The following is a 71670-nucleotide window of genomic DNA, read 5'->3' as shown; positions in this document are numbered from 1 at the left end:
AGCAGAGGAATTACACAGAAAAAGCTGGGCGTTCAAAACGCCCAGTGAGGAAGGAAAACTGGCGTTTAAACGCCAGCCAGGGTACCTGGCTGGGCGTTTAACGCCCAAAGGGGTAGCATTTATCCATTCTGGCGTTTAACGCCAGGATGGCACAAGAGGGAAGATTTTGTTTTTAATTCAAATTTTTTCAAGTTTTCATAATTTTTCAAAATCAAATCTTTTTCAAATCATATCTTTTCAATCATATATTTTCAAAATCAATTTCTTTCCATTTTTCAAAAATACTTGCTAACAATTAATGATTTGATTCAAACATTTCAAGTATGTTGCCTTTTCTGTTGAGAAAGGTTTAATGTCTGAATCATATCTTTTAAAATTTCTTGTTAGCTAAGTCATTAATTTTAAAAAAATTAAATCTTTTTAAACTGTTTTTCAATCATAACTTTTCAATCATATCTTATTAATCACATCTTTTTTAAAATAGTTTTCAATCATATCTTTTTTATTTCTACTTTCAAAAATCTTTTTCAAAAATCACTTTATTTCTTTCCCAACTTTAATTTTCGAAAATCATTCTTCAGTTTTTCAAAATTTCTTCAAAATCTTTTACTTTAATTTCAAAAATTCTTCCCCTCTTCTCACATCCTTCTATTTATGGACTAACACTCCTCCTCAATGCAAAATTCGAACTATATCCCTCTTGATAAGTTCGAATTCTTCTACCTCCTCCTTCTATTCTTCTTTTCCTCTGACACCTCAAGGAATCTCTATACTGTGACATAGAGAATTCCATACTTTCTTGTTCTCTTCTCTTTCATATGAGCAGGAGCAAGGACAAAAGCATTCTTGTTGAGGCTGACCCTGAACCTGAAAGGACCTTGAAGCGAAAGCTAAGAGAAGCTAAAGCACTACTCTCTGTAGAGGACCTAACAGAAATCTTCAAACAAGAAGAAGACATGGCAGCTGAAAACAACAACAATGCCAACAATGCAAGGAAGGTGCTGGGTGACTTTACTGCACCTACTCCCGACTTCTATAGGAGAAGCATCTCTATCCCTGCCATTGGAGCAAACAACTTTGAGCTTAAGCCTCAATTAGTTTCTCTAATGCAACAAAATTGCAAGTTCCATGGACTTCCATCAGAAGATCCTCATCAGTTTTTAGCAGAATTCTTGCAAATCTGTGACACTGTCAAGACCAATGGGGTTGACCCTGAGGTCTACAGACTTATGCTATTCCCTTTTGCTGTAAGAGACAGAGCTAGGATATGGTTGGACTCACAACCTAAAGAAAGCCTGAACTCTTGGGAAAAGCTAGTCAATGCCTTCTTGGCAAAGTTCTTTCCACCTCAAAAATTGAGTAAGCTTAGAGTGGAAGTCCAAACCTTCAGACAGAAGGAAGGTGAATCCCTCTATGAAGCTTGGGAAAGTTACAAACAATTGATCAGAAAGTGTCCTTCTGACATGCTTTCTGAATGGAGCATCATAGGTATCTTCTATGATGGTCTGTCTGAACTGTCCAAGATGTCATTGGATAGCTCTGCTAGAGGATCTCTTCATCTAAAGAAGACGCCTGCAAAAGCTCAAGAACTCATTAAAATGGTTGCAAATAACCAATTCATGTACACTTCTGACAGGAATCCTATGAGCAATGGGATGAATCAGAAGAAAGGAGTTCTTGAGATTGATACTCTGAATGCCATATTGGCTCAGAATAAAATATTGACTCAGCAAGTCAATATGATTCTCAAAGTCTGTCTGGAATGCAAGCTGCACCAGGCAGTACTAAGGACGCTTCATCTGAAGAAGAAGCTTATGATTCTGAGAACCCATCAATGGAAGAGGTGAATTACATGGGAGAACCCTATGGAAACACCTATAATCCTTCATGGAGAAATCATCCAAATCTCTCATGGAAGGATCAACAGAGACCTCAAAAAGGTTTCAACAACAATAATGGTGGAAGAAACAGGTTTAGCAATGGCAAGCCTTTTCCATCATCTTCTCAGCAACAGACAAAGGATTCTAAGCAGAGCCACTCTGACTTAGTAACCATGGTCTCTGATCTAATCAAAACCACTCAAAGTTTCATGACTGAAATAAGGTCCTCCATTAGAAACTTGGAGGCACAAGTGGGTCAGCTGAGTAAGAAAGTTACTGAACTCCCTCCTAGTACTCTTCCAAGCAATACAGAAGAAAATCCAAAAGGAGAGTGTAAGGCCATCAACATGGCCGAATTTGGAGAGGAGGAAGAGGCAGTGATCGCCACTGAGGAAAACCTCAATGAACGTTCACTGGCCTCCAATGAGTTCCCTAATGAGGAACCATGGGAATCTGAGGCTCACACTGAGACCATAGAGATTCCATTCGATTTACTTCTGCCATTCATGAGCTCTGATGAGTATTCTTCCTCTGAAGAGGATGAAGATGTTACTGAAGAGCAAGTTGCTAAGTATCTTGGAGCAATCATGAAGCTAAATGACAAGTTATTTGGTAATGAGACATGGGAGGAGGAACCCCCTTTGCTCACCAAAGAATTGGATGACTTGACTAGGCAGAGATTACCTCAAAAGAGACAGGACCCTGGGAAGTTCTCAATACCTTGTACATTAGGCACCATGACCTTCGAGAAGGCTCTATGTGACCTAGGGTCAAGCATAAACCTCATGCCTCTCTCTGTAATGGAGAAGCTAGGGATCTTTGAGGTACAAACTGCAAAAATCTCACTAGAGATGGCAGACAAGTCAAGAAAACAAGCTTATGGACTTGTAAAGGATGTTATGGTAAAGATTGAAGACCATTACATCCCTGCTGATTTCATAGTCCTATAGACTGGGAAGTGCATAGATGAATCCATCATCCTTGGCAGACCCTTCCTAGCCACAGCAAAGGCTGTGATTGATGTTGACAGAGGAGAATTGATCATTCAATTGAATGCAGAATCCCTTGTGTTTAAGGCTCAAGGATATCCCTCTGTAACCATAGAGAGGAAGCATGAAGAGCTTCTCTCAAAACAGAGTCAAACAGAGCTCCCACAGTCAAACTCTAAGTTTGGTGTTGGGAGGCCACAACCAACTTCTAAGTTTGGTGTTGAACCACCACATTCAAACTCTAAGTTTGGTGTTGGGAGGTTCCAACATTTCTCTGAACATCTGTGAGGCTCCATGAGAGCCCACTGTCAAGCTACTGACATTAAAGAAGCGCTTGTTGGGAGGTAACCCAATGTTATATTTATCTATTTTCCTTTGTTATTTTATGTTTTTTTTTAGGTTGATGATCATGGGAAGTCACAAAATCAATTGAAAAAGCAAAAACAGCATGAAAAACAGAAAGAAAAATAGCACACCCTGGAGGAAAATCTGCTGGCGTTTAAACGCCAGTGAAGATAGCAAAATGGGCGTTTAACGCCCAGTCTGGCACCATTCTGGGCGTTTAACGCCAGAAAAGGGCACCAGACAGGCGTTTAATGCCAGGAATGGGCACCAAGCTGGCGTTAAACGCCAGAAATGGGCACCAGCCCAACGTTTAACGCCAGGATTGGTAGAAGGAGCATTGTTGCTCGCCACTTGGTGCAGGGATGAATTATCCTTGACACCTCAGGATCTGTGGACCCCACAGAATCCCCACCTACCCCACCACTCTCTCTCTTCTTCACCTATTCACCAATCACCTCAACACCTCTTCCCCAAAAATCCCTTCACCTATCAAATCCTACCATTCTCTTCACCACTCACATCCATCCTTCATAAAACCTCACCTACCTCACCACTCAAATTCAAACCACTTTCCCTCCCAAACCCACCCATGATGGCCGAACCATACCCCCCTCTCCACCCCTATATAAATCCATCTTCACCCCCTCATTTTCACACAACCTAAACACTACTTCTCCCCCTTGGCCGAAACACAAAGCCCCCCTCCATCTCCTCTATTTCTTCTTCTTCTACTCTCTTCTTTCTTCTTTTGCTCGAGGACGAGCAAACCTTCTAAGTTTGGTGTGGTAAAAGCGTTGCTTTTTGTTTTCCATAACCATTTATGGCACCTAAGGCCGGAGAAACCTCTAGAAAGAGGAAAGGGAAGGCAAAAGCCTCCACCTCCAAGTCATGGGAGATGGAGAGATTCATCTCAAGGGTGCATCAAGACCACTTCTATGAAGTTGTGGCCAAGAAGAAGGTGATCCCCGAGGTCCCTTTCAAACTCAAAAAGGGTCAACTTTGATCAAAGGTTGGACCAGGTCCTCATGGATACCACTAAGAAAAGGATGGAGCAAACAAGAGATCCCACTCATGGACATGAGCATGAGGAAACTCCTCATCATGAAATCCCTGAGATACCTCAAGGGATGCACTTTCCTCCACAAAATTATTAAGAGCAAATTAACACCTCCCTAGGAGAATTAAGTTCCAACATGGGACAACTAAGGGTGGAGCACCAAGAACATTCCATCCTCCTCCATGAAATTAGAGAAGACCAAAGAGTCATGAGAGAGGAGCAACAAAGGCAAGGAAGAGACATTGAGGAGCTCAAGCACTCCATAAGATCTTCAATAGGAAGAACAAGCCGCCATCACTAAGGTGGACCCGTTCTTTAATCTGCTTGTTCTTTATTTTTCTGTTTTTCGAATTTTTATGCTTATGTTTATCTATGTTTGTGTCTTATTACATGATCATTAGTGTCTTAGTGTCTATGCCTTAAAGTTATGAATGTCCTATGAATCCATCACCTTTCTTAAATGAAAAATGTTTTTATTACAAAAGAACAAGAAGTACATGATTTCGAATTCATCCTTAAAACTAGTTCAATTATTTTGATGTGGTGACAATACTTTTTGTTTTCTGAATGTATGCTTGAACAATGCATATGTCTTTTGAATTTGTTGTTCAATAATGTTAAAATTGTTGGCTCTTGAAAGAATGATGAAATAGGAGAAATGTTACTGAGGATCTGAAAAATCATAAAAATGATTCTTGAAGCAAGAAAAAGCAGTGAATTCAAAAAAAAAAAGAAAAAAGAAAAAAAAGCAAGCAGAAAAAGCCAATAGCCCTTTAAACCAAAAGGCAAGGGTAATAAAAAGGATCCAAGGCTTTGAGCATCAGTGGATAGGAGGGCCTACAGGAATAACATCCTGGCCTAAGCGGCTAAACCAAGCTGTCCCTAACCATGTGCTTGTGGCGTGAAGGTGTCAAGTGAAAACTTGAGACTGAGCGGTTAAAGTCGTGATCCAAAGCAAAAAGAGTGTGCTTAAGAACCTTGGACACCTCTAATTGGGGACTCTAGCAAAGCTGAGTCACAATCTAAAAAGGTTCACCCAGTTATATGTCTGTGGCATGGATGTATCCGGTGGTAATGCTGGAAAACAGAGTGCTTTGGGCCACGGCCAAGACTCATAAAGTAGCTGTGTTCAAGAATCAACATACCATACTAGGAGAATCAATATCACTATCTGAATTCTGAGTTCCTATAGATGCCAATCATTCTGAACCTCAAAGGAGAAAGTGAGATGCCAAAACTGATTCAGAGGCAAAAAGCTACAAGTCCCGCTCATCTAATTGGAGCTAAGTTTCAATGATAGTTCGGAGTTTATAGTATATTCTCCTCTTTTTATCCTATTTGATTTTCAGTTGCTTGGGGACAAGCAACAATTTAAGTTTGGTGTTGTGATGAGCGGATAATTTATACGCTTTTTGGCATTATTTTTAGTATGTTTTTAGTATGTTTTAGTTAGTTTTTATTATATTTTTATTAGTTTTTATTTAAAATTCACTTTTCTGGACTTTACTATGAGTTTGTGAGTTTTTCAGGGATTTCAGGTATTTTCTGGCTGAAATTGAGGGACCTGAGCAAAAATCTGATTCAGAGGCTGAAAAGGAATGCAGATGCTGTTGGATTCTGACCTCCCTGCACTCGAAGTGGATTTTCTGAAGCTACAGAAGCTCAATTGGCGCGCTCTCAATTGCGTTGGAAAGTAGACATCCTGGGATTACCAGCAATGTATAATAGTCCATACTTTGCCCGAGATTTGATGGCCCAAACAGATGTTTCAAGTCAGCTCAAGAATTCTGGCGTTTAACGCCGGAACTGGCACAAGAATGGGAGTTAAACGCCCAAACTGGCACAAAAGTTGGCGTTTAACTCCAAGAAAAGTCTCTACACATGAAAGCTTCAATGCTCAGCCCAAGCACACACCAAGTGGGCCCGGAAGTGGATTTTTATGTCATTTACTCATTTCTGTAAAACCCTAAGCTACTAGTTCTCTATAAATAAGACCTTTTGCTATTGTATTTTCATCTTGGTTCTTCTGGTTCCCTCTCTGGGGCCGAAGCCAATGATCACCATTATCACTTATGTATTTTCAACGGTGGATTTTCTACACACCATAGATTAAGGTGTGGAGCTCTGCTGTACCTCGAGTATTAATGCAATTACTATTGTTCTTCTATTCAATTCAGCTTATTCTTGTTCTAAGATATTCATTCGCACCCAAGAACATGATGAATGTGATGATTATGTGACACTCATCATCTTTCTCACTTATGAACGCGTGCCTGACAACCACTTCCATTCTACAAGCAAACAAGACTTGAATGTTTATCTCTTGGATTCCTTAATCAGAATCTTCGTGGTATAAGCTAGAATTGATGGTGGCATTCTTGAGAATCCGGAAGGTCTAAACCTTGTCTGTGGTATTCCGAGTAGGATTCAAGGATTGAATGACTGTGACGAGCTTCAAACTCGCGATTGTGGGGCGTTAGTGACAGACGCAAAAGAATCACTGGATTCTATTCCGACATGATCGAGAACCGACAGATGAATAGTCGTGCTGTGACAGAGCGCGTTGAACATTTTCACTGAGAGGATGGGACTGTAGCCATTGACAACGGTGATGCCTAACATACAGCTTGCCATGGAAAGGAGTAAGAAGGATTGGATGAAGACAGTAGGAAAGCAGAGAGACGGAAGGGACAAAGCATCTCCATACGCTTATCTGAAATTCTCACCAATGAATTATATAAGTATCTCTATCTTTATTATCTTTTAATTATCAATCCTCCATAACCATTTGAATCTGCCTGACTGAGATTTACAAGATGACCATAGCTTGCTTCATACCTACAATCTCCGTGGGATCGACCCTTACTCGCGTAAGGTTTATTACTTTGACGACCCAGTGCACTTGCTGGTTAGTTGTGCGAAGTTGTGATAAAGAGTTGAGATTGCAATTGAGCGTACCATGTTGATGGCGCCATTGATGATCACAATTTCGCTCACTAACCACCCAACACCAAACTTAGAGTTTGAATGAGGGGGTTCAACACCAAACTTAGAGTTTGGTTGTGGCCTCCCAACACCAAACTTAGAGTTTGATTGTGGGGGCTTTGTTTGACTCTGTATTGAGAGAAGCTTATCGTGCCTCTTTTCCATGGTTGCAGAGGAAGATCCTTGAGCTTTAAACACAAGGTAGTCCCCGTTCAATTGAAGGACTAGCTCGCCTCTGTCAACATCAATCACAGCTCCTGCTGTGGCTAGGAAGGGTCTTCCAAGAATGATGGATTCATTCTCATCCTTCCCAGTGTCTAAGATTATGAAATCAGCATTGATGTAAAGGCCTTTAACCTTCACTAACATGTCCTCTACCAATCCATAAGCTTGTTTTATTGACTTGTCTGCCATCTCTAATGAAATTCTTATAGCTTGTACCTCAAAGATCCCCATTTTCTCTATTACAGAGAGTGGCATAAGATTTATACCTAACCCCAGGTCACACAGAGCCTTCTCAAAGGTTATGGTGCCTATGGTACAGGGTGTTAAGAATTTACCAGGATCTTGTTTCTTTTGAAGTAAAGTTTGCTGAACCCATGTATTTAGTTCACTAATGAGCAAGGGAGCTTCACCTTCCCAAGTCTCATTACCAAACAACTTGGTATTCAGCTTCATGATGGCTCCTAGATATTGAGCAACTTGCTCTTCAGTTACATCTTCATCCTCTTCAGAGGAAGAATAGTTCTCAGAGCTCATGAGTGGAAAAAGGAGGTTCAATGGAATCTCTATGGTCTCTAGGTGAGCCTCAGATTCCTTAGGTTCCTCAGTTTGGAACTCCTTTTTGTTCAGAGGACGTCCCAGGAGGTCTTCCTCACTGGGATTCACGTCTTTCTCCTCCTTTGTGCATTCAGCCATATTGATTATATCAATGGCCTTGAACTCTCTTTTTGGATTCTCTTCTGTATTGCTTGGGAGAGTACTAGGAGGAGTTTTAGTGATTTTCTTACTCAGATGACCCACTTGTGCCTCCAAATTTCTAATGGAGGACCTTGTTTCACTCATAAAACTTAAAGTGGCCTTAGATAGATCAAAGACTATGTTTGCTAAGCTAGAGGGGCTCTACTCAGAATTCTCTGTCTGTTGCTGAGAAGATGATGGAAAAGGCTTGCTATTGCTAAGCCTGTTTCTTCCACCATTATTAAAGACTTGTTGAGGCTTTTGTTGATCTTTCCATGAGAAGTTTAAATGATTTCTCCATGAGGAATTATAGGTGTTTCCATAGGATTTACCCATGTAATTCACCTCTGCCATTGCAGGGTTCTCAGTATCATAAGCTTCTTCTTCAGAAGATGCCTCTTTAGTACTGTTGAATGCATTTTGCCATCCATTCAGACTCTGAGAAATCATGTTGACTTGTTGAGTCAACATTTTATTCTGAGCCAATATGGCATTCAGAGCATCAATTTCAAGAACTCCCCTCTTCTGAGGCATCCCGTTACTCACAGGATTTCTCTCAGAGGTGTACATGAATTGGTTATTTGAAACCATGTCAATGAGTTCTTGAGCTTCTGCATGCATTTTCTTTAGGTGAATGGATCCACCTGCAGAATGATCAAGTGACATCTTAGAGAACTCAGATAGATCATCATAGAATATATCCAAAATGGTCCACTCTAAAAGCATGTCAGAAGGACACTTTTTGGTCAACTGCTTGTATCTTTCCCAAGCTTCATAGAGGGATTCACCATCTTTTTGCATGAAGGTCTGAACATCCACTCTAAGCTTGCTCAACTTTTGAGGAGGAAAGAACTTGGCCAACAAGGTCGTGACCAGCTTATCCCAGGAGTCCAGGCTATCTTTAGGTTGTGAGTCTAACCATGTTCTAGTTCTGTCTCTAACAGCAAAAGGGAAAACCATGAGCCTGTAGACTTCAGGATCTACTCCATTAGTCTTAACAGTATCACAGATCTGCAAGAATTCAATTAAAAACTGATAGGGATCTTCTGATGAAAGTCTATGAAACTTGCAGTTCTGTTGTATTAGAGCAACTAGTTGAGGCTTCACCTCAAAATTGTTTGCTCCAATGGCAAGGATTGAGATGCTTCTTCCATAAAAATTAGAAGTAGGTGTAGTATAATCACCAAGCATCCTCCTTGTGCCTCCACCATTGTTATTGGGTTCGGCCATGTCTCTTTCTTTTTCGAGATTCTCTGTAAGGTTTTCTCTGGATTGTTGTGCCTTAGCTTCTCTTAGCTTCTTCTTTAGAGTCCTTTCAGGTTCAGGATATGCTTCAACAAGAATGTTCTTGTCCTTGCTCCTGCTCATATGAAAAAGATGAGAATAGAAAAGAAGAAGAATCCTCTATGTCACAGTATAGAGATTCCTTTATGTGAGTAGAAGAAAAGAAGAATAAGAATGAAAAGGAGAAAATTCAAACACAGAAGAGAAGAGAGGGTTCGAATTTTAAGATGAAGAGAAGTGTTAGTAAATAAATAAAATAGAAAGAGATGAGAGGGAGAGAATTTCGAAAATTATTTTTGAAAAAAGGTTAGTGAATTTCAAAAATTAAGAGAAAAAATAAAATTAAAATTAAAATTTGAAACAATTAATTAATTAAAAGAATTTTGAAAAAGAGGAAGAAATTTTCGAAAATTAGAGAGAGAAAAGTAGTTTGGTAGTTTTGAAAAAGATAAGAAACAAACAAAAAGTCAATTAGTTAGTTGAAAAAGAATTAAAAATCAATTTTGAAAAGATAAGAAGTTAGAAAAGATTTTGAAATTGATTTTGAAAAAGATATGATTTAAAAAAAGATATTTTGAAAAGATATGATTGAAAAAGATATTTTGGAAAAGATTTGATTTTTAAAATTAAAATTTGATTACTTGACTAACAAGAAACTAAAAGATATGATTCTAGAATTTAAAGATTGAACCTTTCTTAACAAGAAAGTAACAAACTTTAAATTTTTGAATCAATCACATTAATTGTTAGTAAGGTTTTCAAAATTTTGATATAAAATTAAGAAAAAGATTTTGAAATCACTTTTTTGAAAAAAATTTCAAAAATATAAAAGAAAAAATGAAAAAGATTTTATTTTTAAAAAAGATTTTGAAAAGATAGGATTTTTAAAATTGAAATCTTGACTTGACTAACAAGAAACAACTTATTTTAAAAAAAATTTGACTAAGTCAACCCAAAGATTTCGAAATTTACTATGAATGCAAAAATGCATATGAAAAATAACAAAAGACACAAAGTAAGAAAATATAAAGATCAAACAAGAAGACATACCAAGAACAACTTGAAGATCAAGAAGAACATGCATGAGTTTCTCGAAAATATTTTTGAGAAAAAATAAAAAATATGCAATTGACACCAAACTTAAAAATTGACTCTAGACTCAAACAATAAACACAAAATATTTTTTATTTTATGATTTTATAATTTTTTTGGATTTTTTTCGAAAACTATTCTTAGCAAAACGAAAAAGAAGAAAAAATTTTTGAAAAATTTTTGAAAACTTTTTGAAAAGAAAATAAGAAGAAAATTACCTAATCTGAGCAATAAGATGAACCGTCAGTTGTCCAAACTCAAACAATCCCCGGCAACGGTGCCAAAAACTTGGTGCACGAAATTGTGATCATCAACAATGGCGCCAAACACTTGGAGCTCTCAAACGTGAATCACACTTTGTCACAACTTTGCACAACTAACCAACAAGTGCACTGGGTCGTCCAAGTAATACCTTACGTGAGTAAGGGTCGATCCCACGGAGATTGTTGGTATGAAGCAAGCTATGGTCATCTTGTAAATCTCAGTCAGGCGGATTCTAATGGTTATAATGGTTTTTGAATATAAAGATAAATAACACATAAAATAAAGATAGAGATACTTATATAATTCGTTGGTGGGAATTTCAGATAAGCGCATGAAGATACTGTGTTCCTTCTGAATCTCTGCTTTCCTACTACTTTCATCCAATCATTCTTACTCATTTCCATGGCAAGCTGTCTGTTGGGTTTTACCGTTGTCAATGGCTATCTCCCGTTCTCTCAGTGAAAATGGTACAAATGCTCTGTCATAGCACGGCTAATCATTTGTCGGTTCTCGATCATGTCGGAATAGAATCCAGTGATTCTTTTGCGTCTGTCACTACGCCCAACACTCGCGAGTTTAAAGCTCATCACAGTCATCCCATCTCAGATCCCACTCGGAATACCATAGACAAGGTTTAGACTTTTTGCATCTTAGGAATGGCCGCCAATAATTCTAGCTTATACCACGAAGATTCTGATTAAGGAATCCAAGAGATACGTGCTCAATCTAAGGTAGAACGGAAGTGGTTGTCAAGCACGCGTTCATATGTGAGAATGATGATGAGTGTCATGGATCATCATATTCATCATGTTGAAGTGCAGCGAATATCTTAGAATAAGAATAAGCTGAATTGAATAGAAGAATAATAGTAATTACATTAATACTCGAGGAACAGCAGAGCTCCACACCTTAATCTATGGTGTGTAGAAACTCCACCGTTGAAAATACATAAGTGATAAAGGTCCAGGCATGGCCGTGAGGCAAGCCCCCAATGTCTAAGGACTAACAATAATCAAAGATGTTCCAAAAGCTTTTCCAGAGATTGATTTACAATAGTAAAAAGTACTATTTATACTAGACTAGCTACTAGGGTTTACAGAAATAACTCTAAGTGTAGAAATCCACTTCCGGGGCCCACTTTGGTGTGTGCTTGGGCTGAGCTTGAATCTTTACACGTGCAGAGGCTTCTTCTGGGGTTAAACACCAAGTTGTAACGTGTTTTTGGCGTTTAACTCTGGTTTGTGACGTGTTTCTGGCGTTTTACTCCATAATGCAGCATGGAACTGGCGTTGAATGCCTGTTTGTGTCATCTAAACTCGAATAAAGTATAGACTGTTATATATTGATGGAAAGCCCTAGATGTCTACTTTCCAACACAATTAAGAGTGCGCCATTTGGAGTTCTGTAGCTCCAGAAAATCTATTTCGAGTGTAGGGAGGTCAGAATCCAACAGCATCAGCAGTCCTTTGTCAGCCTCCTATCAGATTTTTGCTCAGGTCCCTCAATTTCAGCCAGAAAATATCTAAAATCACATAAAAACACACAAACTCGTAGTAGAGTCTAGAAATATAAATTTTGCATAAAAACTAATAAAAACATCCCTAAAAATAGCTAGATCCTACTAAAAACTACCTAAAAACAATGCCAAAAAGCGTATAAATTCTCTGCTCATCAATCCACACCTAACTAGGGGAATAACTGTGCCTTACTTGAGGGATGCAGGGAGTTTTGGCATGTTTAACTCACTGGTGTGCCTTACTTGAAGATTTGGGCGCCTAACTTGAAGAATGGAGTGCTACGTTGTGTGTTGTTGTTATGCTTGGCGCCTAACTTGAGAAATCTCAAGTTAGGCGCAGCCTTGGCAGCGTTGATGGAGAAGAAGTATATACTATTATATATCGTTGGAAAGCTCTAAAATTTAGCTTTCCAACGCCACTAGAATCACGTCCTTTGGATTTCTGTAGCTTGAGATATTCAGGATTGAGTGCAGAGAGGTCAGGGTTGACAGCATCATTCGTCTTCCTCTCTTTCTCTGCGGAAACTCCATCGAATCCAGTCGAATGCTACCTAAAATAAACAGAATTATACACGAATTAAAGTAGCATCCATAGTGGCTAAAAGATAATTAATTCTTGATTAAACTCAACAAATTGAATGCAAATTTACTAGAAAAAGATAGGAAAGATGCTCATGCATCACAACACCAAATTTGAATTGTTGCTTGTCCTCAAGCAACCAAACTAATATAGGCTTAAGATGTGAATTTGCATGATAATGAGAGTTTGATTAAGCTCATGTCTCTTCTTATAGTGGGGTTTACAACTGCAATCCTGAATAGTTTTGGCATGTCACTCTCCTTTGAATCAGAAGGATGTCATTGTCATTTGGAATTAGAATCCGGATAATATTATGAATTCTCTAATTTTTGTACTTCAATTTAATCCTTGAACACAGCAAAGTGCCTTTGATTCTCTTTTATTTGGTGCTTTGTACCTTGAGCCAACCCGTGACTTTAAATGTTTTGTCTCAAGCTTCACTGACACAAAAACACCACAAGTACTTAACTGGGAAACTCTCTTTGAGTTCTTATTTTCCTTTCAGTTACTCCCAGACAGTGGTGCTCAAAGCCTTTGGCATACTCTGTTAAATGCATTTGATCTCGACTCTTAGTGTTCTGTTTCAAGGATTACTTGACACAATCACACCACAAGCATATAACTAGAAAAACAACTCTTTGAACTTTTAATCATGTCTGACCTCCCTAGTCATTGATGCTTATAGAGCCTTGGACCTTGCCTTTATTTTTCTTTTGCTGTTTCTTCTGCTTCAAGGATTAAACTTTCACTTATTGCAAAGAATTCATAATAGTTCTCTAAATTCCTGTTCCTTGTACATCAACATTCTTTAATTCAAATTTAAATATGCACTGTTCATGTCATGCATTTAGAGTCACAGAAAATACCACCATATTTGGATAAATGAGACTATTCTTAAAATTAAACTCAATTTCTCATGCACTACGTCTTTTCTTCTTTCTTTTGGTTTCAAGTTTAGTGAGCAATACATGAGACACTTTTTAGAATTAAAAACAAATAACAGAATAAAAATAGTAAAATAAACTAGAACCTAGGAATTGAAATAACAAAGGATCATGCAGAAACCAAGTAAAACAGCAGAAAACAGGAATATAACATAATAAGAACGGGAGGAAATATAGAATGAAATGAACTCAACCACCTTAGTTATTCTAGTGGCCGTCTAATTCTTCAGGCTGTGCTCCTCCGTGAAAATGATTCGCCTCCCTTTGGTGCCATTAAAATAAACAAAAAAGCCACAAGCGAAGCGACAACACCAAACTTAAAAGTTTGCTTGTCCTCAAGCAAAGAAAATCTGAGAACAGGGAGGGACATAAAAAGATGGACGGAGGAGTCAAAACAAATATTATTACAAAAGAAAAATAAAACGATAAAAGGACAAGAGAAGGTAAAATAATTAAAATATATATATTTATTTTTTTTTGTATTTATGTTTTATTTTGTATTTTATATATAGTTATTTATTATTATTATTATTATTATTATTATTATTATTATTATTATTATTTTATATATATATATATATATATATATATATATATATATATATAAGGGGGTGTGGTTAATTAATAGGGGAGGGTGGGGGAGAGGTGTTGGTTTGAATGGAGAATGAATGAGGGAGTAGGTGGGAGTGATCACGAGAATAAGGGGAAAGGGAATAAAGGGATGAAGAAGGGTGTTGTAGGGACCAGCTTGCATGTTTTTTTTTTCAACTCTCCCACGCTGAATTTGGAGATAGGCAAGTTCAGCGCCAATTCTTCTGAAGTTTTCATTCTTTACGTCGTTCTCCACGCTGAACTTAGGATTTTTCAAGTTCAGCGTGGACCATACAGTGACCAATTCCACTTTTGTGCGCAAATTCCACGTTGAACTTGGAAAATCCCAAGTTCAGCGTGGACCTGACAGAATCAATTTTCTCCAGTGTGAGCAAAAATTTTTCGAAGTGTTCAGTTCCTGTTCTAAAATAGCTGTGATCAAAACACACGTAAAACGAAAGAAAAACAGTAAAAACTCAATAAAAATCAAGTAAATAAGAAAACCACTACTACGAAAAATAACTAAGGATACGAAATTATCGGGTTGCCTCCCGACAAGCGCTTCTTTACCATCACTAGCTTGACGGTCAGCTCCTCTAAGGAGGAGGATCATAGGGGCTCAGCTCTTTACCCCTTACTTTGAACTTCTTTCCTGTGTCTCCATAAAGTATCTCAATATGCTCCAGAGAGAGGATTCTGTTTACTATATAAATTCACATTGGATTGCTAGTCAACACCACTTTCATTCCTGGGGAGAAACCTTCAGTGGGAATCTTTTTGTTTCTCCATCCTCTGAGTACTTTCTTTTTAGGACCCTCCTCCTTGGTGGATGATGCATTCCCGACACCAAACTTAGGTTTGATGTCAAGAGGAATTTTATTGATTGTCACCAAAGGAGGTTTGAACTGCAGATTCTGCTGTGCATCATCAGGGGATTCTTGAAGGTTTGGATTAATAAGTTCAGTCTGCATGCACCTCTCTTCTTCACCTACTGAATGTATATCTTTGAAGACGTGAAAGACTAGTTGCTCATCATGCACTCTAAGCACTAATTCACCCACTTCTACATCAATTAGAGCTCTTCCAGTGGCTAGGAATGGTCTTCCTAGGATTATAGAGGCATTCTCATCTTCTCCCGTGTCAAGAATCACAAAATCTGCTGGGAGGAAGAACTTACCCACTTTGACCAAGATATTCTCCACTAATCCGTATGCAGGCTTCATAGATTTGTTTGCCATCTATAATGCTATCCTTGTGGGTTGTGCCTCTTGGATTTGCAGCTTCTTCATCACAGACAAGGGCATTAAATTGATGCTTGCTCCCAGATCACATAACGCTTTCTCAAAGGTTGTGCTCCCAATGATGCATGGAATTTGAAAGCTCCCTAGATCCGCCATCTTCCTTGGCAAGTTATTCTGAATGATGGCATTACATTCCTTAGTCAGGACCACTGTCTCATCTCCCTTTAAAGGCTTCTTCTTTGACAACAACTCCTTCATGAACTTGACATAGAGAGGCATTTGTTCCAAAACCTCAGCAAAAGGAATATTTATTTGCAACTTTCTGAAGACTTCCAATAACTTTGAAAACTGCTTGTCCTTGGTCTCCTTTTGAAGTCTCTGATGATATGGCATTTTCGGCTTGTACTCCGGAGCCTTTGGCAATGTAGGATAAGTGTCAAGAGAGTCTGGGAATGGGTTGTCAACACGCTTTGGATGGGCGTGCTTTACTTCTTCCTTCTTCTCCTCTGGAGCTTCTTTTTCAACTGGCTCCTCATTAACTTGTGCTTCTATACTTAGTACTTATCCACTTATCAAGGTGATATCCTTGCATTCCTCTCTTGGATTCACCACTGTATCACCAGGAAATATATTTGAGGATCTCTCAGGTATTTGCTTGCTCAGTTGGCCCATTTGCACCTCCAAGTTTCTAATGGAAGCTCTGGTTTCCTGTATAAAACTTTTCATTATCTCCCAATTAGAATCTTGTTGGGGTTGATAATTTGCTTACTGAGGTGGTTGTTGTTGATGAGACTGAAATTGGCGGTTATTATGATTGTTCTGTTGAAAACCGCCCTGAGAATCATTGTTGAAATTCTGAGATATATGAGGTTGGTCCCTCCACCCAAATTTTGGGTAATTTCTCCACTCCTGATTGTATGTCTTAGAGTATGGATTATTATTGGAGTTTCTAGGACCACTCCACATGTAATTTACCTGTTCAGAAGAAAATTGAGTATAATCATAATTCTCATTTTGTACAAAATTACCTGTCATGTCATAAGGGATCTCTTGAGGTTCATTCTGAGTGTTGATAGCTGAAACCTGCATCCTACTCAATTGTTGAGAAATCAAACTCATCTGTTGACTCAAAATTTTATTCTGAGGAAGGATAGCATCAAGAGCTTCTACTTCCATAACACCTTTCTTTTGAGGTGTCTCAGAGTTCACAGGATTCTGGTTAGATGAATATAAATATTGATTGCTAGCAACCAATTCAATAAGCTAAATAGTTTTCTCAGGTGTCTTCTTCATGTGCAATGAACCACCTGCAGAATTATCAAAACACATCTTGGACATTTCACCCAAGCCTTCATAAAAGATATCTAGTTGGTCCATTTAGAGAACATGTCCGGAGGGCATTGCCTAGTCAGCAACTTGTAACTCTTCCAAGCTTCATAGAGGGTCTCACCATCCTTCTGTCTGAAGGTCTGAACCTCCACCCTAAGCTTAGTCAGCTTCTTTGGTGGGAAAAATTTAGTAAGAAATCCAGTGACAACCTTATTCCAAGTATCCAAACTCTCCTTGGGTTGAGAATCTAGCCACAGCTTTGCTCTATCCATGATATTGACAGTTTTGTTGCACCAAAGTGACTAGCTATGGCTTCAGTTCAAAGTTATTTGTAGCTATAGAAGGCACCACAATGCTTTTTCCATAAAGATCTGTAGTAGGAGCAGTTGATGAGCGGATAATTTGTATGCTTTTTGGCATTGTTTTTAGTATGTTTTTAGTATCTTTTAGTTAGTTTTTAGTATATTTTTATTAGTTTTTAATTAAAATTCACTTTTCTGGACTTTACTATGAGTTTGTGTGTTTTTCTGTGATTTCAGGTATTTTCTGACTGAAATTGAGGGTCCTGAGCAAAAATCTGATCCAGAGACTGAAAAGGACTGCAGATGCTGTTGGATTCTGACCTCCCTGCACTCGAAGTAGATTTTCTGGAGCTACAGAAGCCCAATTGGCGCGCTCTCAACGGCATTGGAAAGTAGACATCCTGGGCTTTCCAGCAATATATAATAGTCCATACTTTGCCCAAGATTTGATGGCCCAAACCGGCGCTCAAAGTCACCTACAGAAATTCCAGTGTTAAACGCCGGAACTGGCATAAAAGTTGGAGTTAAACGCCCAAACTGGCATGGAAGCTGGCGTTTAACTCCAGAAAAGGTCTCTACACGAAATTCCTTCATTGCTCAGCCCAAGCACACACCAAGTGGGCCCGGAAGTGGATTTTTCTGTCATTTACTCATTTCTGTAAACCTTAGGACACTAGTTTACTACTTATAGGATCTTTTGACATTGTATCCGTACCTTATGACCTCATAACATTTTGTACACGTTCTTTCCACAGTATGAGCCTCTAAACCCCATGGTTGGGGGTGAGGAGCTCTGCTGTGTCTTGATGGATTAATGCAATTACTACTGTTTCCTATTCAATCATGCTTGTTTCCATTCTAAGATAACACTTGTTCTTAATCCGGATGAATGTGATGATCCGTGACAATCATCATCATTCTCAACCATGAACACGTGCCTGACAACCACCTCTGTTCTATCTTAGATTGAGTAGTTATCTCTTGGGTTCTTTCATCGGAATCTTCGTGGTATAGGCAGGACCTGATGGCAGCGTTCAAGAGAATCCGGAAGGCCTAAACCTTGTCTGTGGTATTCTGAGTAGGATTCAATGATTGAATGACTGTGACGTGCTTCAAACCTGTAACCTACTGGGCGTTAGTGACGGACGCAAAAGAGTGATTCTATTCCGGTAGGGGAGGGAACCAAACCGGTGATTGGCAGCACTGTGACAGAGTGTGTGCATTAGCTTTCACTGCGCGGATGGGAGGTAGCTGCTGACAACAGTGAGACCCTACACGAGCTTGCCATGGAAGGAGACATGCGTGTTTGATGAAGAAGATAGTAGGAAAGCAGAGATTCGGAAGATGGAGCATCTCCAAACCTCAACCCATTCTCCATTACTGCAGTACAAGTAACCATTACATGTTCTTTTGCTTCTTACAATCAATCCTGATAATTTCTGATATCCTGACTAAGATTTACAAGATAACCATAGCTTGCTTCAAGCCGACAATCTCCGTGGGATCGACCCTTGCTCACGCAAGGTATTACTTGGACGACCCAGTGCACTTGCTGGTTAGTTGTGCGGGATTGCAAAAGTGTTATTGCAATTTCGTGCACCAAGTTTTTGGCGCCGTTGCCGGGGATTGTTCGAGTTTGGACAACTGACGGTTTATTTTGTTGCTTAGATTAGGACTGTTTTATTTTTGTTGGTTTAGAGTCTTTTAGTTGAGTCTAGTTTCATATTCTAAGTTTGGTGTCAATTGCATGCTTTTGTTTTTCTTTTAAATTTTCGTTTTTGCATGTTCTTAGTCCCTTTTTGATTCATAAAAATTCTAAGTTTGGTGTCCTCTTTGTGTTTTTCTCTTAAAATTTTCGAAAAATTCAGTGTTTGATTTTCTAAAAATTTTAAGTTTGGTGTCTTTTGTGTTTTTCTCTTTCCTCTTTTTAAAAAAAATCAAATCTCTTTCATAAAAATTTTTCAATCATATCTTCTTAATTGCTGTTTTCAAAATCTTTCTTTTTCACTAATTGATTCAGTTCTCAATTTGCTTTGATCTTATTTTATTTTTAATTTTCGAATTTTCTTTTATTTTCCTTTTATTTTATTTTTATTTTATTGAATTTTATTTTTTTTCGGTTATTTCAAAAAAAATAAAAATAAACAAAATTTATCTCTTTGCAATCATTCTCATTTCCCTTTTGTCCATTATGGACTTAAGTAGAATTAATCAGTCCAAAAGGACTCTGGGGTCTTATGCTAACCCCATTACAGCTGCATATGGGAGTAGCATCTGTATACCTCCCATCAAAGCAAGCAGCTTTGAGCTAAATCCTCAACTCATTATCATAGTGCAGCAAAATTGCCAGTATTCCGGTCTTCCACAGGAAGAACCTACTGAGTTTCTGGCACAGTTCTTACAAATTGCTGACACAGTACATGATAAAGAGGTGGATCAGGATGTCTACAGACTATTACTGTTTCCATTTGCTGTAAAAGATCAAGCTAAAAGGTGGTTAAATAACCAACCTACAGCAAGCATAAAGACATGGAAACAGTTATCAGACAAATTCCTGAATCATTTTTACCCTCCAAAGAGGATGACACAGCTAAGGCTGGACATCCAAGGCTTTAAACAAGAGGATCATGAATCCCTTTATAATGCCTGGGAGAGGTATAGAGGTATGCTAAGAAAATGTCCCTCTGAAATGTTTTCAGAGTGGGTACAGTTAGACATTTTCTACTATGGGCTTACAGAAAAAGCTCAGATGTCTTTAGACCACTCAGCTGGTGGATCTATACACATGAGGAAGACAATTGAAGAAGCTCAAGAGCTTATAGACACTGTTGCTAGAAACCAATATCTGTACTCTAGCAATGAGTTCTCTCCAGAAGAGGAAGTCATGACAGTAGTCACTAACTCTAATCCTCAAGAACAGGTAATGGAGCTTAATCAACAACTACTCCTGATGACAGAACAGTTAGCAGAATTTAAAGAAATGCTCAATGAAACTAAAGTTGCTAATAAAAGCATAGAACTACAGTTGAATCAAGCAAAACAGCAAATATCTAAACAGATAACAGAAGAGTGTCAAGCAGTTCAATTGAGGAGTGGAAAGACCTTGAATAACACTGTTCAAAAGAGCAAAAGCCAAATAAGGAACAAATGACAGAGGACAACCAAACCACTGTTCAAAATCCCTCTGAGGACAGTAAGAGCCCAGAGAGGAATATTGGCGTTCAAACGCCAGAAAGGGAAGGAAAGTTGGCGTTAAACGCCCATTCCTTGCCCAGTTCTGGCGTTCAAACGCCAGAAAGGGAAGGAAAGCTGGCGTTAAACGCCCATTCCTTGCCCAGTTCTGGCGTTCAAACGCCAGAAAAGGAAGGGAAGTTGGCGTTTAACGCCCAAACTTCACCCATTCCTGGCGTTCAAACGCCAAGGGAGGATCAGACACCTGAGAGTGCTGACAGTAATCCCTCTAACAAGGCTTCTTCAGCCACTTCTGTAAGGAATAAACCTGCAGCATCTAAGGTTGAAGAATATCAAGCCAAGATGCCTTATCCTCAGAAACTCCGCAAAGCGGAACAGGATAAACAATTTGCCCGCTTTGCAGACTATTTGAGGACTCTTGAAATAAAGATTCCTTTTGCAGAGGCACTTGAGCAAATACCTTCTTATACTAAGTTCATGAAAGAGATCTTAAGTCATAAGAAGGATTGGAGAGAAACTGAAAAAGTGTTTCTCACTGAAGAATGCAGTGCAGTCATTCTAAAAAGCTTACCAGAAAAGCTTCAAGATCCTGGAAGCTTTCTGATACCATGCACATTGGAAGGCACTTACACCAAGACAGCCTTATGTGATCTGGGAGCAAGTATTAATTTAATACCTGCATCCACTATCAGAAAGCTTGGGTTGATTGGAGAAGTCAAACCAACCAGGATATGCCTCCAACTTGCTGATGGCTCCATTAAACACCCATCAGGCATAATAGAGGACATGATTGTCAAGGTTGGGCCATTTGCTTTTCCAACTGACTTTGTGGTGCTGGAAATGGAGGAGCACAAAAGTGCAACTCTCATTCTAGGAAGACCTTTCCTAGCAACTGGACGAACTCTCATTGATGTACAAAAAGGGGAAGTAACCTTGAGAGTCAATGAGGATGAGTTCAAGTTGAATGCTGTAAAAGCAATGCAGCATCCAGACACACCAGAGGACTGCATGGGCGCTGACATTATTGACTCTCTGGTAGAAGAGATCAATATGGCTGAAAGCCTAGAATCAGAGCTTAAGGACATCTTCAAAGATGCTCAAACTGATCAGGAAGAGCCAGAGGAGGCAAAGGAATTTTCGAAAATTCCTCAGGAGGAGGATAAGCCTCCTAAGCCTGAACTCAAACCATTACCACCATCCCTGAAATATGCATTTCTGGGAGAGGGTGAAACTTTTCCAGTAATTATAAGCTCTGCTTTAAATTCACAGGAAGAGGAAGCACTGATTCAAGTGCTAAGGACACACAAGACAGCTCTTGGGTGGTCCATAAGTGATCTCAAGGGCATTAGCCCAGCCAGATGCATGCACAAGATCCTATTGGAGGATAATGCCAAACCAGTGGTTCAACCACAGAGGAGGCTAAATCCTGCCATGAAGGAAGTGGTGCAGAAAGAGGTCACTAAATTACTAGAGGCTGGGATTATTTATCCTATTTCTGATAGCCCCTGGGTGAGCCCTGTCCAAGTTGTTCCCAAAAAGGGAGGCATGACAGTAGTTCATAATGAAAAAAATGAACTGGTTCCTACAAGAACAGTCACAGGGTGGCGCATGTGTATTGACTACAGAAGACTCAATACAGCCACCAGAAAGGATCATTTTCCTTTACCATTCATAGACCAAATGCTAGAAAGACTAGCTGGCCATGACTATTACTGCTTTTTGGATGGCTACTCAGGCTACAACCAAATTGCAGTAGATCCTCAAGACCAAGAGAAAACACATTCACATGCCCTTCTGGCGTGTTTGCCTATAGGAGAATGCCTTTCGGTCTGTGCAATGCACCTGCAACCTTTCAGAGGTGCATGCTCTCTATCTTCTCAGATATGGTAGAGAAATTTCTGGAAGTCTTCATGGATGACTTCTCAGTGTATGGAGACTCATTCAGCTCCTGTCTTAACCACCTATCACTTGTCCTGAAAAGATGCCAAGAGACTAACCTGGTTTTAAACTGGGAGAAATGTCACTTTATGGTGACTGAAGGAATTGTCCTTGGGCACAAAATTTCAAGCAGGGGAATAGAGGTGGATAAGGCAAAGGTGGAGGTAATTGAAAAATTACCACCACCTGCCAATGTTAAGGCAATCAGAAGCTTTCTGGGGCATGCAGGATTCTACAGAAGGTTTATTAAGGACTTTTCGAAAATTGCTAAACCTCTGAGTAACCTGTTAGCTGCCGACACACCATTTGTGTTTGACACACAGTGTTTGCAGGCATTTGAGACCCTAAAAGCTAAATTGGTCACAGCACCAGTCATCTCTGCACCAGATTGGGCACTACCATTTGAATTAATGTGTGATGCCAGTGATCATGCCATTGGTGCAGTGTTGGGACAGAGGCATAACAAACTTCTGCATGTCATTTATTATGCTAGCCGTGTTCTAAATGATGCACAGAAGAATTACACAACCACAGAAAAAGAATTACTTGCAGTGGTCTATGCCATTGACAAGTTTAGATCCTACCTAGTGGGATCAAAGGTGATTGTGTACACTGACCATGCTGCTCTTAAATACTTACTCACAAAGCAGGATTCAAAACCCAGGCTTATAAGATGGGTGTTGCTTCTGCAAGAGTTTGATATAGAAATAAGAGACAGAAAAGGGACAGAGAACCAAGTAGCTGATCATCTGTCCAGAATAGAACCAGTAGCTGGGGCGTCCCTCCCTTCTACTGAGATCTCTGAGACTTTCCCAGATGAGCAACTCTTTGCCATTCAGGAAGCTCCATGGTTTGCAGATATTGCAAACTATAAAGCTGTAAGGTTCATACCCAAAGAGTACAGTTATGTGCAAAGAAAGAAACTAATTTCAGATGCCAAGTACTACCTTTGGGATGAACCATATCTCTTTAAGAGATGTGCTGACGGAGTGATCCGCAGGTGTGTACCCAGAGAGGAAGCACGAAGGATCCTATGGCACTGCCATGGATCACAGTATGGAGGACATTTTGGAAGTGAGCGAACAGCCACTAAAGTTCTCCAGTGCGGCTTCTACTGGCCTACTCTCTATAAAGATTCCCGAGAGTTTGTGCGTAACTGTGACAGTTGCCAAAGAGCTGGTAACCTGCCTCATGGATATGCCATGCCTCAACAAGGGATATTAGAGATAGAGCTGTTTGATGTATGGGGAATTGACTTCATGGGGCCATTCCCACCATCATACTCAAACACCTACATTCTGGTGGCAGTGGACTATGTATCTAAGTGGGTAGAAGCAATTGCTACACCCACTAATGATACTAAGACCGTACTGAAATTCCTCCAGAAGAACATTTTCAGCAGATTTGGCATTCCCAGAGTGCTAATCAGTGATGGGGGCACTCATTTCTGCAATAAACAGCTGCACCTTGCTATGGTTAGATATGGAATTAGCCACAAGGTGGCAACTCCGTATCATCCATAGACAAATGGGCAAGCAGAAGTCTCTAACAGAGAGCTAAAAAGAATCCTAGAACGGACTGTAATGTCCCGAAGAAAGGATTGGGCAAAGAGCTTGGATGATGCTCTGTGGGCATACAGAACAGCATTCAAGACTCCTATAGGGACCTTCCCATACCAACTGGTGTATGGGAAGGCCTGTCATTTGCCAGTGGAACTGGAACATAAAGCCTACTGGGCAACCAGATTCCTAAACATGGATGCACAGTTAGCTGGTGAAAAAAGATTGCTCCAGCTAAATGAGCTAGAGGAGTTCAGACTCAATGCCTTTGAAAATGCTAAGATCTATAAGGAAAAGGCAAAGAAGTGGCATGACAAGAGATTGTCAACCAGAGTCTTTGAGCCAGGACAAAAAGTTCTGCTCTTCAACTCTAGGCTTAGACTGTTTCCAGGAAAACTCAAATCCCGTTGGAGGGGTCCATATGTGATTACAGGAGTGTCACCATATGGATATGTTGAGCTTCAGGATATTGATTCTGACAGGAAGTTCATTGTTAATGGACAGAGAATCAAGCATTATCTTGAAGGAAATTTTGAGCAGGAATGCTCAAAACTGAGGCTTGAGTGATTCTCAGCAGAAGTCCAGCTAAAGACAGTAAGAAGCGCTTACTGGGAGGCAACCCAGTCATTAGGAAGGTGTATGATTAGTTCTTACAGAGGCAAGTATCAAAAATGAAGGAATTCACAGAGTTACAGAAGGATTCAGCTCAAAAAGCAGAGAAAATGAGCTTACTGGCGAAAAAAAACGCCAGTAAGGGGCATTTTGGGCGTTAAACGCCAGAATGGGTACCATTCTGGGCGTTTAACGCCAGGAATGGTGCCATTTTGGGCGTTAAACGCCAGAATGGGCACCATTCTGGGCGTTTAACGCCAGGTGTGCAGCATCCTGGGCGTTTTAGAAAAACGCCTAGTGAGGAAGAATTTCTGGCGTTTAACGCCAGCCAGGGTACCTGGCTGGGCGTTAAACGCCCAAATGGGGCAACAAATGGGCGTTAAACGCCAGAATGGGTGCCATTCTGGGCGTTTAACGCCAGCTTGGTGGGGGGACCACAATTTTGTTTTCAAATCAGATTTTTTCAAACTTTCCTTTTCTCACCCATACTTTTCTACAAAATCACACTTCAATCATTCATCATTCACTTTCAAATCTTCAAAAATCAAAACCATTCTTCAAATCTATTTCAAAATAATCTCAAATCTTCTTCAAAAACTCACCCTTTTCTCAAATATTTTTCATATCTTTTCAAATTTCCTTTCAAATCTCTCTTTTGTTTTCGAAATTCTCCTCCCCCCACTCTATAAATGAACGTTCCTCACCCCTCCTTCCTCACACCATTCGAATTTTCTCCCCCTATCTCTCTCTTATCTTCTTTCTTTTCTTTTTGCTTGAGGACAAGCAAAACCTCTAAGTTTGGTGTGCTTTTCCGTGATCACTAAGCCAAGATTCATCAATATCATGGCTCCTAAGGGAAAACAAACCAACTCAAGAGGAAAGAAAGAAACTAATCCAAAGAATCTTTGGAATGAAGAGAAGTTCTTAACCAAAGAACATGAAGACCATTATCACAAAATAATGGGTCTGAGGTCAGTGATCCCGGAAGTTAAATTTGATCTGAAAGAAGATGAATATCCGGAGATCCAAGAGCAAATTCGAAACAGAGGTTGGGAAGTTCTGACCAATCCTGAGACAAAGGTTGGAAGGAACATGGTTCAGGAATTCTATTCAAATCTGTGGCTAACAGATAAGCAAAGAATGACTGGAACCGCTTACCATACCCACAGAACCATGGTCAGAGGGAAAGTTATGTACTTCCATCTGGACAAAATAAGAGAAATCTTCAAACTACCTCAACTACAAGATGATCCTGATTCCTTCAATAGGAGGATGGTGAGAGTAGATAAAGGGTTGGATCAAGTTCTAGAGGACATATGCCTCCCTGGAACTAAGTGGATAACCAATTCAAAGGGTGTCCCAAACCAACTCAAGAGGGGAGACCTCAAGCCAATTGCAAGAGGTTGGCTAGACTTTATTGGGCGTTCCATATTGCCCACTAGCAACCGTTCTGAGGTCACCATCAAGAGAGCAGTGATGATTCATTGCATTATGCTTGGAAAAGAAGTGGAGGTTCATCATGTGATTGCTTGTGAGATCTACACCATTGCAAATAAGAATTCCACTGAGGCCAAACTGGCTTACCCAAGCTTGATTTCCTTGCTCTGTAAAGAGGCTGGGGTGAAGATGGGAGTAGATGAGTTCATACCCATTGAACATCCAATCACCAAGAAGTCAATGGAAGGACAAGTGCAAGACAACTCTATCAAGAGGAGGGCGCATGAGTTCCTCCCTGAATTCCCTGAAATTGGCTACTGGGCCAGCCTAGAAGCATCCATCAACAAGCTGCAAGAGACTATGGAGCAACTGAAGGAAGAACAGCAGAATCAGAACTGCATGATCTGCAAATTGCTGAAGGAACAAGAGAAGCAGGGGCGTGAAATCAAAGAACTGAAGCGCCAAAAGCTCTCCTCTCAAGCTGAGGGAGCATCCACTTCTCAAAATCAAGGTTGTTGAGTCCTAACTCTGTGAAAACCTCTATCATTAGGAGCCTCTGTTTTTTGTTTTTTTTATTTTCCTTTATTTTGTTTTTATTATTATTTTTTTTGTTTCATCTTATATCTATATTTGAGTCTTGTTCTTAATTAATAAAATTAATAAAGTTTATGCCTTAAAGCTATGAATGTCCTATGAATCCATCACCTCTCTTAAAAGAAAAATGCTTTAATCACAAAAGAACTAGAAGTACAGGATTTCAAAATTTATCTCTGAAACTAGTTGAATTAGTGTGATGTGGTGACAATACTTTTTGTTTTCTGAATGAATGCTTGAACAGTGCATATGTCTTTTGAATTTGTTGTTTTAAGAATGTTAAAATTGTTGGCTCTTGAAAGAATGAGGAGAAAGAGAACTGTTATTGAGGATCTGAAAAATCACCAAATTGATTCTTGAAGCAAGAAAAGCAGAGGAAAAAAAAATTTCGAAAAAAAAAAGAAGAAAGAAAAAAAAAGAGAAGGAAATAGAGTTGTGATCCAAAGCAACAAGAGTGTGCTTAAGAACCCTGGACACCTCTAATTGGGGACTTTAGCAAAGCTGAGTCACAATCTAAAAAGGTTCACCCAATTATGTGTCTGTGGCATGCATGTATCCGGTGGTAATACTGGAAGACAGAGTGCTTTGGGCCACAGCCAAGACTCATACACTGGCTATGTTCAAGAATCATTATACTTAACTAGGAGAATCAATAACACTATCTGAGTTCTGAGTTCTCATAGATGCCAATCATTCTGAACTTCAAAGGATAGAGTGAGATGCCAAAACTGTTCGGAGGCAAAAAGCTACTAGTCCCGCTCATCTAATTGGAACTATGTTTCTTTGATATTTTGGAGTCTATAGTATATTCTCTTCTTTTATCCTATTTTGATTTTCAGTTGCTTGGGGACAAGCAACAATTTAAGTTTGGTGTTGTGATGAGCGGATAATTTGTATGCTTTTTGGCATTGTTTTTAGTATGTTTTTAGTATCTTTTAGTTAGTTTTTAGTATATTTTTATTAGTTTTTAATTAAAATTCACTTTTCTGGACTTTACTATGAGTTTGTGTGTTTTTCTGTGATTTCAGGTATTTTCTGACTGAAATTGAGGGTCCTGAGCAAAAATCTGATCCAGAGACTGAAAAGGACTGCAGATGCTGTTGGATTCTGACCTCCCTGCACTCGAAGTGGATTTTCTGGAGCTACAGAAGCCCAATTGGCGCGCTCTCAACGGCATTGGAAAGTAGACATCCTGGGCTTTCCAGCAATATATAATAGTCCATACTTTGCCCAAGATTTGATGGCCCAAACCGGCGCTCAAAGTCACCTACAGAAATTCCAGCGTTAAACGCCGGAACTGGCATAAAAGTTGGAGTTAAACGCCCAAACTGGCATGGAAGCTGGCGTTTAACTCCAGAAAAGGTCTCTACACGAAATTCCTTCATTGCTCAGCCCAAGCACACACCAAGTGGGCCCGGAAGTGGATTTTTCTGTCATTTACTCATTTCTGTAAACCTTAGGACACTAGTTTACTACTTATAGGATCTTTTGACATTGTATCCGTACCTTATGACCTCATAACATTTTGTACACGTTCTTTCCACAGTATGAGCCTCTAAACCCCATGGTTGGGGGTGAGGAGCTCTGCTGTGTCTTGATGGATTAATGCAATTACTACTGTTTCCTATTCAATCATGCTTGTTTCCATTCTAAGATAACACTTGTTCTTAATCCGGATGAATGTGATGATCCGTGACAATCATCATCATTCTCAACCATGAACACGTGCCTGACAACCACCTCTGTTCTATCTTAGATTGAGTAGTTATCTCTTGGGTTCTTTCATCGGAATCTTCGTGGTATAGGCAGGACCTGATGGCAGCGTTCAAGAGAATCCGGAAGGCCTAAACCTTGTCTGTGGTATTCTGAGTAGGATTCAATGATTGAATGACTGTGACGTGCTTCAAACCTGTAACCTACTGGGCGTTAGTGACGGACGCAAAAGAGTGATTCTATTCCGGTAGGGGAGGGAACCAAACCGGTGATTGGCAGCACTGTGACAGAGTGTGTGCATTAGCTTTCACTGCGCGGATGGGAGGTAGCTGCTGACAACAGTGAGACCCTACACGAGCTTGCCATGGAAGGAGACATGCGTGTTTGATGAAGAAGATAGTAGGAAAGCAGAGATTCGGAAGATGGAGCATCTCCAAACCTCAACCCATTCTCCATTACTGCAGTACAAGTAACCATTACATGTTCTTTTGCTTCTTACAATCAATCCTGATAATTTCTGATATCCTGACTAAGATTTACAAGATAACCATAGCTTGCTTCAAGCCGACAATCTCCGTGGGATCGACCCTTGCTCACGCAAGGTATTACTTGGACGACCCAGTGCACTTGCTGGTTAGTTGTGCGGGATTGCAAAAGTGTTATTGCAATTTCGTGCACCAGCAGTGTATGAGCCAAGCACTCTCCTAGGTTGCTCATTCCCATTCGGGTTTGCCATATTGGCATTAGCATCATTATTATGATCCATAATGGACTCTGTAGCCTTGTAAAGTCTTGCTTGTTACAAACATCGCCTAAAAGTCCATTCAGGTTCAGGGCCTTGTCCTTGTTCCTACTCATAAACAAACAAAAAACAAGAAAAGATGGGGATCTCTACGTCAGAGTACAGAGAATTTCTAGTGAGGTAACTTGTGTAAAAAAAATAAAATAAAACAACTAAATAATCAAAACCGAAAATTTTCAAAAATTATAAAAAAAATAAATAGGGAATTTAAAATAAAAATAACTAGGGGACACCAACTTAATTTCAGAAATTAAAAAAAAATATATGATAAAATTTCTCTCTTTTTTTTGAAAATTAAAGAAAAAAATAAAACAAAACTAATAGAATATAGAAAAAAAATTATGGAAGGAAACAAAAACGACAACAAAAAGGAAAATAAATTAAAAAGGAACAATAAATCAAGAACGAACAAAAGTTTTTTTTATTTAAAACTAAATAATAAAAGAAAAGAAGAAGAAAGAACAAGGGACGAGGGATACTAACGAAAAAAAAAAGGAAAAGAATTACAGGAACAAAAAATTAAAAATTAAAAAAATTAAAAATTAATAATACTAAAATAAAACTAATTAAAAGAAAATTTATTTAATCTAAGGAATCAAACAACGAGTAGTTGTCAATCACAATCAATCCCCGGCAGCAGCGCCAAAAACTTGGTGTGGAATTTACAACCACAAACTAACCGGCAAGTGCATCGGGTCGTGCCAAGTAATACCTCAGGTGAATGAGGGTCGATCCCATGAGAATTGATGGACTAAGCAACAATGGTTAATTAATTTACTTAGTTAGACAAACAAAAAATGGTTTTGAGAGTTCAAAAATCATTAAACAAGAAACTCAGAATATCAGAAGACAGGCAATAAATTAGTTGGGAATAAAATCTAGAGAAAGTAGTTAAGGCTTCAGAGTTATCTATTTTTCGGATTGACTTTTCTTATTAATTTATTTTAATCATGCAAGATTTAATTCCTGTCAAACCATATATGACTAAACCCTAATTCCTTAGACCTTTTTAGTCTCCTCTAAAATTCATCAACCGCCAACTCCTTGGTCAATTTATTCCAATTAGAGGTGAAGTTTAATTCTAGTTATTATTTCAAAAACATTCTAATTATCCAAATATAAGAGGATTATATGTCACGTATCCCGTTAAGTCTAGATAATTAGAATTTAGGAAAAATTGTTTTCAAGCTGTTGTTCAAGTAAAGAGCTTTTCCAAATTATACCAGAACTCAATTAGAAAGAGGGTCATACTTACGTTCCACCCAATTTCATAAAATAACGAACGAAAACAATTCTTGAAATATAAATCAGTACATAAATTAAAATAGAAAAAACAAGCAACAGAATCAATCCATACAATAGACAGAGCTCCTAACCTTAACAGTGGAGGTTTAGTTGCTCATGGTTCAGAGTGGAAACTAGGATTTTGGTAAACTGTGAATTTTGGGGATGAGATGGAATAATCCCCAAAAGAAAAGTTTCTTCTTTTTATATCTAATCCTAATTTATTTAAAATCTATTTTCTAAAATTAAAATAATATCTTTTTCCTATTTTAAAATAAAATTTAAATTTAATTCAGAATTAATTAACAATCCATGTGAGCCTTGTAAGCGTGGGGACCACTTGGCTTCACTAGGATCCACGCCTAACTTGGGGAATAACTGTGCCTTACTTGAGGGATGCAGGGAGTTTTGGTGTGTTGAACTCACATGGTACGCCTTACTTGAAGATTTGGGCGCCTAACTTGAAGAATGGAGTGCTACGTTGTGTGTTGTTGTTATGCTTGGCGCCTAACTTGAGAAATCTCAAGTTAGACGCAGCCTTGGCAGCGTTGATGGAGAAGAAGTATAGACTATTATATATCGTTGGAAAGCTCTAGAAGTTAGCTTTCCAACACCATTAGAATCACGTCCATTGGATCTCTGTAGCTTGAGATATTCATGTTTGAGTGTAGAGAGGTCAGGGTTGAGAACATCATTCGTCTTCTTCTCTTTCTCTGCGGAAACTCCATCGAATCCAGTCGAATGCAACCTAAAATAAACAGAATTGTACACGACTCAAAGTATCATCCATAGTGGCTAAAAAATAATTAATTCTTGATTAAACTCAACAAATTGAATGCAAATTCACTAGGAAAAGATAGGAAAGATGCTCACGCATCAAAAAGCTACCTACAATGGTAACTCAAATCACTTATTAATCAAAGCTAAAAAAGAGTGGAAAGAGTTTACCATAGTGGGGTGTCTCCCACCTAGCACTTTTATTTTAAGTCCTTAAGTTGGACATTTGGGAAGCTCTTTGCCTTGGTGGCTTATGCTTGTACTCATCCTTGAATCTCCAACGATCTTTGTTTCTTAATCGGTTGACATAAATTCCAACCGTCTTCACCAAGCTTAGGCAAAGTTCTACCCAAGATATGAGCTCCCATAGATGGTTTTCAAGTAGCGAACCGGGATCCCATATCTTGTTTTCACACCCGTCTTCAAATTGAGCATCATGATTCTTCCATCCGGGTGGTTGACACATAGAATTCTCTTTAGCACACCAAATTTTCATTCTAAACCCACACAAAGTAGCATTCTTCCAATCATGGTCCTTAGACCTTAAAAGCTTGACCTTAAAGAGCCTAATGCCAAACTTCCAACCACTACACAACTCCTGTTTACTCTTAGTTCTACAAAGAGCTCTAAGTTGACCATCATTTTCAATCAAACCATATTCAAGTGAGAAAGTAAATCTTAAGAAAAAGAATTTTACCCACTTAAATTTTGTGTTGGATGGTGACATAGGAAAGGTGACTTCCCCACACTTAGACAATGCGAGGTCTACTCCCCTATGCTCTTCCTGGGTTATTTCCACCTCTCGACAACTTTCTTCAAATTCTTCTTGCTTGTCAACTTCTTCCAAGTCCTCCTCATCGTCAATTGAGTCAAACTTGGGAGGTTGTATGAAATCTACTTCAACATCGGCTTCACATTCAATGGAAGAGTCTTCAACAAGAGCATCAACATTGCTTGATGGTGAGTTGTCTTAAAAAACTCCAACTTCAATTTCCATGGGGGAGGATTCCATTTTGGATAAGAATTCATCAATGATGGAGTCTTCCTCTTGATTACTCTCTTCAAAGTCTTCAACTATGATATGCCTTGGAAGTTGTACACCCTCCTCAACATCAATACTAGGCTTCTTGGAGAGAGGTTCTTGAGATTCCCATGGTGGTTCCGCATCTCCTAAATCTTCAACCACTTCTTCCTCTTCTTCAATAATCATGGCTTCCTCCAATTGTTCCAATACAACATCTAACTTCTCACCCTCCACCGGTTTTTCTAATCTCTCCTTCATACTTTGCTCTTCTTTTGATCTTTCACATGCGACCACGGAAGTACTTTGAGTGTTCAAGTATTGGTAGGCTAAAGTGTGCACTACCTCGGTCAAGTTAGTCACAAACTCTAGTGCATTCCTTTGCATGGCTTCTTGTCCTTGAAGTAACAAAGTGAGAGAATTGTCTATTGGGGCTTGTGGTGGATAGGAAGGTTCATTATTTTGGAGAAAGGGTTCATGGTAGGAAGGTGGTTCTTCTTGTTGGAAATATGGCGGTGGTGTATATTGAGGTGGTTCTTGATGATGATCATGATAGGATTGTGGTGGTTCTAAAGGTTCTTGCTCATAATGGTCATAAGGATGTGGTACGGATGATTGATCATGGGATGGACAGGGGTCATAGGAAGGTATTTGGTCAAAAGGATCTTGTGAGTATGGTTGAGGATTATGTCGAGGGAACGGTTGGTGACATGTACAAGAACTACCACGTCTCTTAGATTGATATGCATTAGGAGTGGTGTTATACCTATATGAGACCGGAGGATGTTGTTGCCATAAAGGTTGTCCATAAGCTTGTGGCTCCTCCCAACCTTGACTGTTCCATCCTTGATGCATATTGGCATTGAAGTTCACATTTCCTACAACACAATTAGGACCCAACTCATAGCCAAGAGGGTGAGAATTCATAGTGAAAGCAAAATAAAACTAACAAAGTCCTAAAAACTAGCAAAGGCTAACAAGCAAAAGACAAACATATTCACAATATTCACATATGTACAATAACCAATAACAAGGCACACAATTGCAAGTCCCCAACAACGGCGCCATTTTGATGAACGGACTCTTGTGTGGTATAGAATTTCACAATAAATTCTTGTTGCAAGTATAGTTTTTAAACCAACAAAGAATTCTTTCATACAAACATTTGGTTGTCACAAGTAACAAACCCCTAAAATTAATAACCGAAGTATTTAAACCTCGGGTCGTCTTCTCAAGGAATTGTAGGGTAGTGTTCTTCTTATTGGTTATGCGTTGTATATTTTGGGGTTTTGAATGAGATTTAAGAAAGTAAATGGCAATGAAAATCTAATGATAAAGCGGTCTTGAAAAAGTTTGGTGGTCAAGGATCTTTATCCTTATTACTAAACTCATTATGATAATTGCAATGATCAATTTCATTAAGTCATTCTCTAACTAGTAAAGGAGAGTCATATGAGCTATATCAATCCAAGTCTATAGGTCCTAACTATTCACTAATAGAATTAATGAAAGCTAGAGTCAATGGCTACCAATCATTAATCACTTAGGCATTGGTAACTCAAGAGTTTCTAAATTACCATCTCAAGCCAAGAGCACAAAAGTCTACTCTAACATCCTTCCAAGCATTTTATCAAACACTTGGAAGGCATAAAAGGAAAACATGGTAAATTGACAACAAGAATGAATTCTAACAATAATTAAATGCAAGATATTAACAACAACAATCAAAGAAAACACAATTAACAAGAATTACCTCAAATTGCATTAAAAGGAAATAAGAAGAACAAGAATAGATCACTTACAAAGCATGGAAGCAAAATAGAAGGAATTGCAACAAGAGAATAGAAGAACAAGATATAGAAACATAGAATTGAAAGGTAAAAGTAGATGAAAGCAAAGATTAAAACCTAGATCTAAGAAATTCTAACATAAACCTAATCCTAATTCTAGAGAAAAGAGAGAGCTTCTCTCTCTAGAAAACTAACTCTAAAACTAGATCTAAATTGTGTTATGTTCTAAGGTGCCTTCCCCTTCAATCCTTGGTCCTTTTAAGCATTTTGGCGCCAAAGTTGGTTCCAAACTGGGCCCCACAACTCTGTGAAATCGCTGGGCATGTTTTCTCTTTAAAAATCACGTGCTAGCGTCGACGCGTACGCGTCCATGGTGTTTTACGCGATCCACGCATATGAGTCTAGTGCGCGCGCGCGTCCATAGGCGTATCCCAAATCTTTGGTTTTTCATGATTTCTCCACTTTACATGCTTTCTCTTCATTCCTTTGGTCCATTCCTAGCCCTTTTTAATCTGAAATCACTAGCAAACACATCAAGACATCTAGTGGAATCAAAGGAAGATTAAAATTATTAAAAATCAAGGATCCAAAAACATGTTTTCACACTTGAGCACAAATTAGGAAAAAATAATGAAACTATGCTATTTTATTGAATAAATGTGAGAAAAGATTAACAAAATGCTCTAAATTCACCACAAGATAAACCCTAAAAACGGGGTTTATCAGCAACCCACGCGTACGCGTCGCGTTCGCTTTCTGTTTTCCATTTTTTCTCTCTTCTTCTCTCCTTTCTTATTCTTTCCTATTTACTTTCTTTTTCCTTTTCTTCTTCCTTTCTTACTTCCTTCTTCTTCATTTCTTTAACTTCTAATCCTTATTCTCTTTTACTTAATTCATTTGCATATTTTCATTCATTGCATTTTAACTTTCTGCATGTTTTTATTTTCTTTTTTAAGTTTATTATTTTTCCATTAGTGTTAAATGTTCTTATTCAACTGTTGCATCTTTCTGGCATTATTTTGGTGCTTAGTGACTTGTTTTATATTGTTGGGTGATATTATTTATAGGTTAATGCTAATCTTTTATGACACTTGTATTCCTTGTGCATTGATATGAACTTATATTGTCTTTTATGACCCACACTCTCTCTCTCTCTCTCATTGTTGGAATTCTTGCACTGTTGATGTGCCATTTGCTTATATTGTTCTCTCAATTGCATGTTGTAGCTACCATGTAGTTGAGAACCTTATTATCATCTGGCATTAGCATACCTAGACTTTATTTGTTTTCATATCTTTGTTTGTGGGGTTATTCTTCTTCCTTTTTCTCTTCTTTCAGGATGGCCACCAAGAAGAAAAACGGAAGACCTCTGAAGGGGGCAGACAATAAGTCACTCTGCACAATTTTTTGAAGAAACTCCGCAGTTGTAGCAGCCCGTCCACTTGCACATCTTTGCATGCACCGAGGACGGTGCAATCTTTAAGTGTGGGGAGGTCGATACCGACTTCCGTGGGTTAGTTACTTTCTTTTCAACACCAGTATTTAGTTTTCTTTGTTACTGAGTTGTTGCATTGCATGATAGATTGCATGTGTAATTAGTTGCTTGCATTTATGTCTTACTTGGTTGAAGTAATGAATTCTTTTCCAAGAAACTATTTTATAGCATTTTACGAATTTGAATTAAAATTTTTGTTGAACTTGCTTGAAGAAATTTATTTTGGAACATGGTTTAGAGCTCGAACACACAAAACCAGTGAGATTTTGAACCTATTTGATTGGTTGTATTTTATCAACCAATGTTCTATTTTGGTGTGTTTTGTTCTCTCTAAAATTGTGATCTTTGTCTTGCTTGATTCTATATTTTCATTGTTTGATGTATGCATGCACTTATGTGATTGAGGCCTTTGTTTTCCTGAGCTTACATACCCATATGGCCTTACCCTTTCATTATCCTTTGCAAACGAATGCAGGGCCTATTTTACCTGATTCGTTCTTTACTTTAGCACATCATTAACTCTAAGCAGAAAAAATAATGTCCTTAATTTGAATCCTTGGTTAGCTTAGACTAGTGAGAGTGCACATAAATTAAGTGTGGAAAAATTGGGTTTGAAAATATTTGGATTGGGAATTGAGTGTTGTATATTTTTGGTGAATTTGTGAAAAAGATAGTTAAGCACATATTCTTGCATTCAATAACTTAATCATATGCATTGAGAAAAAACAAAAGAAAAGAAAAAAAAAAGAAAAAAAAAAGAAAAGAAGAAAAAGAGCAAATAATAAAAGGGGATAAAATGCCCTAAAGTAAATGGTGATAGCAATGCATATGTATTGTAATCACAATCGGATGCATGAATATGTGGAAAACATAGTTAATGGGTAGTTAGATTTCATATTTTGATTATATGGGTTGTCTTAAGTTAGGTGGGAAGTTTGGGTTAATCAAGGATTCGGATTTTAGTCCCCTTGACCAAATACAATCCTACCTTGACCCTAACCCCATTACAACCCTTAAAAGACCTCTTGATATGCGTATTGTGCATTAAAATTTGTTGATTGGTAGAAGAAGAGCAAGTCTTAGAAAGCAAGATTAGTAGAGAATTGAGAGAATCGAACCTTAAACACTAGAGTGATTAGAGTGTATACACTTCTGGTGAGGGGTCGATGCTCGATTCTTTGTTCCCAGCTTTCACGAGCTTTCTTCTTGCAAGTCTATTTGTACTTCATTTTATGATTTGAATTAGTGGAATCTAGTTTATAATTGTTCTTGGAGAATTTGATTTACTTTTAACAAAGTAGATAGAATCATTTTTGCATGTAGTTGCATTCATATAGATAGGTTGCATTTAAGAAGTCTTACCATTCCTCTTCACTCTTATGGTTCTCTTGAGCTTAGCATGAGGATATGCTAATGTTTAAGTGTGGGGAGATTGATAAACCGCTATATTACAGTTTATTTTATACTGAATTGAGTGGATTTTATCCATTATTCTCACACTTATTCATAGAATTTGCTTGTTTTACATTTTCCTTCCTAATTATGTGCTATGATTGAAAACATGCTTCTTTGGCCTTAAATTTGCAAATTTTAATCCTCTCTTATTACCATTCGATGCCATGATATGTTTGTTAAGTATTTTCAATGTTTATAGGGCAGGAATGACTTAGAGGATGGAAAGGAAGCATGCAAAAATAGAAGGAACATAAGAAAGGAATTGCTATAGTTGCCTTGCAGTTAGGTGGCGTGTACGCGTCGCCCATGCGTGCGCGTCGCAAGATCAGCGTGACCAGTGCAAGAGGCAAGCAACGCGTACGCGTGACCAGGAATTTTTCAACGACGCGTCGCGTGATAGAGCGTCACATGCTGCACTTAACAGAACTCGCTGGGGACGATTTCTAGGCTTCTTTTGACCCAGTTTCATGCCTGAAAATACTGATTAGAGGCTGCAGAGTGAAGCTGGAAGGGGGGATTCATTGATTCATACTTTCATTCATAATTTTTAGGGTTTTAGATGTAGTTTTCTAGAGAGAGAGAGGCTCTCTCCTCTCTCTAGATTTTAGGATTTTTAGTTCAATTTCTCCTTAGGTTCAGAATTCTACCTTGCTTTACTTTAGTTTTCTTCTACTCTCATTTGTTCTGGCAATTTAGTTATTTATTTCCCTTGTTGATTCCTTTGCTTTACTAATTTAGTTTATGAGTTCATGTGTTACTCTCAATTTTCATTAATGCAATTTATGTTTCATGTTTCTTATTGTTCTATTGTTTTGTTATTGTTATTTCCTTGCTTTGGTTAGTCTTAGATTTTGCTATATCTTGTTAGTTTTCTATGTTTTCATTTTATGCCTTCCAAGTGTTTGATAAAATGCTTGGTAGGATTTTAAATTAGATTCTTATGTTCTTAACTTGGATTGATCAATTAGAGACTCTTGAGTTATCAAAATTCTTTTGTTGATTGGTGATTGAAAATTGCTAATTGGCTTAAGTTTCACTAAATCTAATCCTTGATTAGGACTTGTGAACTTAAGTTAGTTTTGCTCACCTGACTTTCCTTCGTTGTTAGAGGTTAACTAAGTGAAAGCAAAAGGCAATTACCATCACAATTGATAACGATAATAAGGATATGACTTCTAATTCTCAATCTTTTCTAAGAGCTTTATTATTTATTAGTTTATTTTCTTACCATTTTTACTTTCTTGTTTCTTATTTCAAAACCCAAAAATATACTTTCCCATAACCAATAATAACTACACTTCCCTGCAATTCCATGAGAGATGACCCGAGATTTAATACTTTGATTAATTTTATTGGGTTTGCTCAAGTGACAAACAATTTAAATATTGATTGAGATTTAATTGTCGGTTTAGAACTATACTTGCAACGTGATATTTTTGTGAAAATCTTTACCAACGGTTTTCCTCTGTCAATCGGACAGAAATATCCCCGATCTCTTTTTGTTGTATATCACAAGCCACGACCTTCTTTCTGGTGGCCCGTAGTATCTTCATAGCAGCAGATTTCGGAGCCATTCTTTCTGTGAAGCAAAAGTAAAGGTACATTAATTACCAACACAAATCACAACCAAAAGTCATAAGCTAAAGGTAAGAAAGCTACCTAGCTTGGACCGAAGCTGGCCGGAGTCCCCTAAGAATTTTTTAGTGTCCAGGTGAGGAGCCCGACCCCAGCACTCTTGAGACAAGTCAACTACACTCTTCTCAAGTTCATCTAAGGCATCTACACTATATTTGGCTATCACAGGTTTCTCTTCCCAGTATAACGAGAAATACGGCTCATCATTCTCATCCAAGAAGAAAGGTCAAGCCTCCTCTACAGCTCAAATTTTGAAGAAATAATTTTTGAAATCATAGAATAACTCGTCAAAAATGGAGAAAACCTTCCTACCCTGAACTGCACGAAAGAAAAGCCAAGCTAACTTTTTTGAACCAAAGGGTTTGGTCAGAATAAAAAGGTAAAAGAAAACCTTGATGGAAGGTCGGACATCAAACTCCCAACATAAAAATTGGTCTATTTTGAGAAAGGCACAAGAATTAGGGTGGAGTTAATAAGGAGCAACGTTGCAAGTTCAAAGGACATTACTCTCAAAGTCAGAAAAGGGAAGCCTAACATTTAGCTTAGTGAAAAAACAGTCATAAGCGTAAAAGAAGGGACATTCCGACCTATCTAGGGGGAAAAGCATACCCTCTCCTCAGGATCAGACACTACTATTTCATAATTTCGCTCATCTTTTCAGTCCTCACAAAGCCTATGGTGCCTACAAAATGTCTCAGCATATTCTTTATCAATCACGGGGGCATGAATATGGACAGAAGAATCTACCCAAGATAGAAAAGAGGAAGAAACTTTTGTTGACATGTCATAAATAATAGATTGAGACATAAAGCTATACCTACAAATACAACAAAGAAATAGTCACAAGAGAACTCAGACACCAATCAAAAGACGTAGAGTAAGTGCAACAAAACACAAAACACAATTTCAAAAGATCTTTTTAAAATAAAAGGGATAGTAATGGCGTCATTCCTGCACTAGCAACAGCAACGCCATTGGAAGACAACACGACTATATTCTACAACAACAAACAGCAATAGTTTCTCAAAATTTTAGAGACACAACCAAAGTTCATAGAGATAGTCCAAAATAACAAAATAGTTTCAAAATCATTTTTAGCAATAAATCGAGCCGTGATGGTTAAAGGAAAAGCAACAGTCTCCATCAAGCAAAAGTCTCCGTCAAAATAGTATTAACCCAAGGTATCATCAAGAACAAACAAATGCAAGTACTCAGAGAAACCGAAAGACAAAAACAAAAAATGGTAGATAAAAGTACTAATCTTGAAGAGATGCGAAATGGGAAGGCACGTCAAGCAGCAAGAAAACTCGCACGCTCCTCTTCAAAGTTCCAAAAAATCTTCAAACAAATCAAGATGGAGAAATCTCGAAGCCAAGAAACGGTTGCAAAGCAAGAATAAGGAAAGAAGAGCAAAGAGTTTTTTATGAAGGAATCAAAGAGAAGCGTTTTTTAGAGATGGAAAAAAGAAGAGAAGAAAATGGCGAGGCTTTTATATGAAATAAGGGGAAAAAAGATATTTTTCACCCTTCTTTAAAGGAGACGATTTTATTTCTAAGATTCTGTACGTACTGGGCTTTAGTTCAACCCTACTATGCATAAGATAGACGCTAATATATGTATATATAAATGGCCCGATTATTTGGACTCAATCATATTGGGTTCTCACCACTTTCTTCGTTTCTTGTCTAATGTTATTTGTCTCCTTCTATGAAGTTCCTTTCTTCTTTTCTTTTTTTTTTTTGGCCACGTATGCAAACTCCGAATTTCGAGCGATGCCGTAGCTTCCCATCGTTCTTGATACTCGTCACTTTGGAAGTCACCGCCGACAGTCATCGCTGCCGCGCATTACCATTGTCGCATTTCGAAACCCTAACGGCTTTCCTACGTACTCTGCCACCTTCCGAACGCAAACGGCGCTCCCGCATGATCGTCACAGCATGCGTTTGGCTTCGTTTTCACATTTATATTGTTGTGTTCTTGATATTCTTTTTTCGGTTTTGGTCTTAATTTTGATACTTTGTTTTGCAATGCAGGTGTCCATTGCTTACAACCATTTTGGAGAGGGAGTGCCAAGGTAATATTTAATGTCACTTTTTTATGTTAAAACCACTTTTATGGGGCTCTCCGCTCTTCCAATCAAGACTTTTGAGTTAAAGAGGTAGAATTATGGAAATGAATTATTTAGTTATAATTAACAAGATATGGATTATGGATGATACAGGTGCAGACACTGGTATTTCCATGGAGATGTATGCTATTAGTGGAAGTGTTAACGCTCAATCAACAGAGAGGTGTACAAACCAATCCGATGTACTGATTCTAACCCCTTTTTTTATTAGTGATATTTGCAAATGTGATTTCTATTTGTATGAAAGAATCTATCTTGTTTTATTTGGCTTGTATAGGTGAATGCTTTTGTCCGTTTGTCCATAAAAATCACTTCACTGTATGATTTGTGAATGGCAGTATGCAGGAATGAAGGTGTTCATGAATTTGAAGCATTAGGAGATTGGGCCTGTTGCAGCAACTTTTGGTAATGTGTTATTTCTTAGTTATTCTGGTGTCTAATGAAGTTTTTGAGTTTTTAGAGCAAAGAAATAAGGTTCTGATTCAAAACTTACCGTATGTTCTAGTTCCTTTGTTCGGTTGGGTGGCTGACTGGCTCTGCGTATAGTGTTACATGAAGAGGTAGAGAACATAATGGATAAACTTTTGCATTTATGATTAAGTGAACTCTCTTCACAAAAATTTCTTGTATGCTTGGAAGTAGAGAATTGTAAGTAAATGGTCAAATTAGTCCCCAAAAGATCACTCATTTTTCAAATTAGTCCCCAAAAGAATTTTTTTAATTAAATTCATCCTTCGAAGATTTTAAGTTAGTCATTTTAGTCCTTACGTCACTTCCGTTGTTAACAGCGTCAAAGTTTGTTGATGTGACACGTTAAGTGACATCACTATACACACCTAGTAGTCCTAATTGGTGACTAACATGTTAAGTTTATGAAATTAGGTCAAATAAACTCCAAATTGAAGGATTCCAATGCCTCATGTTCTCCCCTCAATTAGGTTTTGATTTGATCTAATTTCATAAACTTATCATCTTAATAGTCAATTAAGACTCCTATTTGTGTGTTGTAGTATCATTTAACGTGCCACATTAACAAATTTTGACGTTGAATAAAAGAAATGATAGAAGGACTAACGCGATTAATTTAAAATCTTTGAAGGACGAATTTGATTAAAAAAATCTTTCGGGGACCAATTTGGAGAACGAGTGATCTTTCAAGGACAAATTGGACCATTTACCCAGATAATTGTTTTAATGCTACAGCAATGGACATTGTAAGTTTTTTTGCCAAATAAATCTTCAATGTTAATAATGTTTGGTTTTGTTGCCCTTTCTTTCCTTCTAATTATTTCAACCTGTGTCTATCTGACTTCAAACCATTTTTCTTTTCTATTGAAATGTTTTCATTTTTCAAATCGCAGTTTTTGTGGCACTTATAATTTTGTGTGTCAGAAATGTGTGGAGACAATTTAGAATAACCTGGAGAAGTTGCTTCATACTTCTCATTTCTGAAGAAGCAGTAAACATGATATTGGAGTAGCAATCTAGCATTGCCACTTTCTAGCCCATTTACAACCTGATTATCTTAGTTCTCCTAGAAGCATATTTGCATCTGTGCATTTTCTATATTAAATATAAACTTTTACATTGTATTTTGAGTTCAAAATAGCTATGGGTAGTTCACCTTGCCAATGCAGTGATGTTAACTAACTTTGATTGAACAATTATCGAAGAAGGTGATAGATATGAGGTAATCGCAGAGGATCGCTTGTCAAGGTGTACTTAATGATGCTTGGAATTACGTTTTACTGTCTGGAAAAGTGGAAGGTAAATCTTTTGAGTTAATCTATACCCTATATAGTGTTTTCCCTTAATGGAGGAAGTGAAATTGAAGATACTATTGCAATTTGCGGCTATTGACTTCTGCAGAGCCTGGAATGTCTTCTGCCTAATCCTGGGCTCTAGAAATCTGAATTAGCAAAGAAGAGGCCACAGTACAAACACTTAAAAGACAACTTTCTCTTGAATCCTGTAAGTTAGTTTCTGTGGGAGCTCTGGTGTTTTCATTGTATCGCTGCAATTGTGTTCTTTCTTTAAAAATTATTCTTTAAAATGCGAGCAAGGGGTACTGTTCTGAGGACTGAAAAGATGCATTATTTCTCACTATATTGATATTGATAACCGTCAATGTCAGACTAAAGCTGGAATTGAGTTACATTACATTGATAAGGTGTATGTGAGTCTGTGGCAAAGTTCAATATTTTGCTGAATTAGTATTTTTCAAAATTTTTATTCTTATTTTTTTGCTTTATCTGTTTGGCTCTTTTAATGTTTCTGAGGTTATATAATCAGGAATCACAAGGACAATGTACAACTCAACAGTTCTGACACTGATGATGCCATTTGAGTGTAGAACCTTACTCTAGATCAGAAATACTAGTGGGGAGAATTCGTTGTGTCTTGGGGAGACCAATGCAAGGAATGATTTCTTCCAAGTAAATTGCACATTTCTCTTCTATATGTTGAATTGGGGGGGAATCAATAGATACCTTATTTAGCTGTTTCTTCTCTTTTTCGTTGTTCATCTTCTTTAGAATCCCGATAGAATTTTTATTTTAGTGGAGTTCATCAAATTTTGCTAAGCAAAATACTTGTTTTGTGATCTGCACAAACCCATGTAGCATCCATTCCATTAAACTTGTTTGATGACCCTCTGGTCCATGATGTTTTATCCTTATCATAAGATGCATTGTCTGCTAGTACTTTGGTTTCACCTTTACTGTTGATGTATTCTTAAGTTTCTTGGACTACCGAGGGCAACCTGGGTTGGGACTTGGATTAGGGAGAGCAAGTCAAGATTTCAGGATGTCGTCTTTTGTTGCTTACTGAGGGGACTGTAGATCAGAAATGTTAACAGATGCAATATACATTTCCTTTTACATAAATTGGATATGAAAAATATGTGATTTACTTTATATAATAATCATGTGAATAGATAGCATTGGAGGATTTAAACTCATTTTGCTGTCAGATACTATTCTGCTATACGTTTTGGTCACAAAGGGGTTGGTACTTGGAATTGGAAGTAATGGGGTAGTTTAAGGCAATATAGTGAGGACATTGTCTAGTCCTCGGTTGTATTGAATCTGTTAAATAGATTTATTACTAAATTAACAAATAGTGTTGCTCATTGCTTCATTCTTTTAGTGATTTTCTATATGTTAATATTTGTTTCTTGTCCATTATTTTCTGCTCTTTTTATTTTATTTTTTTCCTCTACTGGTTTATGTATCTCTGCTTGTAAAGTAGCAATGCGGTTAGTTATTACTTATTACACTTCATTGAGTGCACACTACTATTAAAGTATTAGTCAGTTTTTCAGAAAGGTCTAATTTGTTTTTTGTTGGTTCTAATTGCCGGGTCAATCTCCAATTAGGTGGATTACTGTGTTGACTCAAGAATTTAACTTTGCTAACAGCCTTCACATTTGGGACACTCTTTTAAGTGATCTAGAAGGTCCACACAGGTATAATTTTGTATGTTATTTATCTTGTAGTACTATATTGCCATTAGCCATATGATCTGTTGCCACCTCTTTGATGAATATGACTGATATAAATGGAAAGAGCCATAAGATTAGATTTCAGTCCAACTTGCCAAACTAATTAAAGATAAAAATAAGAGAAAAGCCCAAAGTCATACACGCTGAATAAGGGGAGTGAGTAATGCGCTGGAATATATAGGTAATGTTGCATTATTGTTGAGAACTTGGATTTCGGGAAAAGATCCTCTAAAGTGAAAATTTTGGTAGTATGTTCATCATTTGAGTCTTACTCTTTGCTTCAAGAGTCATTAGAGTGTATAACTTCTTACTTTACTAACTTCCTCACTTCAGAAGAGTGACCCTTGAATTTGAATAATCAATCATCAGCTTTGCCATGTACTTATTTTATGCCACAAATATCATAAGCCCTTAGACAAGTGTAATATGTTCCCAGAATTGGAACCACTGATATCAAACTCAACAAACATTGATATGTTTCCTAGCAGACGGGAGTGAGAATCCAAGATGGTTGGTACCGAATCATTTAATGGGCATGCACTGTTTTCATATGGGACCATCACATATTTGGAAAATAGGGTTGGCTTATATCCGTTTATCACTCCATTTTTAATGTCTTTATCAGAAATAAAATTGAATAAATTAGCACTCATCACCATCATATATATTACTTGCAGTCTTCATATTTAAGTTGAAAGGTTATACTGATCGATCAAGCCCTCTTCTATCTCTAAAGATTGCTTGCTTGGAATCGGATCCATGAGCTATCTGCACCATATTTTATATATATCTTCATCCTCTCTTAAATATGAATTTCATATATGCTTTATGGCCTACATTGATATCCTTAATTAATTTTAACTATTTGTATGTTAGAAGTTAGAACCGTTACATTAAGAATATTATTAGCATTATTACTTTAATAGTTTAATGTAGGATTTAATTAGTTCCAATAAAAGTATGCGTGAAGCTAGTTATTTGTGTGATTTTGATCATTTAAGAACAATTGACAATAATGTTATATATGTTAAATTTGTTGAAACTAAGCGTGAGAGATTTGATTTGGAAAAGCTTTCAAATCATTGCTGGAATGGAAGATACTTTCACCATCACCAAAATGATACTTCTCTTCCTTTCCTAAATTCTAAATTGTATTATAACATTTTATGTATGTAACCAAACTTTGAATTCCTTGGTGTTAAATCAACTTTGATAACGAAGTGAAGAGATAAAGTAACTTGTAAGCACAAAAAGATAAGTTAAATTAAATTGTTTAGCATCAAGAAGCACCGACCCAGCACATTTATGTCGCCTAAATTGCACACGTCTTGGTGTTTGGAAAGCATGATAATGTCTATATGTATGTACGCTGTAATTTTCCACGGTAATATTGTTTATACACCCATTTGGCTGTATTTGATGAATTCATGGGGTTGGGACCCTCTCATGGGCCATGGACCGGAACCTACCTGTCCAAACGGAGCAAACAATAATTTGGCAGAAGGTTGAAGAGTAGGTCAGATAGTAGAAAATGCAATAGAAAAAAAATTCGACTCGGGGCATTTTCTCTTTTTAGCGTATGAAGTAAAAAACGAAGATAGAAAAAAAAAAAAAAAAAAAAAACAGGATTAATGGATAATGATGTTGTTACTTTTATTTTTGATAATGTTATTTTATATATGATTTTTTTTGTATTATATGTTTGCATGATTGTAATAAAAAAATTGACAATATCTATTTTAATATGTTAAGATGTTAGGTTGTGCTAGTAAGTTCGGATTCTTTTTATTTTTTAAAAGAGAGCGACTTGAAATGAAAAATATACTGGGTTTAACATTTGGCAAGTCTTTTGGTGTTTATTTTTTTCAAAATCAAAACTTATAAAAGCGCGTTAGTGGCTAATGGCCATGGCCCTAATGCTATGCTTTGTGTATTTATCTTTTTTTTTTAAAAAAAAAACATTACTTAAGTAGAGTAAGTTTTAGGATCTTCTCAATCTATATGCTACATAACTCTTATAGGAAACTTAATTTAAAATTACACTAGGCAAAGCAGAGATAAAGAAGCTGCTGATATAGGACTAAGGAATTCAATGCAGAAATTCCAAAAAAAAAAAAGAGAGGAAAAGTCAGTCGAGAATTTTCTCTTTTATGTGCAATGAAAGGGCATATTTCAATAAAGAAAGACATGTGGGGAGGGTCCTTATTAAGGAAGGCACATGGGGGATTCTTCATGTCAAGGTGAAGGAAGCCTTCCTAAGCATTATTCATCCTACATCGATGTTGATGGAACTTTCATAAAGCACAACCAAAACAAAATGTACCATCTCATATTTTTTAAAGTTATGACCCAACCTGTCTTCTTGCTATACCTTCAATACTTGATACCTAATCAATTAGCTGACTTCAAATATAAAAAATACTATCAGAGGAAAACAAAAATGAAGTGTTAATATATATAATTGAAGACTTTTAATTTTCTCCTTTTTAAAAGAAATAGTGGATGAGAATTGAGTTTTAAGTATTATAATAACTAATATTATTTGGACATCTTACATCTAGTACCTTAGCTTAAATGTTTTTGAAGGCTTCTCAATGTGCATATTGATTCATGATCATGATGAGGTTCCTTGTTCCTTTAAATATACTCCAATCTTTTTAAGAGTGTCTTGCTTGGAAGCACTGTTAGCGAGGGCCCTTCATGCTTAAACAATATCTCCCTTTGTCTCGTTACCCTAACTTTTTAAGAGAATAGACTTCTCCATATGACACTGAAAAAGAATAAAAATAATAATATTAATAAAATTCAAAACAAAAATAAAATCAAACGGTACATCATATTTAATTAATTAAAACATGGTGGCTTTTCATATGGGAAATTCTTTTCAATATTTATACCAAATAAGATGTAATATAGAAACGACTAAAACAAGAACACATGGACATAGACATATTCAAACAGGATCAAATATTAAACTAGCTAAATTTCACTTCACATATGTGTGACAATAATATATATTAGGTAGTAGTGGCTTATTCATATTCAAAGACATAATCTATGAAAAGAAAGGTAGGGTAGAGTAGGGTTGGGGACTTGGGGTGAAGGTTGCTAACTTGTTATGCATGAGGATCAGATGGATTTTTATTAGACACATCACTCTAGCTTTAATAATTGGTTTAGATGGAAAACAACTGTAAGGTGTGGAATTATGGGAGAATTTCTTTCTTTTCTTTTTCTAAAAGCACTTTTGCTTAGTTAGTAACAACCTTACAATTAAACAATTAATAATACTTCATACTTTTTTTCTTTTTTCCGAAATAATATTTAGCAGCATGCCAACATCAATGAGACAAATGTTTATAACAGATTATTTATGCACTAACAAAATGTTGATAAACTTCATAATTTGAAATCTTATTTACCTTGTAGTACTATTTTGCCATTTAGCCATATGATCTATTGCCACCTCTTCGATGAATATGATTATGTTATAAATGGAAAGTGCCATAAAATTAAATTTCAGTTCAACTTGCCAAACTAATTAATCCAACTTTTTTAGAACACTAATAATAATTAAAGGCAAAAATAATAAAAAAAAAAACCGCAAAGTCATCCGTGTTAAATAATGGGAGTAAACTAATGCTTTGGAATTTGCAGATAATGTATTTTATAAACGATATAAAATTAAAATTTAAGTTTAATGTATCAGTATAAAATAATTATATATATTTAATTATATAATATAATCTCAATAAAAAAAACTATTTATTATATTAGTCACGTAAATAATTATAGAAAAAAATAAATGTGATTAAACTATTATACACTCTCGATACCTCAAATTTAAACTCATAAAATCAATATATTATAAACCTTGTAATGTATTTTATAAACAATATAAAATATAACCTAATTTTAATATTTTATCTGCATTAACATAAGAATAAATAGGTTTTTCTATTTAAATAAAATAAAAAATTATTAATATTATCTTATTCTCCTAAACTAATTTTTAAAACGTGAATTCTTTATTTTTATTAATATATAAATTGTCTCAAAATCATGTGTATTAGATGATTTACGTATGGAAGTCTTCAAAAAAATACATAAAAAAATTATCTCAGGTCCTGAATTTCCCAAGCTGAACATAAAACATCTCAGAGTAAGAAGGTTTACACGTTTTTGTCCTAAAATATAAGGGAGTATGGCAATTTATGTGTATTTCGCAACTCACATTAGTCTAGGATGATTTACGTGTTTGAGACTAACCCTCAAGATTTTGTGACGATTTATGAAGATAATGAGTCTATAAATAAACGAATATGATGTATAACGAGTCATACATGAATAAAGAGTTTTAGGAGAGATGGCTGAGAGTGTATTTTTACTAGTTCATCATCAAGAAAAAATTGATGAAATACAGGTGAGGGTGTTACGTTCTCTAATAAAAAGCAGATTGGAGTGTTTGCCAATCCGTCAACGAGTTTGATGGATTTACAAAATATTATATTACAAAACTTAGGAAAGTGCAGTAAAAAACGTGTAAAGCAAGTATTTTTTCGGATTCCTATTTCACTCAGGTAAGGTTATGTTAAGTTTGGAAAATACGAGATGCTAAGTGATGACGACGTGTAAGATATATTTCACAATCAAGTTAGAGTTCCAGATTTGGACGCTATGGAGTTGTTTGCGAGAATGGTTGATGTAGAGGGTAGTTCCGGTGGATCTGTTTCAAATTTACCAACCGGCGTAATAGAAGGGAGTTCTAGTGCCGTTCCAACTGGTCACGAGGTTACTGCCCATGTTTCATCTCCATCATTTACAGCAGATTTGTCCGTTCAGACAGATAATGCAAATGACTTGAGTGATGTGCGTACCTTTGGAGTGTTGAGTATAAAGTGTTTAAGTCTAATCAATTGAAGTATCATGAAAAGTGTGTGCAGTTTGAGAATGGATGTAATTGGCTAATACGTGTGACTATGCGAAAGAGGAAATGTTACTTGAAAGTTAGAAAGAACAATAGGCCGCACACATATCTTGCAATAGAGATATCCACCGATCACAGGCAACTCGATTATCATGTCATCTGTGCGTCAATTCTACCAATGGTCATGACAAATGCATCAATCTCTGTGAAAGTATTGCAGAATGTGGTCTCATCAAAATTTGGTTTCAACCCCAGTTACAGAAAGGTGTGGATGGCTAAGTAGAAGGCGATTGCACAGATATATGGAGATTGAGAGGAGTCTTACAACTTGATTCCGGAGTGGATCATCGGGGTTCAGATATATTTGTCTGGCACTATAACAGTGCTATGTACTTCACCTGTTAGGGCTACTAATACGGTCGATGGAATGAGGATATTTTTTCATTGATGATTTTAGACGTTTTCTACGTGTATTGAGATCTTCAAGTATTGCAAGCCATTAATATCTATCGGTGGTACGCATTTATATGGCAAGTATGAAGGTACTTTATTAATGGTGATTGTATAAGATGAAAACTCAAACATTTTTCCAATGGCATTCGGGTTAATCGAGGGCGAACAGATTCGTGGAAGTTTTTTCTGAGTCACCTTCATCAGCACGTGACTCCGCAGCCCGACATTGTAGTTATTTCTGACAGCCACAATGCAATCAAGGCTACATTGGTTGCCAAAGATAGTGGGTGGCTCCTACCGACTGCACATCATGCATTCTGTGTAAGACACATAGCTGCTAACTTCGCATTAAACTTCAAATCTAAGGATGCAACAAAGATTCTTGTGAATGGTTAATTGGTGCAACAAGATCGGATTAGAGTTGTGGACCCAATATCGGAATAGTGGCCACTGATACGGTCATGACAACTAACATTTATGAGTGTATTAATACCGTCCTAAAGGGTACACGTAACCTACCCGTGGGTTCACTTGTTAAGTCAACATATGAGCGTTTGGTTGAGCTCTTTATTAGAAAAAGAAAGGAAGTAGTGTCGTAGTTCGAGACTAGAGAAAAATTTTGTCAGACACTTGTATAGGTGATTGAGAAAAATCTACAAACCTCCAGAAACATACGGGTTGATGTATGTACGAGTTTAGCTTGTTACACGTAAATCGTGCTAGACTGCTGTGTGTTGTAAGAGACACATAAATCGTCCTACCTCTTTGTATTTTAGGTAAAAAACGTGTAACCCTTTTTATCCTGGGACCAGTTACGTTCAACTTGGGAAGCTCATAACTTCTAGGACGATTTATGTACATTTTTTTAAAAACTTCTATATATAAATCGTCCTAGAGTATAGTGTTTAATATATTATCTAATACAAACAGTCTTGTGACGATTTATATATTAATAGGAATAGAAGATTCACGTTTTAAACTTTGGTTTAAGAAAGTCTGATATTATTAATCACTCTTTATTTTATTTAAATAAAAAAATCTAATTTTATACTTACATGCACCAAAATGTATGCATTAATACTAGGTTAAATCTACAATAATATTATTTATATTTTAAAATCAACCACTAAAATTAGCCATCAATGTATTTATATATAAATACATATAATTAATTTATTTTTGTTATGTATTTATATTTTAATATATATTTTATACTAATAACTAACTTTAGTATACACATAACATAATTGTTATATTTAATAAAATAGATCAAGATCTTTTAAAATAAAAAATTAATAAAATAATAAATAAAAAATTAATTATTTTTAAATTAAAATAATAAAATACATATATTTCATAAAAGTTACAAAATAATAATGAGTAATTCTTTGTTTTACTACTTTAGTACTTTATTAACTTCTTCGGTTCTTCCCGAATCCAAATTATAATAAAATTAGTACATTAATTATGCATTATGATGACGCCTCGCAGTTACTAAATCAAACCAAAATTACTAGTAAGCAGTAGCTACCAGCTACTGCGTCCAGTTGTTTGTTTTGACTCGCATCGATCCCAAACAACTTTTGACAAAACTGAAAAGACAAAACACGCGAGATAGATACCAATATATCGTCTCGCGAATTTCACGAGATAGTGTTGAAACAATCAATTATCATCGATTCATCTTCACTACGCAATTAGTCTCTGCAAATGCAATGATTAATGCTGAAACTCCAAAACTTCATACCAATTTAGTATGCAACAACTACCATAAACAACACTAATAAGAGAAAGAAAAAGAGGGGTTTGTACCAGAAAAAAAAACACTCTACAGAAACCGCCATTTTTAAACGTAACACAGAATAAAAAGGTCCATCTTTTTCGACCAAGTGCCATCAAAATCCAATTTTGGATAAAGTCTCTTTGAATCCAAGTTTCTCCCTCTTCTGGGGTTGGGTCTAGTACAGTGTCAGTGTCAACCCTACTAAATTCATTTCCTTTGGCTTTAACCCCATTTTCTGCTTCTGCTTCTTTTTATTCTCAGTATTCAAATCTAGGATTCAAAAACGCTTCCGTACCTACTTATACCTTCCATTCCTTCATTAACAAATCTACATTTTCCACAAAGACACTAATTAAGCTTAGTATTAGCCAGTACCCACCTTTTAGGACCTTTAAACCTGGCTTAGTATTTTTTTTTTTTTTTGATGTTTATATCCCTTGTGTATTTTGTGCACTTGAGATGTTTGTTTTTTGTCCTTGCTGAGTTCATTTTGAATTGGAAAGAGTTCTTTGAAGTTTGTTTCTTAGAGAGAAGTGGCTGAAGGAGGAAGGAACAGAAAATTGTACAAGACTTTGTGGGAGAACATGAAGCTATACACTTCATTGTTGTTTCTGGGTTTGATTTCCACGCTGTCTTTTGTAGCTTCTGATACGGTGGCAAAAAATGAAGGTACTTGTTAAGTTTATGGTGGTTATGTATTCGCTTTTCTCTCTCAGATCTCGTTGCATCAATTCAGTTACCCTCTGTTTGGATGATGGGAAAACATAAAGACAGTACCAAAAATAGTTATTATGATGTGCTTTTGTTCTTTTCGTTGGAACTTGCCTATAGGCTATAGTGCCATTAAGTAGCAGCATTTTCTGTTTCTGTTTCTTCTGTATACTTTGAAGGTTTGAGATCCAGCAACTGTTTTCCATTCTCAAATTCTCACTGTATTTTTGTTATGGCTTCCCAATTGAGCTATGGTATTCAGCATTCATGGTAACTAAGCATTTGCATTGCTTTTTTCGGCCTCTAACCGGGGAGTTTATTTCTATGTAGTTTTGGCGCTTCAAACCTTCAGAGAAGCTATCTTTGATGATCCACATCTTGTTTTGTCCAATTGGAATACCCTGGTTTCGGATCCTTGTGAGTGGAATGGTGTTTTGTGCAATGGACCTCGAGATCATGTCATCAAGCTGTAAGATTCCACAGATCCCTTAAGTACATTTATTCGGAGTGCAAATTGTTATGTTGCTGTTGATGAGTTGTATTTCTAGCTAGCACATTCCTTATTCTATAGTTTGGGATAATTCTTTGCAGAAACATATCAGGGTCAGCCTTAAGAGGGTTTCTTGCACCAGAATTGGGGCAAATCACCTACTTGCAAGAACTGTATGTGCCTTGCACAATGTGCTTCTAGACTTGTAGTTCTGGAATATGATGTCTGTAATTTGTGGTGTTAATATCTGGTTCTTATGGTTGTAGAATCTTGCACGGAAACAATCTTATTGGCACAATACCAAAAGAATTGGGCATGTTGAAATCTCTCAAGGTGTTGGACTTGGGGTTGAATCAGTTATCAGGACCGATTCCTCGAGAAATTGGAAATTTGACCCAAGCAGTGAAAATGTAAAAGAAAATCAATAACATCTTGAATAGAGAGAACTTTTAACTCTTACTAGTTTGTCACAGTCTCTTAAACTTTATTCGCATTCTTGTAGAAACCTGCAGTCCAATGGGTTGACTGGTAGGCTACCCCCAGAGCTTGGAAATTTGAAATACCTTCAAGAACTTCGGTTGGATAGGAATAAGCTTCAAGGACCTGTTCCTGCTGGTGGAAGTTCTGATTCAACTATGCATGAGATGTGAGTATAAATATTGGAATTGAGTTGGTATTGTCTGGTCAGAATTCATAGGCAGGGAGGCATAAATGAACTTTGGCTTTGAGTTATTTTGAAAATTATTGCAGCTGTGAAAATTTATCTGGTTTACTGTTAAATATAAGATACAAGCTACACCTTCAAAATTTGTTTCTGGTGGTCTGTCTCTTACAGTTCTTATAATTTTCTTCAGGTATGCCTCAAATGTGAATTTAACTGGCTTGTGTCGTACGACTCAATTAAAAGTTGCAGATTTTTCATATAACTTCTTTGTTGGGAGCTTACCCAAATGTTTGCGTGTTCCAAGGTACTTATTTGATCCTCATTTCATGTTTTGCCATTCTACTCAACCTCCACATTTACATGAATTCTGTCAAACAGATCAAGCTTTCAAGGGAATTGCCTTCAGATTAAAGACATAAAGCAGCGGACTTCTGTACAATGTGGTATGCATGACACTATTTTTTTTTTGTACTCTTAAAATTGAAAGCATGAATTAGAACATCTCATGAAAATTAAAAAATACATAGGAGACGAAATGAGCTCTGGCTTGAATTCATTGTAAAGGGTCTATCAAAGTTTCACTGGCTTCTGGCTTCCCTTTATTTTCCTTTTCAAAATCCAACCTGTTTCCAAGAGTGGAATGAATGATATAATAAGTAACATTTGAATGAACTTTGTAAATCCAACATACGTATTATCTATCTATTTACTAGATATATTCTTGGCCTTACTCATTGAATGTTTTTTATGAACTATCATTTCATAGCTGGTGCTTCACCTGCCCAGAGCCATCCAGTAATGAACCTAAAGCATCGAGCTGCTGAACATGTGTCGAAGCATCAAAGAGCATCAAAACCTTCCTGGCTTTTAGCTCTAGAGATAGCGACAGGAGTCATGGTTGGTTGTCTCTTTTTGATTGCTATTTTCACGGCGTATCAGAGGTTTAACAGCAAATCATCTATCATCATTCCTTGGAAAAAATCTTCAAGCGAGAAAGAGCATATGACAGTATATATAGGTTCAGTTTCTACACCCTCCGGTGTGTATTTCCTTCTAATATTTCTAGAATTGCTTTTAACATACTCAACAATATCAATATGCAGAATCTGATGTGTTGAAAGATGTGACGAAGTATAGCAGACAAGATCTTGAAGTGGCCTGCGAAGACTTCAGCAACATAATTGGTTCTTCACCAGATAGTGTGGTCTACAAGGGTACAATGAAAGGTGGACCCGAGATTGCTGTAATTTCCCTCTGCATTAAGGAAGAGCATTGGACGGGTTACCTTGAGCTCTATTTTCAGAGAGAGGTAATGGAACATTGCAGTTCCTAAAATGTGCAAGAACTGACAGACAAATAATCAAGACAAGTTCTTAATTTTTCTGTTATTGATTCCATTCAGGTGGCAGACTTGGCAAGGTTGAATCATGAGAATACAGGAAAACTGCTAGGTTATTGTAGAGAGAGCAATCCTTTTACCAGGATGCTGGTTTTTGATTATGCTTCAAATGGGACACTCTATGAGCACCTACATTGCTGTAAGTCAAGTTTCTTTCCTCCTTACATGATTTTTTTCTCTCCCATTCGTTTTGGTTTCTTAAAAAGGAATTTTGACTGCAGATGAAGAAGGGTGCCAATTGTCTTGGACACGGCGTATGAAAGTTATTATAGGCATTGCTCGTGGACTCAAGTATTTGCACACAGAAATTGAACCACCATTCACTATCTCAGAGTTGAATTCCAATGCTGTATATCTTACAGAAGACTTTTCACCAAAGGTATGCATGCATTGAAACTGGTTTAAATGTTCAGACCCACCAATTGAGACAGTGTAATTGAGTATCCTATATTTAACACACTACACTTGCCATGCCTTCTCATTTTATTGAAACCTTAAATCGCAGCTGGTCGATTTTGAAAGTTGGAAGACAATTCTTGAAAGATCAGAGAAGAATTCTGGTTCCATTGGCAGCCAGGGCTCCATGTGCCTTCTTTCAAATTCCGTGGAGGCACGTCGTCTTGACACCAAAGGAAACATATACGGCTTTGCAGTACTTCTACTGGAAATAATCAGCGGACGACCTCCGTATTGCAAGGACAAAGGGTACTTGGTGGACTGGGTAAGAAACTCTAATTTTATCTGCTTACTTAAAATTCAAGTAACCACTCAATTCAACTTGAATTTGTATCAACAGATTGTAAGGAAACTAAACTTTTCATTTTATTTGCTTAATTATCATTATCAGGCTAGGGAATATCTTGAGATACCGGAAATGATGTCAAGTGTGGTGGATCCAGAGTTAAAACATTACAGAGAAGACGACTTGAAAGTAATATGTGAGGTGGTATCTCAATGCATCAATGGTGACCCCAACGGCCGTCCGTCAATGCGGGAATTATGTAGCATTCTGGAGGGCAGAATTGACACTTCAATTAGCGTGGATCTCAAGGGATCATCTTTGGCTTGGGCTGAACTTGCCCTTTCATCTTAGATTCATTTGAGATTGTGTCAATGCTAATGACCAAGTATAACACAGATTGTCACATATACATTCAACCAGCATCTATAACTACTACTAATACATGTTCTTTTTTCTGACTACTTAAATTGTCAATTTTTTCTTTTTCTTTCTTACATGTAAATGGTTGCTAAGAAAGGGAATGGGTGAGGATTAATGCATGACAAGGTGTCATCATTGTATAGCAGTGGTAGGTGAAATTCCAGAAATTGATTAATGTAAGAAGTTTGTCAGGCTACAATTGTATTTTTCGTATATTTGTATACATTGAGCATTTTGTTGTACGGTTTGGGCTTGTTGTTGAGAGTTTTACCTTTTTTTTTTGTGAGTAAATTTTTCTAATTATATTATTTAGTATAAGCCAATGCCTAAGGGCATTCAGAGGATTCATATTCTTCGGCTTTCTCCTTTAACGAGGACTTACTTAAGAAGTGGGTTAGAAATAGGGATGCACAATACAAAACATCAGCTCACTTACAAATATAAGACACTTCAAAACATAGATTTACATTCTTGATCACAATTTATATTTATTAAAAAAAAAAGCTCTTACTAGCAGGTGTAGCCGTGTAGGCTTTTCATGACTGTTGTTGTTGCCGTTTGGGAATATAGAAGGAGAGGCCATTCGAGCCAGAGCACGAGCATTTTGCACTGGAGTAGCTATAACAAATTTAACCGTCAGACTGTTATATACACAATATATTTAAGATTTCTAATTTAAATGGGATACTCTCAAAGCCCAAACAACAAACACTCCTAAACGGCTAATTGGCTAAACCCTAACACATCACTCCTCTGTCCTCTCCCACGCTGCTGCCGTCGTCTCTAACCCATCGCTGCTGCAATTATGTTGAACCTGTAGCTTTCTTCGATTCTTCCCTGTCTCCTCCTCAGTCGGTTAAGCCACATCAGCTTCGCCTCCGCCGACCTGGTGACCGCCGTCGGCCATCGCGCACAGCAGTAACTCTCTGCTTCGTTCAAACTTCTGAGTTCCAAGGTAACGAGATTTCCTTCTCTCTGCTACTCTCTGCTTCGTTCTGCCTTTATTCCTTTCCATGGTTTCCTTTCTTGTTCATTCCTTTCCAATTTCCATGTGAACGATATCTGTTCTCTCTGCAACTTTTCTCAGCTACAACTCATGTTTATGTTATGTGCTAAAATTTCACTAGCTACTTAGTACAAGTAATGATCCTGGCCTGTTATCAATTACATGTGCTGATCGTTGCCTCCACATTAACAATGTTTTAAAGCAATTATTATGTTTGCTAAAATGTGGAGTAATGGTATATGCCCCATTTTATATGTATACCTTATGTGCACCATTTCTGCTATAGTATTAAAGTGATTGATCAGAAACTAGAAAAGATGAGGATGAAAATTTGGTATTTTATAAGACTTGTTTGCTTAATCTATGCATATGCTAATCTATCATTTACTACATATAAACACAGATTTGAGGAAGTAGGGTTGGGGGGAGGGGGGAGGGGGGAGGGGCGGATTTAGGAAATATTATTTTGCAATGATGATTGAATTGAAAGAACATCGGAAAAACAAATTGACTGAACAATTGTATTCTGAATTGCAGAGAGCATGAAAGTCATTTCTTGTAGAAGAATCTAGTAATAAATGGCTAAAACTTTTCAATAAAAATGTGTATTTTGTTCCATGATCAGCTCAAGAACAAATAAGGAATCATAACCCTATCTCAAGCAGATAGTTTGGTATATATATGCAGATTTGATTATATAGACAATGTTTTTTTCCTTTTTTGTTTTATCAGAATTAACGTTCGTGTTCTTAAGTTTTTGGTATTCTTCTCTTATTGAGTTGGTGCCTTGGTGGTTTCTTTGTTAGGGATCTGGAATCATGTATTAGCATGTGGATTGAGTTGGTGGCTTGATGGTTTCTTCTTTTTGTTTTTTAGTTGTATTCTTTTTCTCTGCAGCTGCAAGTAGGACAGTGGTTGAAGTTGAACAGACCAAGAACTGGCATCCTCTACAAACTGCACTACTCTTGCAGAGGTCTAAACATTTCCTATTTCTCTCTTAATGATCATTGAGGTTGAGATTGGTGCAAATTTAGCAGAGGCCTTACTGTCTAAAAGAAAGGCTTATATTTTTGTCAAATGCATGCTTTAAGGTTATTAGTGTTTCTGCTTATTGAAAAAAAAAAATTCACATAGCATAAGATATAAGCTTTTCTGCCACTACGTGTGTTTGGAACTTTGTCAAGTATATATTTTCAGGTTCTGCCTTTTCTGAATGATGATTGTCTTAAATATAATGTGTACATAATAGTCTGACTATGCGGTTAAATTTGTTATAGCTACTCCAGTGCAAAATGCCCAGAAGGCCAAGAACACATTGCCAACAGCCCAGAACTTTGCCATTTACATTCTCCCCTTTTGCTCGTGCTCTGGCTCGAATGGCCTCTCCTTCTATGCCCAAACGGCAACGCCAACACTCCAAATTTGATGAAAAGCCTACACCTGCTAGTAAGAGTTCCTTTTCCTTAAAAAAAAAAAAGAAATATAAATTGTGATCAAGAATATAAATGTATTATTTGAAGTGCCTTATATTTGTAAGTGAGCTGATGTTTTGTATTGCGAATCCCTATTTCTAACCTACTTCTTAGGTAAGTCCTCGTTAAAGGAGAAAGCCAAAGAATATGAGTCCTCTGATGAGGAGTTTGAAGTAAGATATCTTTTTATACAAATATTTATCTCTAGTGTTGCATCTATTTAGTATATTAATTAAACATGGTCTCTGTTGCTTAAGGGAGTTGTCCAAGCAGACTTTTCCTTTTTTGATCCTAAACCCAATGACTTTCATGGAGTGAAGACCTTGCTGCAAACATACCTGGATGATAAGGAATGGGATTTAAGTGGATTTGTAGATTTAATTTTGGCGCAGACTACAGTAGGCACTGTTGTAAAGATAGAGGATGATGAGGATGAAGGGCTTTTTGCTGTTGTTAGTGCTCTTAATTTGTGCAGATATAGGGTAGGTAACATTGTGCTATATATGTTGTGTTGCTTGATCCATTTGCCTCATTTTTCTTATCTTGATCTCAATTGCAGCTATATATCTGATGCCCTTACTGTTTGTTTAGTTGATACTTGACATCCTACTCACTTTTTTGTTGTTGCATGTGTCTCTTTCTTTTGGAGGGTTAAAATCTCTCTCTGTCCCCTTGCTATTATATATAACTTTCTTGCCTGCATCCAAATTTACTAGTTTGCTGACTTGTAAGTGAGGCGCTACTACTAGGATATAGAAAAGCTTTCATGAACAGAACAATAACTTAATTCTTAGTTCCCTCTTTAGTTAATGTCTCCAGTTCATTATCTTTTGGGGATTTGTAAATTTGGTTTGTGACTGGCATCTCATCATTGATTAGGAGCAAAAATGCATTACGGAAGTTAAGGACTTTCTCCTATCCAAAGCACGCCAAGAGAAGGGCATTACTGATAAATTGAGGTTACTTTTGGAGGAACAAGCACGTGACATAGGTCTCTTGGTTTCACAGCGTGTGTTGAACCTTCCTCCGCAACTCTTGCCACACCTTTATGAAGCCCTTTTTGATGAGGTGTCATGGGCCACAGAAGATGAGGTTAGATTTCAGTAGTATCAGATTGGTGGGGGTGTTAAAATGTGTTTCCATCTAACCACTGGAGACTAATTTTCTACTTAGAACTTACATTGTCTTCTTTCACATTTTATCAGCCAACAGAGGACCTCCGGAAGTCTTTCCAGTTTAAGCATTATATAATACTCAGCAAAATTTACGAGGTATATTTGCTGCTTTAGCACATCCCCTGTATTGATTGTTGTCATATGGACTGGTTTAGCTTTTTTTGGCTAAGATAATTTTTGTCCCTCCTCAAATTTCATGTGTTATGCTGTAACTCTTTCCTGGATGTGAAAACACAGCACAAGAATATAGTAAAGAAAAGAAAACCAAGCTCCGACGATGATGAAGCAATAATTTATGTAAAGCCTGAGGATGAGATTTTCCATAAGGTATTGATGTTCTAGCGGTGTCGTTGTATAGTATATCTTTTGCATCTGATTACTGATTATTTTCCATCATACAGTTGTGCTCATGGTCCTTCTGTTTTCCATTGCGAGCTCAGCAGCTTGCACCTCCTGAGGCAAGTCTTCTATTTTTCTAAACTCTCATTGTATCATGGCAGTTACTATTGTTTGGTCAATTTCTTAAAGATACTCGAAAAACATTCTAAAGTCCCACCACTTTTGTGTCTGGTAGAAATTCATACTATAGTTGCTTGCTTCTTTGGATATTGGTTATCCTGTCACTTTGCAGAGTTGTGGTGTTCATGTAACATCTATTTCATTAATGATTCTGAACCATATATTTATGTTCATATAAACATTGCAGCTAAAGAATTACAGGCCAATGGGATTAGTCATGGCTGTTGAGGCAGGCAAAATTCCAGCATTTCGTCAAGAGTTAGGTTCTCTAATCAGTGAAACTTGAAGCAGCAAGGTTGCACAATTTCCATTATACATACAACCTAACTGCTGAAGCTTTTCATCTATTTCAACCTTCACAATTCTTTTGAGCTGCCAAATTTTGATCCCGCCCGCAAATTATCCAATTTTAACGAGATGGTGAAGATAATTTTGTTTCCCCTCTTGTTTCTGTTGTACGGTTTTCCTGCAGTTATTGGGATTCCATACATGATGTGGTAAAACTTCCATGAATTTTTGCCATGAAAAGAGGATTGGAAATACATAATTCGGTTTTTTAATTTTTACTGAACCTGATGAAGAAGTAATATTTAAGTCCCAAAGTATTTTATGAGATTGGTGATGTGCACCAAAATTGTACTTGAGATTTTTAATTACACTAATTACATCTATGAAATTGGTAAAAGTGTATCATGTTAATCCTTAATTTATTTTCTGTTAATGGTGTGGACTATTAGGCTGCGATTAGTGATAAGACAAAACACTAAAAATAAGATATAAATGATTATAACACAAAAATTAATATTTTTATATTTTGTGAAGTGATCTTGGGGTAAGAACATATAGAAGTAGGAATTGAAGATATAGCATCAAAGAGAAGTGAATAAAAAATAGACAGAAATAGAAATAGAAAGCTTGGTAAGCAAGTGACATGGCTAGAACTATTATTATTAAGCAAAAATATATCAGCAGGGACACTGGCACTTAGGTTGCGTTTGTTTTTAAAGACAGGACAGAACATGACACTGAGACGGAGACAATAGGACGGAGACACTAAAAATTATTTTTTGTGTATTGTGTTTGGATACGATGGACAAGACACTAATGTAATGTCTAGTATTATGTTTGGATACACATGGACAAGACTAAAATATTATATGAAATGACTAAAATAGCCCTGTGATTCTAAATTTTCTACATCAATACAAATTAATTTAATAAAAAATAAGAGTACGTAGGAGTACAGACAGAACTTGAAAAAATATTTGAAGAAGCAAAAAATTTTAATAAAAAAATATATTAGTATTTATATTAAAATAAAATTTATAAATATAATTATTTTATTTTAAAATTTATTATTAATATGTAGGAATACATATGGTTAAGATTAATAAAAAAAATTAATTTGAGTTTGATTAATAAAAAATTTTGTTTAAGTTAATAAGCCAAATTAATTTTAAATAAAAAATTAATTTAAAAAAAATCCATTTTTACATGAAAAAATAATTAATTTTTGCATATAAAAATCTATTTTTATTTAAAAAAAAAAACTAATTTTTTTATCTAAAAACTGATTTTTCTTTATAAAAAACTGATTTTTTCTTTAAATTATATAAAATCAATTACAATTTATAATTTTTTTTAGCATTTTAAAAGATCAATTTTACTTTTGATAATATTTATCTTTTAAAAGTTTCAAGATTAATTATTTTTGTTATTATTTTTATTACAAATCAAATAATATAATATAAGGTTAAAATGGTATTGAAGTAAAACTATAAAAAGAAAAGAATTATCTACCCCCAATAAAAAATTCTAGAGAAAGGAGAGAGTACCTGGAAAAAAAGAAATAGAGAAAGAACAGGAAGAAAAAAGTATCTCTGAATAATGCAATAGGAAAAATAAGAAGGGATAATAGTGGAAAAAAGGAAAACAAAATTTATAAAATTGTCCGTGTCCACTCTTCCAAATTCCGTGTCCATCATTGTCCTTCGTGAAAGAGTGGACACAAAAGTATCAAAAATTGTCTCGGAGACAATATGTCCACTGTCCATGTCTCTACTTCCAAACACTTTTTAAACAAGTGTTGTCCATGTCTCCGTGTCCTGCCCCCGAAAACAAACGCTACCTTATATATGGTAAATGTTATGGTGTCTTTGAAATTGTGTCCAACTTACCAAAAGAGGTAAATAAATAATATTTAATAAATTTTAAATATTTTATTTTTTACTTTAAATATTTTATTTTTTACCTTTAAAAGCAAGTTAGGTAATTTAGGCACCATAGTAAAAATTACTATAGAACTCATATATATATATATATATATACCACTACTCTCTGATTTCATAAACAATTTAAGACTTCAATAATCAATAACTAATAATTTTTTATTCCTAAACATTTATTATCCTCTATACTAAAAGAGTCCAGTAGCGAAAACAATACAAATGTTTAATATAAGAATAATATAGAAGTACTCACAAAATAATATGGCAGGAACTATGAGCAAGCAAATATATCAAGTAAAGCAATAACAAGAACATATTGATATTTTAACGTGGAAAACGCCCTCAAGATAAGAGGTAAAAATCACAAGCCATCCAAACCAATGAAATAGTTCACTATAATCAAATATAAGGTACAAGAGAGTCTTAAACAAAGCACAAATCGTGTATACAATCAGCCAATACATCAAAGCACCAAAGCTTACAAATGAGTACAAGAAGATGAAAAATGCCCAAAAAATAATGGAGTTGTTTGAAACTGATTCCTTTCACTACAGACCTCCAATCAACATCTCCACCATCCAGAATGAAGAACAAGATGAGATGAACTTGCAGTACAAATTTCAAGCTACTCCAACGGTGAACGAATGAAAAACTGTCATTTGAAATCTATTGCTTTATACAGAAACAAAAATTCTATTTTTTCTCTTCTCTCTCACTTTGTGGCTGCTCTTTCTCACTCTCTATTGCTTGAAAAAATCTGATTAAGGTAGTGGCACAAGGGTGGAAAGAGACACCCAAAAAAATTGGGCTTAGACTTCACAAAAGAAAGAAAAAGCCCAACAAATCTCTCCCTTCTCATCTAGGTGGAGGCCTTCGCCATTCCAGCAATTCAACATGTTTCAAGACCAAAAATAAAGTTTCAAACTTATCTCTTGACAATACTTTTGTCATCATATCAGCACCATTATCATTATCATCAGTGTAAACTTTCTCAAGTTCCAATAACTTGGAATTCAACACATCCCATATCTAGTGATACCTAACATCAATATATTTAGATCTTACATAAAAAATAGAATTTTTAGTAAGATGAATAACACTTTGACTATTACACAACAACACATAACGGTCTTGCTTGAAACCAAGCTCTCAAAGAAACATCTTCATCCACAACAACTCTTTACATGCTTCAGTTGATGTAATAAACTCTGCCTTTGTGGTAAAAAGTACAACACACTTCTGTAGCATTGACTACCATGAAATAGCTCCCCCTGCAAATTTAACCAAATAACTTGAAGTAGACTTTTGATAATCAACATCTCCTGCCATGTCTGCATTAGTAAATCCAACTAGCAAAGGTTTTTTAACACCAAAACTCAAACTCAAGTTAGTTGTACCCTTGAGATATCTCATAATCTATTTAACAATATTCCAATGCTCTTTACCTGGATTAGAGAGGAAACGACTCATTATACCAGTCACATGAGCAATATCTGGTCTAGTGCACATCATAGCATACATCAAGCTTCCAACCACTGAGGCATAAGGAATTTCATCCACTGCTTGTTTCTTCTCGTCAGTGGTTGGACACTGCTTGGTACTCAACTAAAAATGAGGAGCAAAAGAACTAGCAACACATTTGGTATTATTCATGCCAAACATTTGAAGCACCTTCTTTATGTACTTCTTCTGTGACAAATAAAGCTTCTTGGAATCTCTATAACGGGTAATAGTCATGCCCAAAATCTTCAACTCATTAATCCTCAAATCATTCTTGTCCATAATCAAAATATTATCCACATAAAGTAAAAGAATGATAAAATCATCATTATAAAAACTTTTCCACAATACACAATGATCTGAAGTTGTGTTATGATAACCATTCTCCCCTATAATAAATTCAAACTTCTTGTACCATTGTCTTGGAGCTTGTTTCAACCCATAAAGACTCTTCTTAAGCTTACACACAAGACCTTCCTTTCCTTTAACAACAAAGCTGTAAAACTCGCAAAATTAGTAAATAATTAGCCAATAAATTAATCAGTAATCCAAGAGATTAGAAAATTGAATTTTATAATTTAATAAGATAGAGCTAATTAAGATAATAATTTTGACACTAATTTTAAAGAATTTGACCAAAAATTGGACCGAACGGGCTGAATCGGCGAACCGGGCCCGTATTGGACCCAAGGCCTAGCCCAACTCAATAACATAAAAGAGTTTCAGATCTTATTCTCTCCTCCAAAATGAAACCAACACTGAAAGCTTGCATGAGGGAGGAGGAAGAAGGCCAAACCCTCACTCAATAATTCAACCTCACATAACTTTTGATCCGGAGCTCCGATTGCTGCACCGTTTGTGGCCACGCGTCCACAGCGATGAGCTCTATAAAGTCCAGTACTTAATTAGGTAAGAAAGTCTTAGTTTCAATATCAGTTCTTCCTTCCCTAATTTCTAAAAATTCTATGATTTAGATGTTGAGATTTTGGTTAAATTGATGTTCTAGGGTCAAATTAACTTGATGGATTAACATATTTTGTTCAATTGAGGCACGGGTGAGGTAAGGGCTCTCTAAACCTTGTGTATTCTTGAACTATTGTGTATTGGGTGTTGAAATTTTGTATATGGATATGGTAATGTGTATTAGGTAGTGAATATGTGATTGTGGAACACTCTTGAAGAGATTGAGAGCTTGATTTGGGTATCTTGGTGGCTGAATTTTGTTCGGAGTGACCTTGGAGCTATGGAATTTTGAGAATCAGTGACCTTGAGTGTCTTTGAGCTATACGAGGAAATCAGCCAAGGTATGGTTTTAGTTTCCCGTATATAATATGTACGGTGTCGTGAAAACTTAGGCTAGATGACATAGGATAAGTTGAACTATATGTTTGATGCATGTTTAGTGACTTTGGTTAATACATTGTGTGTTGAGTTTGGTTGTGGATAATTGGGTGTTGGCTATTGATATGAATGTGTGGTGGATAGTTGATGAGATGATGAATTGAATGAATTATAGTGATGTATTAATGTTTGAATATGAGGTGGTATTGATTATGAAATCCTTGAATATGAGGTTTTGTTGATTCTTGAAGTTGAGCTTGATGAATTTATATGAGATTGTTTAAAAATTAAGGTATGATTGGTTATGGTAGGATGTGGGGCTATGTTGCTATAATATGATATGTTTTGGTGTTTTTTATAAGCATAGAAAGTTGGTTTTGTGTTGTGATTTGATGAAAATAGAGGTTTGAGGATTTTTGTGAAAATATGATTTTTGGTTGAATTTCAGCGAGCCATAACTCGACTTTCAGACCCCCCAAATTATTTTAAACTTGTTCCATATAAAAGTTAAGTCTGTGAAGTTTATGCCGTTCGAAGAACGGATGAAAAATGTTTTAAAATGAAAAAGTTATGCACGTTGAAAGTTCGGAGTGAAAAACTGAAATTCTACAGCATTCAGCATTTTTGCCACTCTGCATATCTTGCGTACGTGAGCAAGGTGCTTGTGTACATAAGCAGAGAAAAATGCGTGCCCACGCGTATGCGTGACCCCTGTTTTCAGCAAAGTGAATTTTATGTTTTAAAACCTAATTTTTAGCCTCTAAACCTCTATTTTTACTCTTTTAGCCCCTAGACCTCAGTGATGTGCCTAGTGATGAGATTAAGCTATAAAAAGGGGGTTACTTGGAAGCGAAGAAAGGTTTAGAGTGATGAATTGTGGGTTTGGAAGTGCTATATAATTGATGAATTTGGCAATAATGATATTGAATCAATGAATGAAAATGATAATTGAAGTCTGATTAAGGTTGTTGAGGACTGAGTTTGGTCGGAATGGCCGAGATGGCAAGGTCTGGGTGTGATCCTGCTTGCGTGTTAACTGAAAACTTTATAGGGTGGAAAGTTGAGGATGGATGATTCCCTCTCTTGTCTTGATGTGAATGTGGGAAAGGTGGAAAGACACTCTCCTTCATTTTGTTTTTCCCACATTCTTCTCTAGTTTCAAGGTGGAAAGACACACTCCTTCGATGTGGAAAGGTACTCTCCTTCGTAATTCCCCCAGGAGAAGGTGGAAAGGCACTCTCATTCGTTTGTGTTCCTCCTGGGGATGCGCAACCTAGAGACCATATCCGGGTTAGCTACCGGATGTGTCGAGTTCTGGCGATTCAACTGACACGTGAGCTCATGGCTAGTAGGATAGGCATACATCATATGCATATTATTTGAATTGCTTTCTTGTGCATTAATTTGGAATGTCTAAGTGAATTTAATATGCTTAATTGTTATATTTGCTATCTGAAGTACTTGTACTCTACCTGTGTTTACCATTGTTTGCTTGTTTGTCTGTGTGGTTCCACCAGTGTTGGAGGACTGGAGAAAAGGCGGAGGACTTGGGGGTGTTAGTACGGTTTTAGTTAAGTTAGAACATTAGAGGACCACCCGCTTATGGTTTCTGTTTTAGTTCTTTAAGTTTTATAATATAAGTGTCGGAGTTTTAGGATTGCCTCTGGCTTTCCCGGGACCTTATATCTTATGTATGCGGCACCACTACCATGCTGAGAACCTCCAATTCTTATTCCATACGTGTTGTTATTTTTTTCAGATGCAGGTTAAGAAGCATCACACTGTATATTCTGGAGACTTTGAGGAAGCGAAGAACTCTTGGGATTCAGGGTTGTATTTTATTTATATTTATACATGTATATAGATTCTCCACCTTGTATATTATGTTTGTCCCTCTTTGAGGTAATTTTGGAGAAACAGGTTGTCGGTTTTCTATTTTGGGTTACTTTGGGGTGTATGTATAGGTATATGTATACTTTGGTCGGTCTTTGCTTTACAGGCCAAACCTAGAGCTTGTTAATTGCATTTTTGGAACTTTGATCTTATATATTTATATTATCTTTTCCGTTCAATCTTATCCACCTTTCTACTTTTATCCGACTTGTCCATCTATATTATATATAATTTTACTTTTAGAGGTCGTAGCGCCTCGCCACCTCTGTTTTACATCCTAGGTGTAAAGCTCTGTATGGTAGGGTGTTACATTATGGTATTAGAGCAGTTCGTTCCTGTAGAGCCTGAGGGATGAACTGACTATGCTTTTGAGCATACTTTGGCTGTGTGCATATGCTATTTAGGATGTCTGCTTGACATACATAGCATAAATGTTCATGAGCATTACCTTTGGAGATTCGACGCACTAGACTGAGATATTAATACTGATCACCTTAATATCGATTGTTCGGTGTGGACAGGAGCCAAAGTGCGTCTCGTGGATGCGAGTGAGGTGGTACAGCTGAATTTATGGTTGCTGCTGTGCGAGCTACTGCTGAAGGGGTGGAGCGAATAACCTAGGGATTATGATGGAGGCAGTAATAGATTAGGTGTGGAGAAAGCCAAGGATTAGAACTCGTGCAGTTGGAGTAAAGGTCGATGACATTTAGTTAGAGAGATGAAGAGATTCAAGGAGTGTTCTAGCAGAGTAGGAGCGTAATTAAGGTCTTAGTAGCTTATAATCAAAGTGATGATGTGGAAGCGCGGTCATTTTGGTGGCTCTAGAACTATAGAGACATGAGGAAACAGTCTTAGGATAAGAGAATGATTTAAGGATTGACATAGGATCGAGGGATGGAAAGTATGAGTGAGTGGTTTAGGTTATAATGAGTTAACTTAGATAAAGAGATTGAGAAAATTGTTTAGTGTTCGAGATGGCGGGAAGGATTCAAGATTTAATTTGATTTAGACAACACCCTTAAAGGATAAGAAAATATGTAGTCGTTGAGGAAGAGTTAGACGAAGGTAAGAGTGAAACAAATGGTATGATTTAGGCCTGGATTTAGTTAAGTTTATGATCTTGTACATGAAAATGGAGAATGTGAACTAGTGTTTGAATTGATATTGGTGAATAATAGAATGAATGATATGAGGTCGATTGAATCTGAGGGAGCGTATATGAAGATTTGAGAACGAATTTGCGAGGATAAAAATTTCTGTTAGGGGAGTAGGATGTAAAACTCGCAAAATTAGTAAATAATTAGCCAATAAATTAATTATTAATCCAAGATATTAAAAAATTAAATTTTATAGTTTAACGAGATAGTGCTAATTAAGATAAATATTTTGACACTAATTTTAAAGAATTTGGCCCAAGATTGGATCGAACAGCCGAACCGGGCGAACCAGGCCCGTATTAGGCCCAAGGCCTAGCCCAACTCAATAAGGGAGGAGGAAAAAGCCCAACTCCAAAATGAAACCAACGCTAAAAGCTTGCATGAGAGAGGAGGAAGAAGTCCAAACCCTCACTCAATAATTCAACATCACATAACTTTTGATCCGGAGCTCTGATTGCTGTATTGTTTGTGGCCACGCGTCCACAACGACAAGCTCTACAAATTCCAGTACTTAATTAGGTAAGGAAGCATGAATGGAAAGTAATAACTAAGCTACCACTATTGGTGCACGAATTTGTGATTAGCAGAACTGAACCGGCAAGTGCACCGGGTCGTCCAAGTAATACCCCAGGTGAGTTAGGGTCGAATCTCACGAGGATTGCCAGATTGAGCAAGCTGTGGTTATCCTGCAGATCTTAGTCAGGCAAATAGAAAGATAGTTGTTGTTTGTTGTAGGCGTATAAACAAGTAATAACAATAAAATGTAGAAACAATAATGAGAGATTAGTTAAGGCTTCAGAGATGCTTATTCTTCTGGATTAACACGTCATACTAACTACTCAAACGATGAATGATTCCTTCAATGGCAAGGCTGTAAGTGATTAAGCCAATGGTCGGGGTCATTAATCTTCTCAGATCCAAACTAAACACCCGAATAGGCTAGATCAATCTGGGAGAGAGTGAAGCATGCACAATTCAATCTCTTGATGATCTTACTCAAAATGCCACAAACAAGGTTGGATCTTCCAGATCAGAGAATGACGCTCTATGATTCTAGTCCTTAGAGCCACAGGAATCTCAATTACCCCTAACTAACAGGATTTCATGTCACATATCCCAATTAGCCCAAGTAACTTGTTGAAACCCGTGATGTACTCTCAAACTTTAGCTCAATACTATCCGGGTCAGGACTCGTAAAGAACTCATGTAGAACAGGGAGTCATACCCCAAATTCATAAGGATGAAGAAAGACAATACATCATAGAATAGAATCAAACATAGATTTAAGTAGAAAAGTAATTGCATTAATATATAGGAATCAGCAGAGCTCCTAACATTAACCTAGGAGGTTAGCTGCTCATAATTTGCAAAGAAAACAGAAGTAGTGTGTCTGTACTTCTCCCCACTGGGAGGCATAATCCTCAGGAGGAAAGAAGTCTCTTAGTTATAATAAAAACTCTAAGACAAAACCTAAAAGATATTGTTTTAAATTACAAAAAGGAAATAAAATAAGCTAAGAAGTGCTAAAATCCACTTTGGGGCCCACTTGGTGAGTGTTTAGGCCGAGCTTGGCGTCCAACCTAGTTGAGTGGGCATTGAACGCCCACTAGGGAGTGTCCATGCTGCTTCCTTGCTCCCTTGGTGGCGTTGAATGCCAGTTTGGGCGGTCAACTTGGGAGGTTGGTCCTGTTTGGGTGTTGAACGCCAGAAAGGGGGTAGTTTGGGCGTTCAACGCCCATTTTGGGCAGTCGTCTCCAAAGAAACGTATAAACCATTATATATTGCTGAAAAGCCCTAAATGTTAGTTTTCTAACACCGTTGAGAGTGCTTTAATTGGACATATGTAGCTCCAGAAATGATCATTTGAATGCATAGAGGTAAGGATTTGATAGCATCTGCTATCCTTTCTTTACCTCTGAATCAGATTTTGCCAAAATTGGTCAATTTCACCCAAAAATAATCTAAAATCATAAGAAAAACACAAAAGCTCAAAGTAGAATCCAAAAAGTGACTTTTTCACTAAAACCTACTGAAACATAATAAAACTTAACTAAATATGCTAAAAACAGTAAGAAAATAGCATCAAAAAGCGTATAAAATATCCGCTCATCAGAACACCAAACTTAAACTGTTGCTTGTTCTCAAGAAACCAAAAACAAGTAGGACAAAAAATAAGAGAAAGATACAATAAGTCTCAGAGTTTTCAATAAAGCTCAGTTTCAAGTATTGAATGGGGCTGATAGCTCTTTACTTCTGAACATTTTTGGCATCTCATTTTCCTTTGAAACTTAGAAATATTGACATTCCTTGGAACTATAATCCGGATGATATTTTTGGTTCTCTTCTTTTGGTTTTTCTTGATTCTTGAACATAGCTTCTTTTTGGTGCTTTGCACCAATTGAGCCTAGCCGTAACTCTAAGCGTTTTGTTTTCCCGTATTATTACCACTAGATATATAAATGTCACAGGCACTTAACTGAGGGAACCCTTTGGATTCGAATTCAGCTTTGCTTAAATTTCAAGACACTGGTGACCAGATTTCTTTAGCGTACTCTTTAGCTTTGGATCACGACTTTAACTGCTCATTCTCAAGCTTTTTACTTGACACCTTCACACCACAAGCATATAGTTAGGGATAGCAACTCAATTGAGCTGTCTAGGCTAATTTTAACCCTCCTAACCATTAGTGCTCAAAGCCTTGGATCCTTGCTCTTTTCTTTTTTGAGCTTTTTACTTTTTTCTTTTTCTTTTATATATAATTTTTTTGCTATTTTTTCTTGCTTCAAGAATCAATATTTTTTATTTTTCAACGAATCAATAATACTTCTCTAAATTCACTGTTCTTCAAGAACTAATATGCTCAACTTCAATATCAATTATGCACAGTTAATTCATACATTCAGAAGGTAAGGGCAATGCCACCACATCTAAATAATTAGAATAACTTATGATGTAACTCAAGATCTCATGTATTTTACTACTTCTTTTTCAAAAAATTTCTTTTAAGCATGGTGGGGGATGCATAGGATATCCTATAACCGAAAAAAACAAAGAAAATGAACTACTGAAGCAATGGAATTCTAAAAGTGATCATGCGAAAGTTAGAATAGAAAATAGGAAATAAAATAAAGGAAAGGATAATGAAACTTAACCACCTCAGTTATGGTGGCTGTTGATCTTCCAAGAAGATGATTCTCCTTCCTTTGGTGCTATTGATGATATCATAAACCCAGAGCTTGCTTTGTAATACCAAACTTAAGAACTTTGCTCGCCTTCGAGTAAAGAATATCAAAAGAAGAGAAAAATAGTAAAAGGAGGGAGAATAAAGCTAGAGAGGGAAGGGTGAGTAGGATAGGTAGGGTGGATGAGAGTTGGGGGGACCCACTGGCTTGTGACTTTGAAATATGAAGTCTCCTGTCCCTGCTTGGGCATTGAATGTCCAGCTCCTCTCTAGTCTGGCATTCAACGCCAGCAAGTGTTCATCCATGGGCGTTGAA

At 36.8% G+C, this 71670-nt stretch overlaps 2 protein-coding genes, 2 long non-coding RNA genes and 3 other non-coding genes across 22 annotated transcripts; 5 read left to right on the top strand and 2 right to left on the bottom strand.

Annotated features, from left to right (window-relative positions):
• Positions 1-1361: 1361 nt before the first annotated feature.
• LOC130970915 (small nucleolar RNA R71) lies at positions 1362-1469 on the bottom strand. Its single transcript, XR_009082160.1, has one exon. It is a non-coding gene; the product is annotated as a small nucleolar RNA R71 (small nucleolar RNA).
• A 7467-nt stretch (positions 1470-8936) lies between these two features.
• LOC130970936 (small nucleolar RNA R71) lies at positions 8937-9044 on the top strand. Its single transcript, XR_009082179.1, has one exon. It is a non-coding gene; the product is annotated as a small nucleolar RNA R71 (small nucleolar RNA).
• An 8067-nt stretch (positions 9045-17111) lies between these two features.
• On the top strand, positions 17112-17218 carry LOC130971223 (small nucleolar RNA R71). Its single transcript, XR_009082454.1, has one exon. It is a non-coding gene; the product is annotated as a small nucleolar RNA R71 (small nucleolar RNA).
• A 16812-nt stretch (positions 17219-34030) lies between these two features.
• Positions 34031-39712, bottom strand: LOC130968583 (uncharacterized). Its single transcript, XR_009081706.1, has 2 exons — positions 38688-39712; positions 34031-38607 (listed from the first exon to the last, which is right to left on the bottom strand). It is a non-coding gene; the product is annotated as an uncharacterized LOC130968583 (long non-coding RNA).
• Positions 39713-40263: 551 nt separating this feature from the next.
• Positions 40264-45877, top strand: LOC130968581 (uncharacterized). Of its 11 annotated transcripts, none has more exons than XR_009081705.1 (9): positions 40264-40737; positions 40885-40973; positions 41130-41196; positions 41297-41351; positions 41891-42558; positions 42661-42762; positions 43084-43226; positions 44168-44257; positions 44730-45877. It is a non-coding gene; the product is annotated as an uncharacterized LOC130968581 (long non-coding RNA). The 11 variants fall into 11 exon arrangements; XR_009081702.1 differs by having other exon boundaries at positions 43084-44257; positions 44730-44872; positions 44971-45877; XR_009081703.1 differs by having other exon boundaries at positions 40264-40604; positions 40697-40737; positions 43084-45877.
• A 5432-nt stretch (positions 45878-51309) lies between these two features.
• On the top strand, positions 51310-56124 carry LOC130968733 (probable LRR receptor-like serine/threonine-protein kinase At1g63430). Of its 2 annotated transcripts, XM_057894163.1 has the most exons (13): positions 51329-52125; positions 52498-52636; positions 52759-52830; positions 52924-53067; positions 53160-53303; positions 53512-53625; positions 53700-53764; positions 54088-54339; positions 54425-54630; positions 54724-54859; positions 54942-55099; positions 55226-55441; positions 55568-56124. In XM_057894163.1, exons 1-13 carry the CDS (start codon positions 52041-52043, stop codon positions 55811-55813), a joined length of 1977 nt encoding a protein of 658 aa, XP_057750146.1. In that variant the 5' UTR covers positions 51329-52040; the 3' UTR covers positions 55814-56124. The 2 variants fall into 2 exon arrangements, with proteins under 2 accessions (XP_057750145.1, XP_057750146.1); XM_057894162.1 differs by having other exon boundaries at positions 51310-52125; positions 55226-56124.
• A 261-nt stretch (positions 56125-56385) lies between these two features.
• Positions 56386-60730, top strand: LOC130968734 (protein BCCIP homolog). Of its 5 annotated transcripts, none has more exons than XM_057894167.1 (10): positions 56386-56837; positions 57786-57861; positions 58175-58334; positions 58475-58533; positions 58618-58842; positions 59240-59452; positions 59566-59631; positions 59773-59862; positions 59937-59993; positions 60242-60730. In XM_057894167.1, exons 3-10 carry the CDS (start codon positions 58181-58183, stop codon positions 60338-60340), a joined length of 963 nt encoding a protein of 320 aa, XP_057750150.1. In that variant the 5' UTR covers positions 56386-56837; positions 57786-57861; positions 58175-58180; the 3' UTR covers positions 60341-60730. The 5 variants fall into 5 exon arrangements, with proteins under 5 accessions (XP_057750150.1, XP_057750151.1, XP_057750147.1 ...); XM_057894168.1 differs by having other exon boundaries at positions 57765-57861; XM_057894164.1 differs by having other exon boundaries at positions 56388-56837; positions 58166-58334.
• The last annotated feature ends 10940 nt before the right edge of the window (positions 60731-71670 follow it).

Source organism: Arachis stenosperma, chromosome 3 (assembly GCF_014773155.1).
Source record: "Arachis stenosperma cultivar V10309 chromosome 3, arast.V10309.gnm1.PFL2, whole genome shotgun sequence".
Lineage (NCBI taxonomy): Eukaryota > Viridiplantae > Streptophyta > Magnoliopsida > Fabales > Fabaceae > Arachis > Arachis stenosperma.
This window is presented reverse-complemented; position numbering and strand designations above follow the sequence as displayed.

What these genes read in the sequence shown, in the direction of transcription:
- LOC130968733 (XM_057894162.1), top strand. Translation starts at nt 52,041, where the DNA reads ATGAAGCTATACACTTCATTGTTGTTTCTGGGTTTGATTTCCACGCTG. An exon ending in GATTCAACTATGCATGAGAT is followed by an intron (nt 53,304 to 53,511) that starts GTGAGTATAAAT and finishes AATTTTCTTCAG; the next exon opens with GTATGCCTCAAATGTGAATT. An exon ending in GCATATGACAGTATATATAG is followed by an intron (nt 54,340 to 54,424) that starts GTTCAGTTTCTA and finishes ATCAATATGCAG; the next exon opens with AATCTGATGTGTTGAAAGAT.
- LOC130968734 (XM_057894167.1), top strand. Translation starts at nt 58,181, where the DNA reads ATGCCCAGAAGGCCAAGAACACATTGCCAACAGCCCAGAACTTTGCCA. An exon ending in TGAAAAGCCTACACCTGCTA is followed by an intron (nt 58,335 to 58,474) that starts GTAAGAGTTCCT and finishes CCTACTTCTTAG; the next exon opens with GTAAGTCCTCGTTAAAGGAG. An exon ending in CATGGGCCACAGAAGATGAG is followed by an intron (nt 59,453 to 59,565) that starts GTTAGATTTCAG and finishes ACATTTTATCAG; the next exon opens with CCAACAGAGGACCTCCGGAA.